This window comes from Xenopus laevis, chromosome 1L, assembly GCF_017654675.1.
Source record: "Xenopus laevis strain J_2021 chromosome 1L, Xenopus_laevis_v10.1, whole genome shotgun sequence".
NCBI lineage: Eukaryota > Metazoa > Chordata > Amphibia > Anura > Pipidae > Xenopus > Xenopus laevis.
Genome location: NC_054371.1, coordinates 148,771,917 through 148,832,864, shown reverse-complemented (window position 1 = coordinate 148,832,864; position 60,948 = coordinate 148,771,917). Strand labels below are relative to the sequence as shown.

The following is a 60,948-nucleotide window of genomic DNA, read 5'->3' as shown; positions in this document are numbered from 1 at the left end:
GCTGTAAGATTAGACGTTAAATTTGATTATCATGAAGATAATCCGCCTGATATTTGATGTAACTGTATATAATACGGAACATCTCGTATCACCATCTCGTATCACCAACTGGCAGTTAGGCAGGTTATAAAAAAGTTAAAAGGTTGAACTTGATGGTGTGTCTTTTTTCAACCTAACTTACTATGTTACTATTTTACTATGTTACCTTTGCAACCACTTTGTTACTCTAATGGTAAAATGCTTTTTGAATGCAGGGTATTTATATCTTGGCAGTTGCCAGGAAGATGCATTTAGATGTGATGCCTGTGTTTCATGCTTTTTCCTCTGTACTGGGCACTTTTTTCTGATAAAAGGGCAATTTACGTGTAGCAGAATTTATGGCTATTTTTCTAAAGCCTTTTTCTTCTGGTATCTCTTTCTGTTGAAGAGACGCCATTATGACTGTATTGCAGTTGCAGACCCATAAAAATAAATGGGGAGCACTAACCTCGTAAAACAATTGGTTGAATTCTTCTTTGCACTCTTCGCTTCCTGGTTAGTATTCTTTATGGTGCCAAGACACAACAGGAAGTGACAGGATAAAAGCAGTAGGGGGCAGATTTATCAAGGGTCATATTTCGAAGTGAAAAAAACTTCGAAATTCGACCATCTAATAGGGTAGTCCGAAATTTGAAGTCGAAGGATTTTTAAGATCGTTCGATCGTACTTCGAATCGTACGATCGTATAATTTTACAAAAAAATCCATCGACTTCTCAAAACTTAGCCAAATACAGGCTATGGGTTCTAGGAGGTCCCCATAGGCTAACATAGCAATTCGGCAGGTTTAAGGTGGCGAAGTGTCAAAGTTTTTTAAAGAGACAGTACTTCGATTTTCGAATGGTTGAATTTGTGAAGTATTTTCAATTCGAATCAAAGTCAAATTCGGCCCACTTCGACCCCAAAAAAACTTCGAGCTCCATTCCAAAAAAACTTCGAGCTCCATTCGAAGTTTGAAGTTTTTTTAACTTCAACCTTTGATATATATGCCCCTAAGTGTCATGGCATGGGTTCTCTATTGCTGTTGTCAGCAACCTGAACACTAAAGAATTATACCTTCTGAGCGAGCTTTATTTTGTGTATAAGTGTAATCTTGTGCATAGAATATCCGTGTACAGCAGAATATGTCCTCCAATCTATCCTTTTCTCAGCATTTTCTGGTGCTCTGCTTCCCTACCTACTAGTGATAGTATGCATAAGCACTATAATGCACTTACATATCTCATATTGACCTCCTGGTGGTTAAGGTTCCCTATTGTTTGCATGTCCAAATGCCTTAGCATCACTTGGTGCTAATGTCTATATGTTTTACTGGAGAATAGTGCAGGGCTAAACCAAACTTAAAAGCATACAGGAACTAGAGGACATACCTTTTTTTTGTCTAATGCTGCTGTACATGCTAATTCACACATGCAGATCTTTACACTCATGCAAAAACCAGAATGTAGATCGTTTATTGTTCTCACAAAGTGATATCATTTAGTTTTTATAGGTCTGCATATATATATATATATATATTGTCTTCAACCAATATTTAACTGAATGCCTGTAAACTATTTCTACAAGTGCAATGCTTTGTAATACCTGAAACAGGAACACTAGTTCAGCTGAAGCCACTGTAATTTATATTTGAGAGTGAAAAAAAAAATGTTTCGTAGATGTAGTCGATTTCATTATTTATTTACTTACTATTTATTCTTCAGCTTTACTATTTTAGAATTGTACATTTTGAACTCGGAGTAGAAATGTGAAAATGTTGTTGCAGTTCTGTTCAATAACTTCTGTAATGCAAAATATTTTACTGAAAAAAAAAAAACTGTTTCCTGTCGTCGGTTCTATATCATCTTAGTATCTTAAGTGGCAATTTTAACTTTGTGTTGTTTTTTTTTACAGTATATTTACAATGTAAAGATTTGACAAACTTTTATTTTGTTCTTCAGCATAAACAAAGTTCAACAAGTCGTTTGTATATAGTCAGTTTTTTTTATCTATTCAAACATTGTGGTTTCATGTGAATTAGAAGGTCTGCACACCTTACAAGATGTTAAAAGAGCACCGACAAAATGAAACTTACTGTTAACTTACTGTTAGCATGCACTGATAAATGCTGTGTGTTTAATTCAGTAAGACTACTCTAGTTTATATAAACAAGCTGCTATATAGCCATGGGGGCAGCCATTCAAGCTGCTGGAAAAAGAGTAGAAAAGACACAGATTACATAGCACATCGCAGCAAATGTTGCGATGTCAGCGAAGCTGGCGCAATTTCGGAGGAAAGTGGATTTGCCCCTAACACTTAAGGCACAGCATTCGCTAAGTGGAAGAATAAAGGTGTGGTGTAGTGTGACTACAATTCCCACAGGCTACTGTGCAATAAAAATAGGATGCCAGGAGTTTTTTTTTTGTGAAAACAGATGATAACAGTTTATTTGTCAGAGACAAATGATCCACAGGGTTATTTACAATAAGGAGGCACATGCAGTATAAAATACCAGCAGACTAGAACAGGTAGATGAGACAGCTGAGAATGTGACTCCCATGAGGATGTAGTCAAGTAGTAAGCAAGCAGACTTCCAGGCAGATATACCTTGAAGTGATCCGTATCCTACACAGTGGAGTGGTCAGGGAGAATGAGTCTAAGCCTGACACCCTATCCACTGTGGTCCCTTCACTAAAGGCAACCTAGGATCCTTGGGAAGCTACTTCCTGCTACAAATCATTGATGGAGCACAAAGCTGCTCTTTCTCTCTCTCCTCACTATCTAACTCTCCGAGAGAGTACTATTACAGATCTAATCCTGTCTCTAGCTAACCTCGTTCACGGGGTCCCTGCTCCCTGACTCAGATACTAGAGGTGCTAGGGCAAAAGGGCTTTACTGGGCCTTGGTGTACCCAGGCTCAATGTGAACATCCAGTAGGTAAGGACATCAGAAGTCCACCCCTTTTCATACACTATATTAAAGTGTGACAGGAAGTGGTCATTACACCTCTTGGCCAATAACTGGGATAGGTGAAAGTAAATTAGATACATGGGCTTTGCACAGCAACTAGGGAAAAGGAGGAAGGGTAGGGATTTTAAGCCATAGGGGCACGTTAACCCTATGGATCCCTACACAATAATGTTTTATCTGTTATCTACTATGTAACCTGTTCCTTTTCTGCTTTTTTTCAGTACCTTGAATGGCTGCCCCCATGGCTACACAGCACCTTGTTTATATAAACTATAGTAGCCTTTCTGAAGCAAACACATCAGTTTTACCAGTGCAAGGCAACAGTATATTATATTTTACTTACTTTCATACACTTTCAGTTTTTGGTGTTACTGTTCCTTTGGATAGGACTGAATTTTTTATGCAGATTTCAGATCTAATCTGCGGAAACCTGTTTTACAGACAGAGCTCTGACATATAGAACTCCCATTTCCAGCTCCTAGTTACACTAAGGGGGTTATTTATCAAAGTCCAAAATTATCTCAGTATTTTCTGCTACAAACTCCGATCAAATCCGCTCGGTTTTTTACACTTATTTATTATTACATTTTCCTGAAAATGAGCTTTGTGGTAAACAAATCAGATTTTAAAGTTTTTTCTGGAATTTTCACCTGAAAGCTACGAAAACTCCAGGGTATTGCGCGAAACCCAACACAAATCAAAAAATCATTGGGACTCCCATTGACTTATATGCAACCTCGACAGGTCTGAGATGCCGGATTTTCAGATTCTGACTTTTCCATCCTCGGGGTTTAATAAATTCTGAACAAATGCTGAATTATTAGGGAGTTATTTACTAAACTCAAAATGAAAAAATCATGAAAAATGTGTGATTTTTTTTATATAAAATCTGACTTTTAAAAAATCACGAATGTACTTGATGACTAAGTTAGCTTTAATCCATTTTTAATGTTTTTTTACCCTTAAAGGGGACCTGTCACCCTAAGAAATAATTTAAAATTCTTTTCTATCATGTTAGTTGAGCAAAGTAAACTTTATTTACACTGTATTTATTATTTAAATTTTGTTTCCGTCTGTCTTGGAATTATACAATCACAGCAAGCAGGCAGCAGCCATTTTGTGGACACGGTTATTAAGGGAAATTGCATATCACCCCAAAATCTTGTGTATGCACCAGAATGGGGGACCTAATGTCCATGTGCAGTGCCCTACACAATTATAGAGCCTGAGGAGGGAAGGGGGAATGTGATGAGAGCAGTGACATGTAGGAAGTGCAGAATGGAAAGTGTAAGTAATTGACTGCCCCTCCTCTATGCCATGGGCATAGAGGCGGGGCAGGTAATATTTGATTGACAGTTTAGATATTTAAACACCTTTATAACAGGTATGGATGTTTTAATGAAAACATTTTTTGGGGTTTCATATTTAATTTGCAAAGGACTTTCATTATGCATCTTTTTATGTGTAGGTGACGGGTCCACTTTAAGACATGGTGTTCCATATTATGGAAAGATCCCAAGCTTTCAGAATAATATATCCCATAACTGCATACCGGTGTATTGAGAATATGGGGCAGATTTAAAAATTTAATTAAAAATTCGAAGTAAAAAAATTTAAATTTCGAGCTATTTTTGTGTACTTCGACTATCGACTATTTCGAGCTATTTTTGTGTACTTCGACTATCGACTATTTCGAGCTATTTTTGTGTACTTCGACTATCGACTATTTGATTCAAATTTGAAAAAAATTTGACTATTCGAATATCGAAATGTATCATGTACTGTCTCTTTAAAACTCCAACTTTGACCATTCGCCATGTAAAACCTGCCGAATTGGTGTTTTAGCCTATGGAGGATCTCCTCGTAACACCTATTTGCAGTCATTTGGTGTTTTATTTTTGGAAAAACTTCCGATCTTACTTCGATTCACACGATTCGAATACAAGCCTATTCACCCGCAGAAAAAAAACTTTGATTTTTTAAATAAATTTTGATAGATATAGTTAAAATCACGTTTTGTAAAATTCCCATGTAGTCAATGTGGCATAACCTTTATCAGCAGGATCTCCACAATTATTTTGCTCATCAAAGCAATAATCCTTAAGATGGCCATGGATGGGGCAATAAAAGCTGTAGATTTAGTCGCTGTAGGTTTAGTCAGCAGCTTATAGGCCTACTTGTATGGGTTTCTTCAATGAGCCCTATTTAGAGGTGACACGCAGCCCTCTGCTGCAAAATGCTTGCGTACTACTCCATGTGCCTCACTTCTCCTTATTATTATCAGGAGAAGTGAAATGGATATTTTAGGTGCTGCTGACGCCAGTGGACAAAACAACCTGTGTGCCATAGCCTTAATGGAAGCTGCACACACTGCTAGTTCTGCGGTTTATTAAAATGTTATAATGCTGCATTTTGGGGCCAGGAACTGCTTGTACTTGGCTGTGCCAGGAAATTTCAAATTATATCAATAGGAAGTGGTATGGGTAATTTCAGGCTTTTCTCTAGCTAGCTGCATTATATCCCATTAGCTTGAGCCTCTCTATATCAGCTACCACAGTAAAGGCCATACTAACACTTGGAAATAATTGTACAGTGAATTCTAAGGACAATTCCCCACATCCTAAATACATTATTCAGCTAGAGGCAGAACATATTGACACGCCAAATGAATACGTGAGAGGCGGTGGGAACTTTAAGCCAAAATACAGCCTACACAGTAATAAGTATTGGGTCCTAACACCCAGAACACCCTTACCCTTACAAAAAGCAGATTAACAAAAGTCTAAATTAGATTTCAGCATCCTACAAGTGGAAATTAGCTCAGAAATCATCTGTGCTGCTGAAAATGAATCCAGTAGTAGATTTGAGAATAGCACCCAGCAGGAGAATAGAAAGAACAACTCTGACATGGCAAATAAGACAGGGAGGTAAGATTTGAAATGCGGAGGCAGAAGCTACCTGAAGGAACTTGCATTATTTTTACTGGCTGTTTGAGCCATCGCAGGATTATGCATAGTGAAGCAAGATGGCTGCACACACCAATATTAACACTTGAAGAAAAAAATTACTTTGAATGGTTCAATTGATTATTTGCAAGGCACACGGTGTAATATTGTATTAAAATAACAAAAAATAAACAAAATAAAGATGCATTTAAACTTACTAGTAAATGCTTACTGCTGATTGGTTGCTATATGTTACTGCCGCTGGACAAATTTAGTGCCAAATTTGGCCATATCATTGTGCACTGCATCCTACATTAAAGGGGTGGTTCACGTTTAAGTTAACTTTTAGAATTTTATAGAATGGCCAATTCTAAGAAGTTTTTAAATTGGTCTTCATTTTTTTCTTTTTTATAGTTTTTGACTTATTTGCCTTCTTCTTCTGACTACTTCCAGCTTTCAAATGGGGGTCACTGACCCCATCTAAAAACAAATGTGTTGTTATTGCTACTTTTTATTACTCATCTTTCTATTCAGGCCCTCTCCTATTCATATTCCAGTCTCTTATTCAAATCAATGAATGGTTGCTAGAGTAATTTGGACCCTAGCAACCAGACTGCTGAAATTGCAAACTGGAGAGCTGCTGAATAAAAAGCTAAACAACTCAATAACAAATCATAAAAAATAAAAACCAACTGCTTTTATAGAGCTTTTTTTAATGTAAAATTATTGTAACTGTGATTTTCATAGCAAGTTTTGCCCCTGAATTGATGTGACTGGGTTTTTCTGGTTCAGATTTTTTTTAAATGATTTAAATAAATTATTTAGTGGTCAAGAAAAAATGCTACAATACTCTACTTTGAAAAAAATCTCCAGAAACTTGGGGTGCTAATCCTATTAATACGCTAATGAAGTTTCTATGCTGCAACTAAAAGAGGCTTCTTCAAAGAAATGTTGTCAGCACCGCTTCCAACACCAAATCTTGACATACAATGCGTCGCCGGTTAGTGCTGGACCCATTTCAAAAACTTCTCATCTCTTAAACTCTCCACAATATATATTTTCCAATTCCTGGACTCTATAACTGCGAGGTTATAATATAAAGGTTTAGTGATAGATAAAAGGAGTTGTTCACGTTTACATTTTTAGTATTGTATGATGTAGAGAGTGATATTCTGTGACATTTTACGATTGGTTTTCGTTCTTTGTTATTCAACTTTTTAATCAGCAGCTCTTCAGTGTAATATCAGCAATCGCCATACAATGATTTAAATGAGACACTGGAATATGGATAGGAGAGGACAGGAGTAGAAAGATGATTAATACAAAGTAGCAATAACAATACATTTGTAGCCTTACTGAGCATTTGTTTTTTAGATGGGGTCAGTGACCCACATTTGATAGCTGGAAAGAATCAGAAAAAGAAGGCAAAAAATTTAAAAGCTATAAAAAATGAAGGCTAAATGAAAAGTTGTTTAGAATTAGCTATTCTATAACTTACTTAAACTTTAAAGAGAACTAAACCCCAAAAAGGAATATGGCTAAAAATGCCATATTTTATTTACTGATTTTTTTTGCACCAGCATAAAGTTTCAGCTGCTCAGTAGCAGCAATGATCTAGAGGGATCCCCAACCTTTTGAACCTGCGAGCAACATTCAGAAGTAAAAGTAGTTGGGGAGCAACACAAGCATGAAAAATGTTATCTGGGAGCCAAATAAGTGCTGTGATTGGCCATTTTGCAGCCTCTATGTGGAAAGTCAATCTACATTGAGGCTCTGTTTGGCATTACACCTGGATTTTATACAACCACAAATTGCCTCAAGCCTGGAATTTAAAAATAAGCTCCTGCTTTGACACCACCGAGAGCAACATCCAAGGGGTTGGAGAGCAACATGTTGCTCATGAGCTACTGGTTGGGGATCACTAATCTAGAACATTAAACTTGTCAACGGGGGTTACCATCTTGGAAAGTGTCTGCGACATGCTCTGTGGGCTCTGAGCAGCTGTTGAGAAGCTGAAGAAATGTTTGTTTATTTTGGCAAGAAATTCAAACAGTCACACTTGCAGTTTCCACATCACACATGCAACATCATTCGTCTTGCTACATTGGACTTTAGTTTCCTTAATCAAACTCCTTAGGGCCTTTCCCAGACGCTAGGGCGGGTTAACACTTACAGCTCTGGTGTTTTCCTCTGCTTGGTTCAGTAATCCGGTGCACCTTAGCACCTCTTTACTATTCCACCAAGCCCTCCCGTCTCAGTAATCCGGTGCTCGACCAACACCCCTTTACTATTCCGACCTTTGAGCCCTATTAACCCTATCCTGTGTCTTCCCTTCACTCTGGGTCCCTTTTCTTGTGGGATATCCACTGGAAACTATTTCCACTACACTCCTAGGTGGGGCAATGAACTACACATTCTAACTTTCCTAACTCAGACGCCTACTACCTGCTATACTGAACCTGCTATACTAATCTCTACCTTTGTCTTCTTCTTTAGGTCTCCTTCAAAACAGAACTTCCTTATCCGGCAGCATCCTCCAATCAACAGACATTAATTCTAGGTTGTGGCTCCCTTTTATTCCCTCTACACTCTGGTGGGGGAATGAATTACACCTTTTTACCCATGAGCACCACCTGGTGGCCAATTAACCAAATAACACTCTTAACAATTTTTACACATACATTCACATATTATTCAATCAACTTTCAATCACAAATCAATTACAACAATTGTCTCACCCTCTTACAAACTTAGGGGTCGTTGCAAATTATCAAGCACAAAATGAGATTTGCCTGTAATTTAAGATGATGCTACAGGTCAGATTATTAAATTCTATTGCTAGTTGCACTGGTTTCTGTGCTGCCATGTAGTAATTATCTATATTAATTACTATTCAGCCTTATATTGGGACATTTATATTCTATGTGTACTGTATATTGTGAGTTGGTCCCTATGCTCTGTAAGTGACAGCAGCACAGAGCATGTGCAGTGAATCAGCAGAAAATAAGACGGGGAGCTACTGGGGCATCTTCAGAGGCACAACTCTTCCCTGATAAAGGGCTGTGGTTGCCTTGGGCTGGTACAGAAGTCCAAAACATAATGTACAACAATTCTAGCCTACTTCTTTAGTTAAGCTTTAGTTCTCCTTTAAAGGCAAACCACCCCTTTTTAAAATGCATCTAACGAATGCTATCCTTTGAGTTTCTCCCAGGAACACATTTTGGCTTTTTTTCTGCAAATCGGCCCAAATAAATGATCTTGCAGAGCACATGGACCAGCATACAAATAGTTCACCAATCAAAGCATGTTTAAAATCAAGTCTTGTACTGTGTAAATTGGACTGTTTTGTAATAAATCAGAATTTCTATAGATATATTAACTCATATATTGTGCTTTTTCCTGGGTCAACTTGAATTAAAATCCCATCTCTCTGCTAAGTATTCCACTAGCTGGTCTTGCCCATTCTGTAGAATAACTATTTTTAAGGAAAATGGTAAAACTCAACAGATATTTGAATTATGGAGGATTTATTTAGGCTACAAAAAGACATTTGTACATTCTCTGGATTATGAAAAAGGAAACTATTTGAAAATATAATGTCCCATTAAAAATAACAAACAAAAAAAAAATTCACAATTGCCTTTACACATCAGTGGTGATGTTAATATGCAAGTATATAGTATTAATGATTATGTTATCATATTAGAAACTAATGAATGCATGGGGCATCATGCAAATAATTTCCTAAGGTGCATAAACAATTCCCTATGACATAAACATGGAACCTTCAAGACAACACACATATTCATGCAGTTTGACACGTCATACCAACACCAATAATTCAATCATAGTATATAAAAAATAATCAAGTAATGTATGTTTAGCTCAGGAGGACAACTGTTTCCATAGACATAATGTCCCTATTCATAACGGATTAAATAAAAAATACAAAAATAACAGGACTGGTGCTACAGAATACATGAGATTTGCATTAAAATAAATACAAATATCTCCCACTCATACCCTAAGATGGTTATGCACAAAGTAATATTGTTTGCCGGCAGCAGGTCTGTGCATTGGACCTTAAAAAATCCTGTCTTGTTGGAAATTAGTCAGATATTTATTGGGCAGGTCTGTAAATCCCTTTTGGCAAGAATCGTATGAGACTTCTGCCCCTATTGTATCTAATCTTTGGCTCAGGGCCCAGACAACCGGGTCATACTGATGTGGGCTTTATTTTCTTTTCCTTAAACCGTGTTCAAAATGTATTAGTACCAGCCAACATGCTCTGTGCAAAGTGCTTATATTGGTTTGTATGTCGGCTAACGTATACAACCATTTATTTTGGTCATCTTCTTTAAGTACGGTAATTGTGATTAATATATACAGTTAATTAGTGTAGCTAAATATATATATATATATATATATATATATATATAGCAAAATGATCAAAAAAACCGCACAACCAGGACTTTCATAAGTGTTGAAAAAACAAAAATTTACTTATATATATATATATATATATATATATATACGCACACACACAGGTATGGGATCTGTTATCCAGAAACTCATTATCCAGAAAGCTCCGAGTTACAGAAAGGCCTTCTCCTATAGACTCCATTTTATCCAAACAATCCAAATTTTTAAAAATGATTTCCTTTTTCTCTGTAATAATAGAACAGTTGATCCCAACTAAGATATATTGGGAGCAACACCAACCTAATAGGTTTATTTAAAGTGGTCCTGTCACCCAGACACAAAAAGCTGTATAGTAAAAGTCCTTTTCAAATTAAACATGAAATCCAGTTTCAATGTTTTATTAAAGCATTCATAGCTGTTGTAAGCTCATTTAAAAATCTCAGCTGTCAATCAAATATTGTCTGTCCCTCCTCTATGCCCTGGGCATAGAGGCGGGGCAAGCAATTACTTTCACTTTCCTTTCAGCACTTACTAGATGTCACTGCTCTCCACACATTCCCCGTTCTCTTCACAGTTTAATTGTGTAGCCAGTGCATGGGGATGGACATCGGGTCCCCCATTCTGGTGCACAAACAAGATTCTGAGATGATACAAGACTTGTCTTAATAACAGTGTCCACAAAATAGCTCCTGCCTGCTTGCTATAATTATGAGTTCCCAGACTGCAAGAAATTCAAATATTTTATATAGTGTAATTAAAGTTCATTTTGCTTGACTAATGTGATAAAATAGGACCCCTTTAATGTTTACATGATTTTCTAGTTAAGGTATGAAGATCCCAATTACAGAAAGATCCATCATCTGGAAAACCTCAGGTCCCAAGCATTCTGGATAACAGGACTCATACCTATGTGTGTATATATATATATATATATATATATATATATATATATATATATATATATATATATATATATACACACAGAGATTTCCACACATCAAGGTTTGAAATGATACATTTGAGCAGAAAGTATATAAAATAAGTCTAACATTCTGTACCTACGCATGTTTTCAACAGTGTTTAATGTGTGGTGCATTTTTATGTGTTACATCAGAAATTTAAATCACATGTTGCATGACTAATTAGGAATAAGTTAAAATGCATGTTGCTTAGGATTAAAATAAACAACTGCAGTCTGGAGCATGCATGCACACTAACTGCTAAACACTTGTGGATACAGAAACTACTGAGAAAAATATTTGCAGCATGCTTCTTAGACTGTGCTATTTGCACTCATTCATACAGTGCTACAGTATGATAGAGCAAGCTAGGGTACCCTAAGATTGTTCTGGGATACATGCTAAAAGACATTTTTTATAACAAAAAGATGTCAAAATAAGAGGTCTGATTATATTCAAATAAAATTTCCAATTTGTCGAGATATAGACACTCGTTAATTATTTCAGACAGAAAATTGATTGAACCTTTTAAAAATTATTAGCAGTTCTCAACTTTACTAAACTCAGCAGCTCAGTTTCAGGGCTGCTAAACTGGGGGACCCAGGTTTGTGATTTTAGAAGCTGTTTCCCAATAATCCACACAGTTTCAGCTTCTCAATAGCAGCAATGATCCAGGACTTCCAACTTGTCACAGGGGGAAGATTGTCAGCTACTGGGGCAGCTTCGGAGATACAGATCTTCCCTGATAAAGGGCTGTGGTTGCCGGTTTGGTACAGAAGCCCAAAACATAATGCACAAAATTTGTGTCCTACTTCTTTAGCTAGGCTTTAGTTCTACTTTAAGCAAATGGCCATTAGGGCTACTTGGTACTTGCCTGCTTTATTTGTTTCCTTTGGGCCATTATATACATTTTTCAAAGTTCACAGCCTTTCTTCAAGTACAGCAAACACCATAAAGCCCAAAATACCTGACCATAAATTGTAATACTTTATTTCAATTACATTCACCAAACCCAGTCTAAAACCCCCAGTCCTGATGTTGTACCTTGTGGCTGTCAGTGTTCCTGATCACAATGTATCTGCAATTGTTGATAACTGCTTTTTGCCAGTTACTTCTGGCTGTCTTCTACTATTCGCCTATGTACCCCAAAACAGATGGCAAGACAGGTGGCAAAATGTAAGCATGTATTCTATATTTTTAAAAAAATCATTTAAAGTCAATGATATGAAATTTCTAGTCATATCGGATAGTATATATATATATCAAGAGCATTGTAACAGCATAAACAGATAAAATAAACATACAGTATGTGTGTTGCAGAAATGCATGCATCATTATGTTGAACAAACAAAACAATTTGTACAAAATACACAATAAAAAAAAAAAGCTTGCATCATGGTTTGAAATTTGAAGCCTTCTTTTACTTTATAAAAGTATTTAATATATTTATATAGATAATCTATTAATGTAATACAGTCACGGTTAAATTGGTTAAATTTTATCCTCACGGATCTTTTCACTTGTCAAGATGTTGAATGTCAGCTACAAAGGAAAAACAACACAAAGTTCTTGCCTATAAGGGAATGGAAATGACCGATCTATAACAATGCAGTTGGAGGAATTTCAGGTTGGGAAAGATCAGGTGTGTAATGTACTTTGATGTGAAAGAACAGTTACTAGGGTGCACCACCTAATAAGCCAAATGATCTTGGTGAATGGTTTATTGTAAATATAAAGCAGATGTTCCACTGATTGAATTAAGCCTTACATGCTACAACAGGTAGAGATAAAGGAACATATTGTTCAGAAGAGAAAAAAACCTTACAGATGAATTTGATGCTTAATGTTGCCTAAACATTGGCACATAAAAACTATTCTCCCATTCATGTTCAGTTTTGTGGTGGCTTTGGAGAACTAAATCTTCCAGGGCTATTATTAAGGCACCCCTGCAAAATTACTATTGCAGGTACCAGTTCCACAGATTCCTTAGTCTTTATCCTCAATAAAATGCCAGTTGCGTAGAACAATTAACATTAATCTCTTTTAGAATTGTTTTGAATTGGCTGTAAGTTTTACCAAAATAGTTTTTTTTTTGTTGCAAAACCATCTGCTTCATCGTAACATACATTTGAAGTATTTCCTGAGTTAAAACACTTAGAAAATAAAATGAATTGACGGACATGCATTCAAATAGTAACAATACTTCATGGTACTCGCTAAGCAAGTTTATAAGTGCAGGGAAACCCATTAGGAAACTCAGAGGGTCCTTAAATTCAGAGCTGTACTAAAGAGCGATGATGGAAGGTTATTTGGTGAAAGTTCCATTGTGGTATGAGGATTCACTTTTTTCATCTTTACTGTGACCATTAGTCTGTATAAAGCATTTATGTTTTGGGGAATTGCTGCTGCTACTGCATTTGCTCCGGCTCTGATCGGGCGTTGGTTGGATCGGTAATGATCTTGAGTTGTTAGTCTTGACCAAACAGCTGCACACCAGACGAAAGAATGCCCGGCGCATTTCCTTGCTAGCTAGAGTGTAGATGACTGGATTCAAGGCAGAGTTGAGAACAGCAAGAGCAATAAACCACTGTACCTTATATAATATGGAACACGTTTTGACTTCACAGGCAACATCTATCAGGAGAAGGATAAATATAGGTGACCAGCAGGCAATAAAAACTCCCACAACAATAACAACTGTCCTGAGAAGTGCCATGGATCTCTCCGAATTACTGTGGTTTGTGACTCTGCGGCTACTGGACTTAACCAGAATGTAGATTCGTGCGTAGAGGATAACGATTGCAATCAGAATGGCTATGAAAATGCTAATGCAAAATCCAACGTAACGTTTTGAGTACAGAGGCAAGATTGTGGAGCAGTTTGGTAAGTCCCCAATGCAGTTCCAGCCGAGAATTGGCAAGGCACCGAGAGAAAAGGAGATGAGCCAGCAAGTTCCAATAAGAAGAAACACTCGGTATTTCTTGTTGGCATCATAAGGCCTCATTTTGATCATTGTTAAGTGCCTCTCAATAGCAATTGCTAACAGGCTAAACGTGGACGCTCCTAGAGCAATGAACATACTGCCCTCCCTAACAAACCAGGCTGTCAGCGAGATATCCATAGTTTTGCTTCCAGACATGCAAATGTTGACAATGTAAGCGATCCCAGCTAGCAAGTCACAAAGTGCAAGGTTGCCAATAAAAAAGTACATCCTGTTGTGGAATCTGTTGTTCTTCCAGATAGCAATGAGTACCATTAGATTCTCAAGTACTATAAAACTGCAGATGATGAGGAACACTATTTCGGTTGTGTCCATATGATCAAACTCTCTTTCCTTGAGTTTTCCTGTGTAGTTGTAGTGAAGATTTATCACTTCATCGCACCTTCTGGATTCCAAGTTTCTGGAAGGCAGAGATTCTGAAGCCATATTTGCCGCTGATGAAAAAAAACCAATTCTTTCTCTGTAATTCAAAGACGATTCACAAGAGGGCACACTACCCACATTCTCTGTGGTTTCTCTTTAATGGACGACTGAGCTTCTTGGAATATGCCAAGCATAATGTGTTTTACAGTAAACTCCTGTGGAATTCAAAGAAAAAAAAAACCAAATCAATGCACATCGGCAGCGAGAGATTAAATATACCTGTGGCTTTCAAAATATTTCTTTCTCAGCAAAAAACGTATTCATATTTAGCTGTATAAATACCTGCATACATATAAATGTATAAAGCTCATCCATATATTCTTTACAGTTAAAAAAAACAAAATCCTAGTATTTGAGGAAGAAATTTGATTTATACTTTTAAAATGGGAGGCTTTTGTTTTTTATCACAAAGATCTTACTGTGTTTGTTTAGATGAATTGTTCGCAAAGGGAAGTTCTTTTTATTGTCTCAAAAAGCACACTTATTCTTCCTAGCTGTCATTATTATGTAAACACCTATCTCTTTTATGTTATGCAACAATGCTATAAGTTCATTAATCATTAATCATTAATCACCCTGCTCTTTAGAACTCAATTTCATTTTGACATAAGGTTTAATAGTGTTTACTATAACTGCACTAAGTTTGTTTGCTGTGACTTATCCAAGCTCATCCAGTGAATGAATTCCAGATACGCTGCCACCTCGCAAGGTCAGACATATATTATTTTTAAATGTCAAGCAAAGTAAAAAAAAAATAAATAAAAACCTAACTACACTAATTTCCAAAGGAATATGCATTTATTCTTAGTAAACATTTTTTTATTCCAGTGACATTTCCCCTTTAAAATTTGAAGGCTTTATATAAAGAATGATATGATTCCAAGTGGTACAAAAACGGTTTAATCAAATTCATGCAACAAAGTCAGATTCCCCATACAGATGCATTCAAATGCTTTAGATGTGTAAAACTCCATTTATTGTGCAAGGCTCTTCATAGAAAGAAAGTTAAGCATAGAAACCTTTAGATGTGCTCAAGTACATCATTACCTTCTATTTCGGCTCACGTTTTTACCTTCATTTTTTTCCCTGTTACCTACCAGTGACCCACACTGAGGTCAGACATCACACAAAATCATGCCAGCATTATGTTTGACCCTACCAGTGTCAACTGCTGAACCTTGGAAACTGCTGTGTTTACATAAAACAAAGGGACGTTAATATGTGCAAATTCCCCATTTAAAAGCAACAAAGCCAGAATAATTGAGTATGTGGCCAAAGGCATTTCTAAAACAAATTCAAGGTTCTATACAAAAGGTAAGGCAACCTCCGCTGCTTGCAGGGATAACAGTACCCTAACCATGAGCTCTGGAGTAAAAATCACAAAGTTTAAAAGTTTAGTAGTCTAGTAACCCACAGCAAGCAATCAAATTTTTGCTTTCAAATAGTAAATGCTACTTGGTGATTGGTTGCTATGGATTACAAGATGAGGCGCAAACTTTGACATTATTTGCCATGGATTAGCTACTAGAGAAGAGAACCAGCACTCCTTAAAGGTGAACCAACCTTTTAAAACAGAGCTGCCCAACTGAACACAGGCTGGCTGTGGCCGTCCAATGGATTTGTATGACCCCCTGTCTGATCAAGGGCTCTGTATACTTCTTTGTATGACACCATCATTTAAATATAATCTGTCTTTCAAATGTGTTACAATGTTCAACTACATACTATAGCACCTGTGATGCTCTCTACAGATATTTTATATAGCGGCATATATATAGTTAATTTGCAGTGATGAGTGAATCTGTCCCATTTTGGCATAAAATTTGTGAAACCACAGAAACATTTGTGTCAATAGGCATATCCATGCCTGGCAAAAACATTCTGCGCCTCACAATTTATTTGCTTTCGTTTTCTGAAAATGCCAGGAGGGGGGAAGATGAGGGTTTATTGTAACTACACCTCTCGTTACAGTTGTGTAATATAAAGGTAGAGGATGCTGGAAGGTTCTTGCAAACCAGATAACAACAGGCGTTATTGAATAAAGCAGCAAAAGGTTAATACTCATGCCTTATGTGGTCTGGATCACCTACATCAGAAATGGATCAGGAAGAAAATGTAGCCGGATTTCCTCTTCAGTACCACCACCGCTTCATTTAGGTAAGCAGAGCCTAGAGGAGAGGTACTCCCTTATATCCTGCCTGGTTGGAGCACAAGTTGTTTTTTAGAGATATTTCAGACTATCTCATGTTTCTAGAACATAACAGCAGCGAAATCCTGTACTGACTAAACCTCGTTCATAGGGTCCCTGTTCCCCAACTTAAACTAAAAGGGTTGTCCCTGCAAGGTAGAAAACTTTACTGGGTATTGTTGATCCCAGGAACAATGACACAGCAAAAGCAGAAGTGCGACCCCTTTCCAAACACTATATTTTGAAGAGACAGGAAGTGGTCATCAAACTATGGGCAAATGATACAAATAATATCATAATAAGCTAAGCTAGATACATCGGCTATTGCCTACCTAGTAGTAGTAGCTAGGGGCTATTAACCATAGAGTTAATAGCCCCTATTTAAAACCATAGTGGCTAATAACCCTATGGGTCCCTACACTTTTAGGAACCAATTAGTAAAGAGTATTTATTGATTTTAATAAGCATTAACCTTGGAATCAGAGACAAAACAGCAAGACACCTGGCCCTCCAAAAAAAAGCAGGGGGCATGTGCACACTATATCCTACCTGCTTCCGACCCCCCCCCACCAGCAAGCAGCAGATGTGCAAAGTTTCAGCGTGTAGAGTGGCTATAGAGCAGGGGTCCCCAATAATTTTTACCCACACATTCAAATGTAAAAAGAATTGGGGAGCAACACAAGCATGGGAAAGTCCCTTGGGGTGCCAAATAAGGGATGTGTGGTTATTTGGTAGCCCCTATGTGGACTGGCAGCATACAGGAGGCTCTGCTTGGCACTATACTCAGTTTCTATGCAATTAAAACTTGCTTCCAAGCCTGGAATTCAAAAATAAGCACCTGTTTTGAGGACACTGAGAGCAACATCCAAGGGGTGGGAGAGCGACATGTTGCTCACGAGCTACTGGTTGGGGATCACTGCTATAGAGCATACCTCCCAACTGACAACTGAGAGTCCCAATTTTGACAGTTCAGCCTGCAGTCCCAGATTATTACTGAAATGTCCCCAGTTTCTCTTTGATCTCCAGCACTGACGCTAGAAAATATACAATGTTTCTAAAACTTAATTAAATAAGAGGCTTTTCGGCAGATAGTCCAGAATACTCAGCACCTGCACTTAGATATGTTTATAGCAATATAAGACAAGCAAAGATACAATTCTAACTATTTCAGATAAACAAATCTCTTGGAAGAACTGACACTTTCAGCTTCTTTACCCCACTGCTTGGAATTTAAAAATCTTTTCTGAATCCTTTATGATCAGTATTATGTAATCCAACTCATTTGTAACATCCTAGAATCTTATTATTCAGGAATTTCACCAATTTGTTTGAATTTGGAAAAGAAAACAATGAACAGACAAGGGGTAAGGCTAAAGGAGAAAGTTGTACAGAGATAGACACAACAAACGCAGCATGGGAACAGACAGATCAGCAATTAATCAGCAGTTAACATTTGTTGGGCACCTGTTTTAACAGCTGATTGTCTGCTATGGGTTTCTAAATTTGGTACAAACTTTACTACTTTTCCCCAATATGTTTCAGAACATGGATTGGTGGACAGAATAACCTGACTGCTTGCTAATAAACTCTAAATTCTTTGGCAGAATAATATTCTTGCACACAATTTTCTGTTAATTTGACATTTACATTACAAAGTATTGCAGGGCTTCTTGCATAATTGCCACAATTTAAGAGCTTAAGTCCCTACTTACAATCGAATGTCCCTGTGACGCACACATTAAGGTCAGTTTCATCAGTATCTTGTTTTTTTTCTATTTATTGGAATGTGGGAGGAAAATCGATAACATTGAGTGCTCTACCTGGAATTGAACTCAGGGCCTTGCAGGGCAGGAATGCATATATTGTATAACTATGCTGCCTTATCCTTGTGACATATCAGCTACTACACTGGATAGTGCCAACAATATAGTGGAAGCCTCTTTGTTAAAGGAGAAGGAAAGGTAGCAAAGCAGTTTATTGCCAGTAGATTAGCCACAATAGTGCAAGCTATAACACTACTTATTCTGTAGAATGCTTTACCATACCTGAGTAAACGGCTCTAGAAGCTCTCTATTTGTTTAGGATAGCAGCTGCCATATTTTCTTGGTGTGACATCACTCCCTGTCTGAGTTTCCCTGCTCAGTCATAGCTCTGGGCTCAGATTACAGCAGGGATGGGAGGAGGGAGGGGGAGAGGAGCAAACTGAGCATGCTCAAGCCCTGCCCTGGAGGTTTAAGCTGAAAACAGGAAGTCTGATACAGAAGCCCATGTGTTCACGATAGAAGGAAAGAAATGTGGTCTTTCTTTTAACAAAGGACTCAGAACAACATTACTTTTAGGGTTTACTGGTGTATTTCTATAGACCTTTCTAAAACTTACTTAATTTTAGCCTTACCTTCTCCTTTAATGAAAATCAAACATACAGTAGAAATGTTGTTGAGCATAATGATGTCACACTTTTCAATCTAATGATGTCACATGTATAAAAAAAACTAAATAACAATAAGTAAATGGGTAATTTAAATGGTTGTCTGACAACATAATATTGGATAAGTAAGTTCAGAATAATGATGCAATGTAATTTCTAGTTGAAGGGGTACCAGACTGTGAGGGTTAATATTTTCCAGATGTAAGGGTCAGCTCAGTCAGAAAGTTCCCAGCTATGGCTATCAGTAACCCTTACAATCATACTGCGAGAGAATAAAAAGAAGCAGTCCGTACATCTATCAATACCTACACCTCAGAGAATTAGATGCTACAAAGTTGTTTTGCAATACAATTACCATCACTATGATAAATGATATGTACAACATAAACTCTAGTGTGAGCCAGAAAAAAAAGAATGTGATAGTCAGAAAGCATATCTGCTATGTCTAAATATTTTTTGTGCAAAAAACACTAATGTATAGCAGATATCCACAAGGGACTGTAATGGCTCTGAATGGGTTCCCATAATGTTCTAACCCAAACTAGCTGCTTTCAGTTTAGCTTCAATATGCAGACTAAAACAAGATTTTTTGATGGCCCTTTCCTTGCAGTGGGGCTAATGTGTTTATTGATAGAGAACCTTGCCTTGACCTACAGATTCCTATAGCTGTGTGATTTTTCCCTGGGAGGCTATCCTGTTTCATTTTCTATTCCCCTGATGAGTTTTCACTGTTTCCTCTGGAAGAAAATTCCAGCCTGGCCACCCTTTCAGCAACAAGCATTTCATCATGTTACCTCTTTTAACTTTCTGTAAGTGGAGTTCCACTCTATACCTATGCCTTGCTCAAGAACAACAAAATTACCTCTTTAATGAGAAGAAAATCAAGAGCACCTATATTAGCAGTGGGAATAATAGCCTTGGGCACGGGACTGTGGTTGTGGGATAGTAGGTATAGTATGGAGATATGGTGCCTATAGTAACAGTGGGATAATAGTCTCTGGGAAGGGACTGTGGCTGTGGGATAGTAGGTATAGTAGTCAGAGATGGTGTCTAAAGTAACAGTGGATAATAGTCTCTGGGAAGGGAGTGTAACTGTGGGATAACAGGTATAGTAGGGAGATATGGTGCCTATAGTAACAGTGGGATAATAGTCTCTGGGAAGGGACTGTGGCTGTGGGATAGTAGGTATAGTAGTCAGAGATGGTGTCTAAAGTAACAGTGGATAATAGTCTCTGGGAAGGGAGTGTAACTGTGGGATAGCAGGTATTGTAGGGAGAGATGGTGTATATAGTAACAGTGGATAATAGTGTCTGGGAAGGGAGTGTAACTGTGAGATAGCAGGTATAGTAGGGAGAGATGGTACCTATAGTAACAGTGGGATAATAGTCTCTGGGAAGGGACTGTGGCTGTGGGATAGCAGGTATAGTAGGGAGAGATGGTGTCTATAGTAACAGTGGATAATAGTCTCTGGGAAGGGAGTGTAACTGTGGGATAGCAGGTATAGTAGGGAGATATGGTGCCTATAGTAACAGTGGGATAATAGTCTCTGGGAAGGGACTGTGGTTGTGGGATAGCAGGTAAAGCATAACTTTGGTACATGTACTCTCATACCTCTGGCAGCCAGGCAAGTAGAGTAAAATCTAGGGATGCACCGAATCCACTATTTTGGATTCGGCCGAATACCGAACAGAATCGGAATCCTAATTTGCATATGCAAATAAGGGGTGGGAAGGGGAAAACATTTTTTACTTCCTTGTTTTGTGACAAAAAGTCATGCGATTTCCCTCCCCGTAATTTGCATATGCAAATTAGGATTTGGATTCGTTTTGGCCGGACAGAAGGCTGAATCCGAATCCTGCTGAAAAAGCCTGAATCTTGGCCGAAATCCCGAACCGAATCCTGGATTCGGTGCATCCCTAGTAAACTTATTAGAAAAAGGAACTTACATGATCAGGTATATGAGGTATGTAACACAGGTGGAATGTGTAAAGGTCCTAAATGCCTGCTTGTAGTTTGTATCTGTGATTTACAATTTAGAGTAGTGTGTAAGCTCTGTGCTTATGTATATTGGCAACCACCCAAATCATTCAAAGCTACACTGATGAAATGATATTCATATGCCTTGATAAATGGGTAATTTATTAATGACTTTAGTGCCATTTATCTGTGTTTATTTAACCCTTTTCTGACTGTCAAGAAAACTTTGCGAGAGTCAGGGAAGTGCTAATAACGCAGGAAGAATATCAGACTGCCAGGAATCCCCCTGGATTCCCCAGTTTAATATGTAATAAACCTGCCCCAGAGTTAACAAAACAGTTACAAGTTGCAAAGTCTGTCCAGGTCTAGTAATCTGTAACAACAAATCAGATGATTGTTTACAAACAGCTAACCAGTAAATTTTTTGCTGCTGACTGCTGGTTGCAGTGGGTGTTTAGATCAGTAGCACACTTTTGATCCTTTTACATTACACTTCCCCCCTCTATGGGGTATTGACTAATAAATAGCACTTACTGGCTAGGGTCTTTGAAAACACACCTCTGATTGGTTGCTATTGGTTACTGGATGTGGGCAAACATAAGACTTTTTATTACATTACCCCATTAGTCTTTTTTTTTTTTCAATTCAGTTTTGCTTTTATTGAAAAATATTTGCACAAAGTATACACATAAAATCATAAACAACAAGAAGAATAGGTAAAAGAATAAAAAAGAAAATAAATAATAATAAGGTAATAAGGTAATAAGGTACAAGGTTACCGTGAAATCACCAATATTTACCGGCTAGAACCAGAGATATTCATATCACAATATCCGCTTCTTTTAAACTTAACTACATAACTGGTCCCCAACATATTGCATTCTAAAAGGCACAGATGGGCTATAGGGTATGGGTGGACATGGAGATTTGGTAGACATTCCAAGGTTCCCAAATTTTGCTAATTTTTGTTTTTCTTACAGGATCCACTTCCGACAGTAACTCCATGTTACGTCTCATATTCAACTGGGCCTGAAGTTGTTGCTGCGTAGGAGTTGAAGGTTGTTTCCATGATCTGGCTATTAAAGTTATTGCCGTGTTGAAGATTTGAAATAGCAGCCGCTTTTTTTCCTTTGTGATTCTCATTGGGTATATTTGTAATAAAGCAATTTGTGGAAGCTGTGGAATATCCTGTTGAATTATGTCCTTGATATCTGCAAAAACCGTATTCCAAAATGGGACCACTTTAGCACATTGCCACCACATGTGGAGAACAGTACCCTGATGCCCACACCCCCTCCAGCAAGTAGTGGGATAGGTCCCCGAGAATTTAGCTATTCTGGTCGGTGTTAAATACCATCTCGTTATTATTTTTGTGTGGGCTTCAATGTGGTTTGTGCAATGCGTCGCTCCTTTTGGGCTATTTATACTCTCATTCCATTGTGCTGGAGTAAATTGCGCTTGTAGGTCTGCCTCCCATTTCTCCATATAGGGCAATTTGCGTGTTTCATCTCGCTGGTTTAACATTTTATAGCAATCAGATAGAATCGCTTTACCTCCCCAATATTTCCCACAGAGATTCTCCATTGGGGTATGACTCCGGAGTGACTTGTAGTCTCGGTTGCACGATTTGAGAAATGGGTTATTTGGTGATAAGCATAGAGTTGGTTCTTTTGCAGTCCGAATTTTTCCCTTAAGTCCTCAAAACTCCGCAACGTTTTTCCAAAAAATAAATCTCCCAATTTATAAAGACCTACTTGCGTCCAATTGGTCAGGGAGATATGTGGAATGAAATACTTGAATGCATATAGTGGAAGCAATGGTGAGGGGAAGGAACCAAAATTATATCTGGAAGATGTTGAGTCCCATATTTTCAAAGAGAGTAAAGTAGTTGGTAAAAATTCGTCAAGTGACGGTCTGTTTTTTTTAGGGAGCCAAAAATAGTGGGCAAGAGACTTGTCACCTCCCCTGTCTGTCTCCATGTCCACCCATTTTTTATAATATTGCACCGCATGCAGCCTAACAACAGATTCTAATATCGTAGCCATATAATATAATTTAACATTGGGTATACCTAACCCTCCTGAGGATTTGGAGTATTGTGAAATAGCAAAGGATAATCTCGGAGGCTTGTATTGCCAGACAAATCTATTTAACCCTTTCTGCAAGGTTGCTAGAAAATGTGAGGGGAGAGCTATTGCAGCATTCTGAAGACATATAATATCCGTGGAAGCAGATTCATTTTTATTGATGTTATGCGCCCATACCACGAGATTGTCTCTTTCCGCCATCTATTACATTCGGACTCCACCAGTTTAATAAGTGGCACATAATTTAATTTATAGATAATTTCCGGATTTTTGGGTAGTTTTATGCCCAAGTAAACTAAATAAGAGTCCCTCCATTCAAACGAATGATGTTGCATAACCCCTGCCAAAGCCTGTTTGGAGATGTTTATAGGAAGGGCTTGTGTTTTTTGAGTATTTATTTTGTACCACGAAATGGATTGAAATTTCTTCAATTCCTGTAAGACATTGGGTAGGGAGATTATAGGCTCTGTAATAGATAGCAAAATGTCGTCCGCAAATAATCCTATCTTTTCTTGCCCCGTGGACGTGGTTATTCCCTTTATATCTTGATTCTCTCTAATAGTCTGGGCTAATGGTTCCACCATCAAGGCGAAAATTAGGGGAGACAGAGGACATCCCTGTCTGGTCCCATTAGAAAGCTTGAAGGCGCTCGACAGTGCACCCGCTGTGCAAACTTTAGCAGTCGGGTTAGAGTAAAGTGGTTGTATAGCTTTGAGAAAGGACTCTCCCAACTGGAACTTAGCTAACGTAGCTTTCATATAGTCCCAGTTTACCCTGTCGAACGCCTTCTCAGCATCCAAGGACAACAACAAGGCGGGCGTGTTCGACTTCTTGAGTATATACAATATGTTTTGAAATCTCCTGGTAGCATCAGCGCCCTGGCGATTTAACACAAATCCCACCTGATCGTTATTAATCAGGGAAGGCAGGATTAGGTTCAATCTTTGGGCAAGGAGTTTTGAGTAAATCTTAAGATCAGTGTTGAGCAATGTTATAGGTCTGTAATTTTGACATTGTTCTTGGGACTTACCCGGCTTGGGGATTGTAACCACATGGGCCTGTAAAAATTCAGGGTGTATCTGGCCCGTATCCATTATGTTTTGAAAAAGCTTAAGTAGGAATGGAGAAAGAAGTGTGGCATACGTTTTAAAATATTGGTTAGAGTACCCGTCCGGGCCCGGGGCTTTTCCTAATTTTAGGTCTTTAATTATTAGTTGAATCTCTTCCTGGGTGATTGGACGGCTAAGTGCCTCAAGTTGTTGTGCTGAAGGGGTCGGGAGATTTAATTTGTTCAAATAGTCAGTAATATGCTCTGATTGGGGCTTTTGGTTATTCACACTAGAACCCAAATTATACAATGATTCGTAATATTGTGCGAACTTATTTGCAATCTGTTTGGGGTCCGTTATTTTGGTCTGGGCGTCCATCAAATACTGGATTCTGTTTTGTGCTTGTTTCTGTCTCAATAAACTTGCTAATAATCTATCTGCCTTGTTCCCTTTGGTATAATAAATGAGATGCAAGCGTTGTAGTCTATATGCTGTTTTGGCTGCCAATAGTGCATTCAATTTATCCCGTTGTTCCTTGATTTGCTTAACAATAGTCACGCTATATTTTTGAATAAGTTTTTTTTCCAGTTCTGCCAATTGGGTCTCTAATTGTAATTGCTCCATCTCCCTTTGTTTTCTTATTTGTTTGGCTTGAGCTATTAATTCTCCTCTAATTACTGCTTTATGTGCCAACCAGGTATTTTGCCAGTTCGTATCCTCCGGTTTGTTTTCCCTGAAATATTGGGTAATTTTTTGTTCTATGTACTGTTTACTTTCCTCCTTTTGCAATAAGACACTATTAAGTCTCCAGGGAAGCTTCTCTAAATTGTTCCCCCGGGGTATCGTCATGCCAATAGGTGCATGATCCGACCACGTTCGGATACCTATCCATGGATTGGAAATTTGTGATGTGGTCTGAGTATCCGATAAAAACATATCAATTCTTGTATGGGTATGGAATCTCGGGGAAAAATACGTATATTCCTTTTCAGAAGGGTATTTCGCTCGCCACACATCTATCAAGGCAAAGTTATGGATCAGAGCTCTTAGTTTTTTGGCCTGAGCCAATTGATTTTTACTGGGTGCCCCTTTAATCCCTCTATAAATATCTATATGTGGTTGCAGGGTCATATTGAAGTCCCCAGCAACTATACACTTCCCTTGTCTGTCGCTGAGTAGCCTATTAAGTGTTTGGGATAAGAATTTATATTGATGCTCATTTGGGGCATAAATGTTCACCAAGGTATATTTAACATTATCTAACATGCAAATTAACAGCAGGTAGCGACCAGCGGGGTCAGCAACGGACTGCAAAACTTGGCATGACACTTTAGCCGAGATCAATATGGATACCCCTTTCGTCTTATTCTGAGAATAAGAATGAAATGAGTGGGGGTAATACCTATTAGAGAATCTAGGCGGGTTTTTAACAGTGAAATGTGTTTCTTGATAAAATAGTACATCAGCCTTTGCTCTATGCGCATCTCTGAGAGCCTGATTCCTCTTATGAGGGGAGTTTAACCCCCTAGCATTCAATGAATAAAAACGTGTCATTCTTCTTTTGCAGTGCATCGCTTATCCCAACATAATAATGTACAGTGCTATAACAATCAGTGAAAAAACTCCCAACCGGCCCATCGAAGATTAAACCCGAGGCAGTAGTTAGAGCAGAAACCTTGTACCTAGAAAAACATGGAAATAGGACCAAAACAGTAAATACTAATACTTGTACAACCAACATTTGTAAACTCGGCAACTTTAAATGTTGCATGTGGTAGCAAACAGCTAATACCACCAGATTGTATCTCACCAAAACTTGAGTCAGTGGGGGCTCTGGAGATTAAGTGTCACTCTCTCTGAGCAGGGGAGCTTAGGAACACAAACATCTCGATCTCGTAATTTATGGATCCTTAAGGGGAATATCAGGATTAACTTCCTGCACTATAACCAACCGACCAACTCTATGCCTTGATCCATTCCTTCCTAATTCGTCTCGGAGATGGTGGGGATTTTTGTGAAGATGATGCCGCTTTATCATTCTCCGGAGTGATGATATTCCATCTGATAAGGGCTTTTTTCGCTTCTGCTGGCGAGGATAGCGTAACAGGCACTCCGTTCCTCTGTAGAAGAAGCTTGACTGGATAGCCCCATCTGTACAGAATATTATGCTGGCGCAGCAGTGCAGTTGTTTCCATGAATGCTTTCCTTTTAAGGAGAGTGGCGGGCGATAAATCTGCGTACACCTCTAGGCCTTTGTATTCCTCGGGCCATCCCTCCTTTTTCCTGGCAAGCGATAAAAGGCTTTCTTTGGTTTTGTAAAAGACAAACCGCATCAACACATCTCTCGGTGCTGTTTCTGGGGCTGCCTTCGGTTTGGGCACTCTATGGATACGGTCTATCGCCCTTTCCAGTTGGTGGGAGTCAGGCATTATCAAGCCCGTAAGCTGCAACATGTACTGTTCCAACTCCTGCGGGCCTATCGCTTCAGGTATGCCCCTAAGCCGTAGGTTATTGCGGCGAGATCGGTCTTCTAGATCTGTAACCTTTTCCCGGAGCTTGTCCGCTTCCGCTTGCAGTTTGCCATGTGAGTCTGCCAGCTCATTATGGGCATCTGCGAAATCACTCACTTGTTCCTCCAGATGAGCGGTTCTCTCTCCGACCTCTTGTATGTCTTTACGCAGCTCTTCCGCCATTTGTTTGATGTCTTTCTGCAGGGCTCCTTTCACCTCCTGCAACATCTCGCGGATCTGAGCCGCCGTGGCCGGGGACCCCTCTGCCTGAGGGTCCGGCATCGGAGCTTGCTGTTCAGTGTGTGCGCCGCGTGGCGGATCCAAGATGGCGCCTGAGGCCCTGGTAGCGCGTCGCGGAGCCGGAGTGAAATAAGTAGAGACCGTTTTCTGATCCTTTTTCAGGTTTCTCTTTTGTCCCATAATAGTCCAAAAGCGTTCTGCAAGCTTTATAGGCTGGTCGGAACTGTTTAAAAATGTCCCTTAAGGAAGCTGGCTCCCCTGTATCACGGAGCTTAATTCTTAAGCGTCCATCTTGTTAGCTTGGTTAGCTCCGCCCCCCCCCCATTAGTCTTTTTTAAAGGGCACCTATCATGAAATAAATGTTTCCCCCACCAAAGGTGCTGCATATTAAAGCTGGTTCTGCAAGCCTCCGCTTCACACTCATGTGCATAATGATCGAGAACTGTGGTGCAACCATGTCACAACATGGCTGCCTGCACTGGGAACTCCCTCCTGGTGTGACTGGTACAGCAGTTCCCGGGGGTATTTAAAATACAAATCTATTGTTTACCCCAACTCTCTATTAGCCCGCACCTGCTATGGAGGAAACTTTTTTTACGATAGGTGCCTTTTACGGGTAACTATTCATTTTCCGTCACTTGATTATCTTACTGTATCTTATTGGTGCAAATGAGACAATGTCAGATTTTTTCTTCAGCAAAAAATGCAAATGTTTCTGAATGATTGTGCACATTGTTCCATTTTTAGCCGCATTCACACTGTATTTTTACAGAGCATTCCATTGTTAACGCATTCCATCATAGCGCATGTATTATGAGAAATAATATCAAGAAAGAGGAACCTAAAACAAGTGTTGGCAGGAAATTAGCAAATTGCTTAATGTTAAAAAGAAAACTGAAGGTAGACTGAAGACTGACCACAGATTCAGCATACATAAGTTCCAGTGGTTATGAGGTCCCATTAACTGTGTATCTTATGGAGCAATAAGCACCCACAAAGATTCTACCATTCTATCATTTTATCCAGTACCGGGAAATACACTACACTTAGACATAGAGCTGCAGCAAAAATCACCTGTAAACAATTTATATCCTGAAGTTGTTTAGTGCAGGCAGAATACAGTATCTGGTCTGGTTCTCCTGCTAAACCTTCTAAATGGGAGCTGAATGTGGCCACCAAAGGAATGTCTTTGCCCCCAGTCTACAGAGCCCCAAGGTCTATTTTAGGCCATTTTAACATAATCCATTTAAATTATAGTCTTACAGTTTTGTTAAATTACAGGTATGCGATACATTATCTTGAAACTTGTTAACCAGAAAGCTCAAAATTATGGAAAGACGTCTCCCATAGACTCCATTTTATCCAAATAATCCAGTTTTTAAAAATTGATTTCCCTTTTCTCTGTAAAAATGAAACAGTACCTTGTACTTGATCCCAACCAAGCTTTAATTAATCCTTATTGGAAGCAAAAGCAGCCTGTTGGGTTTATTTAATGTTGACATGATTTTCTAGCAGACTTAAGGTATGAAGATCCAAATTACAGAAAGATTATTTATCCAGAATGCCCCAGGTCCTGAGCATTTTGGATAAAATGTCCCATACCTGTATACAGTCAAAAACAGCAAGTGAGTATTTGGGGAGGTGCAATGCAGCAACTAAAAATTGGGCATCTTCTGTTGTGCATGAAGAACTTGCCTGTAGAATTCACAAAATATGTTCACTGGGAATTCCTTTCTCTACTTTTTAAAGTCATCCTCTGACAGCCAACAAATCCTGCTCTAAAAGAAACAGTAGTCCCATAGCATCCTCTAAATCTCTGGAACATGTTATGGAAAGACCATATGGAGAAGTAGTCCATCAATCACGTAGCAAAATACCATGTGGTCTACAACAAGACACTCAGAGGCCCCTCTTCCTGCCTTCACTCAGAAAGTTATAAATGTCATAAAAAAACCTGAGCCAGAAAATTTCACAGAACTTAGCTTAAGTACTTTACTGGATTAATGGGGCTGAATCTGTCTGTTTTATTTGTCAAGTGAGAAATCTGACCCTGACTTGACTACGGTGATAAATAGGAGTCGAGATCTGATTGCAAGATCCTACAAGGTATAGATTTGTTGCAGCCTTTCTTGCTATGAACTGTAGATTGTGGGGTTTCCAAACATTTAACAGATGACTGACCATACAGGAAATTATAGTTCAACAACTGCCAGCAGCTAGCAAATTCAATACATATGGTAAACAGATAAAATGGTTTTGGTATTCATTCATACTGTAGTGGGGTATGTCTAATCCTGGCATAGCAGTTAAAGTACGATCATACTAAACTTCTTTACTATGGGGCACATTTACTTAAACTCAAATTAATCGAATTTTTTTGGAAAAAAATCTGACCAAACTCTCTTCCACAATTTTAACTCATTTATCAATAATTTTTCTCTAAAAAATCAGAGCGATAAAAGGTCACCACAAAATCGAGCGTCAAATCATATAATTGATGCTCCAAAAACTCTGTTTTATCAATTTTTTGCTGCATAAACTCAAATTTTTCGGATTATCGGATGAAACCCCAGAATTTTCAGATTATCCAGCAATGTCAAGAAACAACTTCAGGGACATCTGCCATTGACTTCTACATGACCTTGACAGGTTTGAGATGGAGTTTTAGTTTGGATTCGGATTTTTTGCAGCTTTGGGGTATGATAAATCTCTAAAAATGCGACTTTCCATGAAAAAGTTGAGTTTTCCCCCTAAAAACTTTTACCAGAAAATAGTCGAGGTTTAATAAATGGACCCCTATGTCTTTAGTTAAGTGGTGAATGGAATTCTAGTCTTCCACCTATTGTCTATCAATATTAAATCCCCATACATAGTAGGATGCTCAAATTATTGTGAGCTATATTCACCTGTAGGGTCCTCAACCTGGCCTCCTTACACAATGTCCAGACCCCCACAATGGCCAGACCCACATTTTGGGAACCACTGCTTTAAAGGCTATACCCCATTCAAATTGTTGCTAGCTACGCAGGCTAGAAATTTGTTCCATGTTTATTCAGTGCGGTCTGTCCTATAGAATACAATGAGACAATGTTTTGCACTTCCCCTATTTTAGTTATAAATAACTTTTTTATGCAATGTACAAATGTGGTGTATTCAGGGTTGGGGGGATGCCAGAAGTCTAGTTTATAGAGAATGTTATTAGATGTATGGGACCTGTTATCCAGAATGCTTGGGGGTTTTCTGGATAATGGATCTTTCTGTAATTTTGATCTTCATACCTTAAAGTCTACCATAAAATCATGTAAACATTAAATAAACCCTTTAGGGATTCATAAGGATTCATTATGTCTTAGTTTGGATCAAGTAAACCCAATTGGCTGGTTTTGCTCCAAATATGGATTGATTTATTAAATCCTAGTTTGGATCAAGTACAAGATACTGTTTTATTATTACAGAGAAAAAGGAAATCATTTTTAAACATTTGGATTATTTGGATAAAATGGAGTCTATGGGAGACAACCGGGTTACTGGATAACGGATCCCACACCTGTATCATTATTATTGATATATGAGAAAAATGACTTACAATCTAAGGAACACTACAGCTAATATCATCAGAAGCCAATTAACTTGCCTGTATGTTTTTGGAGACAAGACAACGGAAGAACATAATAATTCTTGCATATCTGAATCAAACTCTGTAAGTCAGCATTGGCAAACGTGCGTTTTATTTTATGTACATATGCTGGAGCTATAATGCATGAGTGGGTAAATGATTCTTTTAGGGTGGTGACACACGCTAAGATTCCGGAGAGATTAGTTGGGCAGCGACAGATCTCCTCTTCGGAAAACGAAGTGATCCGAGTGCCATCCCGCTGGCGATTTACATTCTAGCCGACGGGAACGTTTTTCGGGGAGATTAGTCGCCTGAAGAAGAGGACATTTGTCGCTGGGCGACTAATCTCCCCTGAATCTTAGCAGGTGTCGCCACCCTTAACGATTAAGACCACAACCGTGTTCACATAGGCAATTTAAATTGTCAGATTCTATTGGATTGAAAAGTTGAAGATTTTGCATTTTGCATTGGCGTCTGTTAAAATCTGTGGGTAATTCATGAAGAGATGTAACCGTTGCCCAAAGCAGTTTGGGCAAGATGCAGCTGACTAATTAGAGCTAATTGCTGAATGGTTGCCATGGGTCACTATTCTACTAATGTAAAATGAACCCAGTTTTGTGGTGTTCCAAATTTTTTTATTTGTTAGATTGGATGCTACTTGCAAAAAGCAACTCGGCGCAGCTAAAAATGATCTTAGTGATCAATTCAGTGGCTTGGCTAAAAGTTTTTGTGCTCCACAAAAAAACTTGGAGAAGCTCATCTACTTTGTCCTGAAAACTGCACATCATCAGGACCCCTTCAGGCCCTTTATGCTTCAGTGCCCCCCAGCAATTTATAGTCCCCTTTTCCCAGTTTTCCCTGAATCTAATACACTAACTTTATTACTATTGCCTCTTTTAAGTTAAACGACAAAATAAATACAAATAATAACTGACAGAAGTAGATAGAAGATCATGGCCAATAGGGGTGCTGTTATCATCGTCTATGGCTTTATGGTAAATATGGTAAATTTTTTATGTGCACTCCTAATGCATTTCTGTAAAATTATAGGAAACTGAAAGTAATGATGTAATCTCTAGTGTTTCTTTACCTACTTTGAGGTAAGGTGGGCAAACATTTAACTCTGACACACACTAAGCGGGTGATTTTCTAGTCGGGCTATTTGGGGCTATTACAGAAGTCTCTATGCAGTGTGAGTATCAAAGTTATTTCCATCAAACAGCGTGCAGAGTAACACAGAAACAGACCCAGCAGAGCCACAGCAACAGGGTAGTTAAATAATTTGCAGAGTGTAAATTAAGTTGCTACCCAAAAGTAACAAGGCAAGAGTCTCCATTTCCCTATAACAGCTTGGCATGCTACATTTGCCCAGCAGCAGCATTGCAAGCGGAGAAGTTTAATAGATTGCAGACTGACACAGTTAGCCAACAAAGAAAAGGCACAAACCATTTCCCTCAAAGGGCAGTGTAATTGTTTGCAGACTAATAGAAAAGTAGTAAAAGAACAGACACCCCTAACAGGGCAGCAGCGAGGACAAAGCACAAAGTCACACTTCATTTTACTGACAGCGCAGTCATGTTCCCAAAAGCAGTGATGCACAATGTATGAAACCCGAATATCTATTTAGAGTTCTGGCACTGACTGCTTTCTCAAACTGTGCTTAAGATACCTGTAATTTGTATAATAATGTATAGGATATATACACTAAATAATGCATTATACGCAGTGCATCAATGCAATATTTTGTTTTATCATATTTATCTTAGTAATCATTCGTTTTACTTACCCAACGAGAACTCTTTCAGAGAGTAAATTTGGCAAATTCCAGGCATGCGTTGATGTCAAATTCCAAAATCATGAACAGCAGACGAACCAAAGTGCATAGGGCAAGGTCTCAAATGTCTTCTGGCGAAGCCAATGTTCCTGGGGCTCTAGGAATCGTATAGACCTTCTATTTCTGACCATAGCATTCCAGCCTTCTCTTACAGATGGACGTCCCCCCTGCTCTGCACAGAGAATGCAGCCTGACCTCCCTCGCTCTCCTATGGAGCATGAATGAGAATAGCCTCCTGTGGCTTGCTCACTCCTCATAACCAACCACTCCCCTTCTGAGCTTTGTGTGCCTGAAGTCCTGCTCCTCTACTCACTGTGGTCATTCTGTTCTATAAGCACAAAATGCATTCTGATATTGCTAACAAGAATTTTTATTTTATAACATAAAAATGTGTAGTAGGATATATGTCAAAAAACTCACAGTACTTTAATGCTATAATGCTTGATTGCATATTGCTAATAGGATCAGCAGAAAGCCAAAACACAGTTCAGGTAGGGAAAACTAATTACTGGGAATCAATATTAGCAGCCTTAGGGCATCCCTTATCTGGATGACAGGTCCCATATCTATAGAATAATCTGATGATAAAGTACACACATCATAGAAACCCTTCAGAATTGTTAAAGCTGATTTCCTGTCTTAAAAACTCTCAGCAGCCATTGTCAGAGAAGGTTGGGAGTTGCAGTCCAACAACTGAAGGGAGGCATTGTGTACACCCCATCTTCCCTTTAACGTATGAATTTAGAGTGAGAGTTACATGTACAAGGTTCTTTCTGTTTACCATAGGGCTAATCCATATGCTTTAGGCTTCACTTTGTCTGGCAGGCTTTGTAACCCTCCCATAATGTATGTACAAACCACACATCATTCATCATTCATCTCAAGGGCAGCTGTCTCAATATTGCCTATTTTAAGGCATGGGACATTCCTTAGTATCTCAGGACAATCCCACTAAATTCAAGGCAGGTGGTAAATCTACTTAGACCAGAGTGTTAAGAGTGGAGGGAACAATGGCACATTTTAGAATTCATTTGAACTTAATTAAATGTTTTAAGCAAGCACATCTTAAACAGTCCCTCCAGCATTTCCTTGTAAATCAGTACACATATGGGAAATGTATTACCAAGGGCTGTGCAGAAATCAAGTTGCTGGGCGAGACTGATCGCAAACTCAGTTAAGCTCAATCCATGCAGCCTTGATAGATGGATTTTCTAGTAATTTACCTTATTCTTCACATATCCCGTGTGGGTTATTTACAAAGGTGTAAATAGAAATTGGAGTAAGAAAGATTTCATGGCATAAAATTGCTTCAGCACTCCATCAATTTGCCAGACCAACTTATAACAGTTTTAGGGACAAAAACCCATTTTGGACACCCCCCTAATTACCATGTTCATTTTACAAAATTTGGAAAAGTTTGAACATATTTCTGTGTTTTTCCCCCAGTTATTACAGTTTTGCTAATGTAAGTGAATCGCCCTTTAGGGTAAGGTCACACTTTGAGATTCGGAGAGATTTAGTCTCGGCGACTAATTGCCTCTTCCTCAAGAGGCAACTTTCGGGCGACTTCAGAAAACAAAGCGCAGCAAGTGCCATGCCACATGTGTTTTTTAATTGTAGCAGGCGGAAGACAGGGGGAAGCAGTTCGGGGAGATTATTCACCCCAAAGAGGAGGCGATTAGTCGCCAGAAGAGTAAATCTCCCAGAATCTCACAGTGTGACCTAACTTCTCCCAAGTGACCTGTTATCTCAATTGTTAAATTAATTATTTGCTTATCTCAAAATTGTTACAACGTGTCTTATCTGCACCTCATGGCTGTTCTGGGCTCTCTGCCAAAAGCCAATTAAGTTAGAAACATTGTTTCTTTTTTTAGCTGTTCAGTGCAGAGAAATTGGGAATTCCCAGTACAAACCCGCGGGTTAAGCTGTCGAAAGCGGGACTGTCCCGCTGAAAACGGGACAGTTGGGAGGGATGCCAATGCAAAGACAGCTTAGGCAATATTATGTTGCAATTCAGGAGTCATTGTTTGAAAACATTGTTCAAATATCACCTCTATGGGTAATGGAAAATATCTGTCCTGCTACCTTACTTGTGCAACTAATGCATGTGGTCAGTGATTCATTTACTTATCCATCCAAATCACACTGGGGGATGAGTCAATGTGAGCAACAACTTTTTATCAAACATAGCATTAAATATTACTACACATGGTTACAAAGATTAAGTTCCACATGTTAAGGGACCCAGATGAAAGTAGAATCATTTAGAAGTAGTAAAGATTCATCTTTTTCCCAAGAACCATAAATTATTGGTGAATCCACATATGCAATGCAGCTTACTGGCAAAGAAAATGTATGTGGTGTATAATTTGGTGTAAAATTATTACTATTTATATATACTACTACCTGTAAAACTCAGCCATGAATATCCTGCAAATTATATCCTTATAAACAGTGCTTAGTGATGTCATCAGTTATAATCAGTGCTTAGAGATGCAATTTTTAATAAATAATGTACCTCCTATTGTAAAATCTGTGGATATTAGAAGTTGCCTGGGAGCTCCATGAGCTGTATAGAAGCACTGGGCCTTCAGTCTTGCACTTTTACATGGTCATGGAACATCTTTTTGACTTACAGTAGAATATCCTTATATTTTACAAAAGAGGGTACATTAATTATCATATTTTATGTCAACCCTTTACTTTTCAGTCAGTAACTGCCTCATTTCACATAACCCCAATCAATTAGCCCTGAAAAGAATATGCCCACTGGCTAAACATCAAGAAAAGCATTCAGTGGTGCACTGACATTTTGAAAGGAATTTAACATTTCAAAGAGTATAACTGTTTTAAAGTTATACAATGGACAGCTGTATTTTTACACCCTTACCTGCCTGCAGCACACAATAGGCCAGGGACACTGCCCACTATTCTATTCATGCACAGATTAGGTCCATGCTCCAATGTGCAACTAAATTGCTCTTTCCTCAGGCTGTTAGCTAGGTATTCCTGGCTCACAGATTTAAACATCAGTGCTAGAATAAATATGTTTGTGTGCACAGTGCAACAAAGATAAATAACATGTGATATTTCAATAGAGTTATATAACCAATTATAAGTGTAGGTGATTCAAACATGAGAACAACTGGTGGTTATGGGTGTTTTAAGACTGCTTAGAAAATAACAATACAGGTATGAAACCTGTTATCAAGAATGCATGGAACCTTGGGTTTTCCGGATAATTAATCTTTCTGTAATTTGGATCTTCATACCTTATGTCTACTAGAAAAGCATGTAAATATTAAATAAACCCAATTGGCTGGTTTTGCCTCCAATAAGGATTAATTACATATTAGTTTGGATCAAGTATAAGCTACTGTTTTATTATTACAGAGAAAAAGGAAATCATTTTTAGAAATTTGAATTATTTAGGTAAAATGGAGTGACGGCCTTTTCATAAATTTGGAGCTTTCTGGATAACATGTGTTATTATAAAATATATCTGGAACGGTCTAATTCCTAAGACGGACGAATGGCTAGTGTCAGAGGGTTGATATTTGTCACCCCCGCCCTCTTTGACGCCATAACGCTATAGGGCCCAAGGCAGGATGGACTATAAGGGCTAATGGTCAACTGTGGACAAGGGTCACTCATATAACTTATACTAGGCAAATACAAATATACAAATAAATGATCTCCACTCTGTTACTTAGAAGAGCGTCAGCATAGTGTCAGCATGTCTCGTTTGCCCTTTTGCAGAAGTGTTGTTCAATTGCTGTCTGTACCACAATGGCTATGATTAGCCAACAGATGTTTACGAGGCTGTGGATAGTTGGAACCAGGAAACGCTTATGTTGCAAAACTGCACATCTTACAGGAATGTATAAATATATATGACAGTAAGTCTCCTCTCCAGACCATGTATGGTATTTCTGTGAACCCCTTGTCACAATTACTGTAAATGCCTTCTGAAAGCTATATAACGCTTGGACCAAGAGGTGTGTCTTTGGTAAGTCCTTGGCTGACATTCTGTGTGTTACTCCAACAGCTTACCCAGACAAAACTGTTATGTTGTATTATGTATGAATAAATTGCCTGACTATTTCTAAAGGTTTTCCTTTACTGAGTTTTGTCTTACACGAGTTCAAAAAAGGTACTACTAAAAATACCATCACGGGTTTCCAGATAACAGATCCCATACCTGTATTGTAAATGTGACACTGTAATACTCCAGTTCATGCACACATACTATGGCACTGGTGCATACAGCAAAATGTTGAGTGTACAAAATATTTTTGCATGCACACACACAATTAGGGGCATTGTTTTAATCAAGAGAGAGAGAGAGAGAGAGAGAGAGAGAGAGAGAGAGAGAGAGAGAGAGAGAGAGAGAGAGAGAAACCTTGTCGTTCCTTAAACGGGTGCTGCTTAAGTTAACTGTTGTACGTATGTTATAGAATGTCCTGTGAGGCTACAATTTTATTACTTATCTTTCTATACAGTGCCTCACCTGTTCATATCCAGTCTTTCATTCAAACCACTGCCTGGTTGTTAGGGTAAATAAGAATGTAGCTAAAATTCCAAAACTGGCAAGCAACAATTCCAAACTGGAGAGCTGCTGAACAAAAAAATGAAATAACAGGAAAACCACAAAAAATTTAAGACTAATTGCAAATTGACTTTGCATATCAGTGTCTATATCATACTAAAAGTAAATTAACTACTCCCTTAATTACCAGATTGTTTCCATCAGGCCTTCCTGACAGTTCGAGGCATATTTACTAAAATTCTAATTTAAATTTTTTTTTTAATTTAAAAAAAGTAAAATTAATCATTTTAAGGGTTACCACATTTTCTGAAAAAAAACTGGATGTTATATATGTTTATTCTTTTTGCACTGGCATCAAGTCCCATTTAGTGCCAATTATACTGTAAATATTTGGTTATGCTTTTCTCCAGTTTGTTGTTTAATTTTGGCTGCTAGGGTACTGATTACCCATGCAACAAGATAGTCGTTTGACTGTTAGACTATAGGATGAATAGAAAAGGGGCAAATACAAAATAATATTATACAGTAAATACTAGCCATAGGCAGGGGCGTATTTATATTAAAGGGGTTGTTCATTTTGAGATAACTTTTAGTATGCTGTAGAGAATGATATTCTGAGACAATTTGCAATTAGTTTTCATTTTTTATAATGTGTGGTTTTTGAGTTGTTTAGCTTTTTATTCAGAAGCTCTACGGTTTGCATTTTAAGCAATTTGTTAACTAGGGTCCAAATTAGCCTAGCAACCATGCATAGACTTGAATGAGAGACTAAAATATAAATAGGAGAAGGACTGAATAGAAAGATGAGTAATAAAAATGAGCAATAACGATACATGTATAGCCTTATAGAGCATTTGTTTTTTAGAACGTCAGCGATGCCCAATTGAAAGCCGCAAAGAGTCAGAAGAAAAATGCAAATAACTGTAAAACTATAAATAATAAATAATGACAACCAACTGAAAAGTTGCTTAGAATTGGCTATTCTATAGCAAATTTTTGGTCATTCTATAGCATACTAAAAGTTACCTTAAAGTTGAACCACCCCTTTAAGGCACCAGAGGGCCTGGGCCTAGGGTGGCACGGTTTTGGGGGTGGCCCTCGGGGTGATGGGACTGTTTTATTTTTTAAAATCCCGCCCCACCCATCGCCATGGATTTCCATAGGAAATCCGGTGACAGAGCTGGGGGGGTGAGGGTAGGGGGGCCTGAGGAATTGTGCGGAAATTACGTCACACACACGACACAATGGCGTCACTTCCGCCGTGTGACATCATGCGCCTAGGGCGGCATCGGACCTAAATACAGCCCTGGCCATAGGATTAATCTGTTCTGTGATTGATGGTGTTAGTAATCCCCAACACTTTTACAGTATAGAAAGGTAAAAAGATATGTATTGTTGTCGAATATCAAAGTCAAATCCAGTTTATTGTCATCTCTACTGCATACAAAAATAAATCATACCTATACAAAATTACAATATTACACATATTTTCCCTTCTTGCCTCAGCCATACACCGCTCAACACATGTACACCCATAAATATATAAGCATAAACTGCAGTAATCATATTGCAGTAAACACTAGAGACAAAGAATAAACACTGTACAAAGAAAACCAACAACATATATTGAATTCAGTTTTAGTCTGACCTACATAAATATAAATGTGCTATTCTATTATAATATATCTTCAAATGAGAGCGGAATGTTGGCACATGCGCAGTTGGAGCAATCTTCAGCTTCGCGACAACTGCGCATGCGCTGAAAGTCACGGAAATTGCCGTGCCATTGCGAAGATTATCGAAGAGCCGGAAGATGGCTCCCGTGAACTCCACTGTACAGAATCTGCAATGAGGGATATGTTAAGACTCGTAGCAGCTTGGCTGGGGGGGGGAGGCGGTCTATGTAGGGTAGGGGGTAGGGTTTTTTTTTTTAAATTTACAGTTGAATTCTCCTTTAAGGCTCCATACAAAATCATCCAAAATATGGCCCCAAGAAATGTAGTCTTGCTGACATTCTCTACTATGGAACCACTTATATGAAGGGGCTTATGACCTGAGTGTATCTTCCTAAAGTCCATGATCAGCTCTTTGGTTTTTTCGACATTAAGGGCCAGATTATTTTCAGCACACCAGGTAACCAGCTGATCAACTTCCTCTCTATAATCTGTTTCATTATTATCCCTGATCACAGTTGTATCATCTGCACATTTGATGATGTGATTAGTTTCAAAGTGGGCAACACAATCATATGTCAATAACGTCATTAGGAAGCATGCTTTTATTATGTGGCATAATCGCCCTTTCAAAGCACTTTATAACTATTGGTGTAAGTGTGATGGGACGATAGTCATTTAGGCATGTTACAGATTGACTTTTTGGCACTGGTATAATATAGGTGACCTTAAGACACTCCGGAACTCTAGACTGATAAAGAGACATATTGTCTGCATCATTTTAAAAGTTCTTTTTCTGGCGAACTGCCTTTGTATCTTGCTTTTCCTTGTGTTTTTTTTTTTTTTGCACAACATTTGACTATATAACTTTGGCTATGAAGACTGCTGCCTCTAATATGATGTCCTTTGGGTCAGCATTGCTGTACATTATTGTTAATAATCTCTAGTGCAAGTTTTATGGATTTGAAAAAAAAAAATAAAAAGCAAAAAATGAAATGCGTACTGATCTTGGCACAGGCCATGAGAACTAGTATTGAGAGTAAGCATATGGGATATGAGTAAGTTACAAGTGAACCGTTTCTCAAGGATTATAATTTACAGTGCACAAGACTGGAATTAAGCACAGTATAAATGAAACTGCTGACATATGGTGAAAAAGTCAGTTGATCTGCTGGTCACTAAACAGATGTAACTGTACAATAAACTGTCAGAACTGAGGTGTATCTGAAGCCATTCGCCAAGTTTTCTTCTAGTGTGAGAACTTGGCCGGAAGCCCAGCTTATTTGAGAGATTCAGTTAATAATACTAATGATGAACTGTTTGCTTATGTTATCATGAGTTATATACACACAAAAAGATACCATGTGATCCTAAAGGGCATTCGCTGTAATCTCAAGTGTCTGGACTGTTTTTTTTTATTATGCTACATAAAACATCATCAGCTGTGTTTAGCAGTGCCCCAAAATCAAAATGTCTTCAATCTCCATCTAATGGAAAGCATTACAATTCTCACCTTCAATTCAAGGATTAACCTGTCTTTTCTGCTTGACAGCACAATGTACTAATCCTGGGAAGAAGCAACCAAGTGAAAATGATCTGCTTTGCCACATATATGTTGCAAGATATTCAGACATTTGCACATTACCTGCCATCATTCAAGTTGTTCTAAAGCAAAGAAACATTATGGAGACAGGCTGGCTAAACTAGTTATGAGCAAAATTGTCACTATGTATGGAAACAATGCCTTTTGCGTGAAAGAAAATGCAGTGAATGAACGGCCACTGACTTAAGTGTATTATGCTCTGAAAAATAAACAGCAAAATAAAAACACGTGAAAATGAAATCATTGGCTTAAATGCATTTTGCCTTAAAAAAAGGCCATTGATTTAAATATGTATTTGTGTCTGTAAGTTATTCACCCACTTAGACTGCAAGCTCTTCGGGCAGAGAATTCTTCCTTCTTTTCTCAAAGGGGCCGATTTACTAATGTTCGTATTTCGTTCGTTTTCATGAATCACATTTTTGTTGGTGCAAAAATCATGGATTCAATTTATTACTCTAGACCACGAAAAAATTCACAATTTATTAAATAAAAAACACTAATACAAAACGTTGCCATCTATAAGCTCTCGTGGTCATGTAGAAGTCAATAGAATTTGTCCTTTTCCAATTATAGAATCTTTCTTTAATTTTAATCTTAATCTTAATTTTTTTCGAGGCTGTAGGGTTCCTTTAATTTGTATTTGCACAAAGAATGTGAGTTTTTTATGTTAGTATTTAAATTAGTTCCACATTTTTATTTGTTCATTCTTTTTATATTAGACTATTTTATTTAATGACTTGGATTTTGTGGTTTTAGAGTAAATAGGTTTTTTTCATGGTTTTTAAGACTTCTGGAACCACTAAAATCAGAGTGTTGATAAATGGGCCTCCCAATCTTTCATCTAACTGCACTTTGTATGTTTTTGTAGTTATTATTGTAATGACGCCTGTTTCTTATTTTAGTTTACTGTTCTGCTGTACAGTGCTGCGTACATGAGTAGGGCAATATGAATAGAAATATACATACATACAAGGAAAATAACTTCAGAGCGTCCTAACTATTACAACTATAGGAATGGGAACTGTTATCCTGAAACCCATTCTCCAGAAAGCTCCGAAATTAAGGGAAGACCATATCCCATTGACTCAATTTTAATCAAACAATTAAAATTTTCAAGCATTATTACATTTTCTCTGTAATAATAAAACCGTAGATTTACTTCATCTTAAGCTATAATTAATCCTTATTGGTGGCAAAACAACCCTATTGGGTTTAATTAATGTTTAAATAATTTTTTAAGGTATGAAGAGTAAAATCTGCAGAACGATTTGTTATTCAGAAAGCATTCTGGATAACAGGTACCATAATTCTACTTATTTTGTTAATAGATAGGATTGTCAAGGCAGGTAAGTAGTTCCTTTATGACTTGTGAAGACTGCCATAGCAACACTATTAGAAGAGGCTAGATTTTTGGCTTTTTAAACAACGTGAACCTTTAGCCATGTACAAACATATGAGGTCAGCAGCATATTGTGATTGATTGAGTTGGATTTTAGTGCCAAATGGAACTGTTCCTTGTTCAATAAAAAATAATGCATTCAATAAGTGTAGTCCTTTAGGCAGTAAGAATGTTAACGCTGAGTTGCACTTATGGAATAAACTGTATAAACAATTAAAGCTTCAAGTACATTTGCTGAAATGTGGATTTTTTGTAAGGCAGAAAGAGGTTTAAGCTAAATTACTGCAAAGTTGTAGTTTGACACAATAGATTATTCACTGTAGCAGTCTTGGGGCTATTCATGGTCTGTGTCTGGTCCTGCATCCACAATCCCTAAAGAGGCATCTGTTGACACTGCATACTAACTCTTTGGTCTTGTCTACTGTACTTTACCTCTAACCAGAAGCCTCTGGATTGGCAACACTACTTTGTTGATAAGCACCTTACTTACTTTTTTTTTTTATCATTTCCAATCTGTCCCCTAGCTTGTAACTGATGTATCTATTTTGTTCAGTAAAATATGTAATGACATTTTATATATGGAATCATTGAAACAGTGCAGACTTTTTTTCTGTGTGATTCTAAGTAGGGAGCCCTAATGGCTTTGGCTCTTTTGTAGGTAATTAGTGGTTCTGGCAACACAGCATTCCTAACCGAGGCTGATTACATTGTATGCCCCAGTGCTTCTCAGACACATACATATGTTTTCCATTTTAACAGTAACGTGTAAGCCCTTTGCAACATTACGTGGCTTTTTAGGCTTTTTTAACTGTATGAAAGCAGAACTTTCAAATATTTTGTTCTGCCTGGAATTATGGCAACAAAGTTTCACAGATTTCACAAAGACAGTTTGCTTGTATGGATAGTTTTATATACACAGTGCTGCACAAAGTTTACTGTGAGGGGGGTATTTACTAAATCAAATTTATCTAATTTAACTCCCATGCACAAATTCATTAATCAAAAAATCAGCTCGAAAAAGTCTGTACAGGAAAATCATGTGACAATTCGAATCGTACAAATTTTTTGAGGTTTATGCCCGAATCGCTCGATTTTTTTCTTGTTGTCACTCGAAAACCCCAACATTTTTGGATTATCCAGTGCAGATCACTATGTCAGGAAACATCTTCAAATTGTAAAAGGGACAGCTGCCATTGAAAAAGAAGGCACATAATTAAAAAATAATAAAAATTAAATAATGAAGACCAATTGAAAAGTTGCTTCGAACCAGCCATACTAAAAGTTAACGTAAAGGTAAACCACCCTGTTATAAAATGTTTAACCACCAATTAATAAATAAGAGATTCATATGTTACATTTATTTAAACTCAGGGAAAAAAATTGTTCTTTGCAGCCTGAAAAACTAAAAAAGCCAGTAGTAAGTGGTATTTTTCGCTGAATCAATTTTCAAAACAAATCGCGCTGTATTAGTGTTATCTCCAGGATGATGCAGTATGTCTTTCCAAAATGCATTCACATAATAACTGATCAGAAAATTCCATGTATTAATATTTGTAAAAAAATAAAAAATCTGTATTCTCATAGGGGGAAAAGACTTGCATCTGAGAGTGGTGTGCAAAAGGACTGTTGTCCATTTTATAAATTAGATCTGTTAACTGTAAAGAGAAAGTTTCCATGATTTAATATGCTGACAGTTAAAGTCTGGCAGTTGTCTGTTTAGCAGGAACTACGCTTCTTCTTTATCGTTAATATGATGTCATTTGTTGCATAGTGCTACAGTTAACTAGCCAGCTGCCTTATATCCAATGAAAAGGTCTAACCATATCATGTTGTTCTTGAATGAATGAATTATTTTTTTTCCATTATAGTCATGTTGGAAAAATTGAACTAAAGTGAAAGAAATCCCCCAGCAAAAAGTAAATGCACTTACCCCCCCCATCCTATTTGTGGATGAATTTTAATTGTAACCTTTATTACATCACATGCTTCATGCATCACCCAATGCACTTATCACTCCTCACATGGCAGTACATGGTTTCTCTTTGGGTTTTTACATGTCCTTTGAGTCTAACAAAAGTGGGCGGGAGATTTATCTAAGTTCGAGGTCAATTAAAGAAAAAAACAAGCAACAAAATGTACATAACTTTTCTGCTGCAATTGTGACTTTTTTCCTCAAGCACAACCTTTTTTAAGAAAAAACCGAGACAGTGTCTGCTTGGCTTTCCACATATACTTTTTCAACCAAGGGCCATGGAATATTATTGAACAGAGGAGGGTCGGTGGGTGGGGAGTGAGTTTTGGAGCAGCATGCTGCACTTAAAACATTTCCTGTGTCCAACCCACCTGCACACTAATTCAGAATCGGGTAATAAAAATTCTAAGGGGGAGCCATAGCCCCCTGGATTTGACCTCTATGATATAGACCATATAGAGGACATTTTGGACTTATTTTGCATAGTATTTTTAGCAAGCATAGCCACTAAAGTCACTGCTCATTTCTGGTCTAATGGTATAGTACATAACTGAAGTGCATGCAATGTAATGTTATTAATTGTGACTTCTGTGGATCCAAAATGGCAAGTACAAAATATATTCCTAAATAAATGCTTAAATTTGTAATTTTTTTTTTTATAAAATCACAAATTTTTCAGAATTTATCAAACCCAGAGGATGGAAAAGTCTCAATCAGAAAATCCGGCATCTCAGACCTGTTGAGGTTGCATATGAGTCAATGGGAGAAGTCCCAATGATTTTTGATGTGCGCTGGGTTTCATGCAATACCCCGAAGTTTGCGGAGTTTTTGTGTGAAAAACCCGATTTTTTCCCACAAAGCAAATTTTCGGGAAAATGTAATAATAAAAAAGCGTAAAAAAACCCGAGCGGATTTGATTGGAGTTTGTAGCAGAAAATATTGAGATAAAATCAGACTTTGATAAATCACCCCCTATGTGCTGTAAGTAAAAGTACATTCTATAAACCTGAGCTGGAATGAATGCGTGAAACCTTTATTCCTAATGGTATCACTTATGATTGTGTTATGTATAATGCTACACATTTTGCCCCGAATGTAATAAAAGGCACTAAGTTTGCCTAGTAGCAGCAACCCATAGCAACCAATAATATGTTTGCTTTTGGACAGGTGACCAGTAAATTCTATCTGCTGATTGGTTGCTATGGGTTACTACTGCTCCTGGGCAAAGTTAGTGCCTTTTATTACATAACCCCCTTTATTATTTACCCAGCCCCCCCTAGTTACAAAACTATGGAAACTGTGAGCAGCTTGCTCAGTTTTGCCTTTAAATTAATCTCCTAAAAATCATCAGCTGGGAGTAATTTAGCGTCTAATTATTATGTACAGGCTTAGTCTAGTAAATCAGCTTGGAAAATGTACCCATAAAACGGGTAAACAACCTAAACTGACTTTCACTGTACAAACAATGTGCATTTATCCATAAATACATGTTTAGTTGGGATGTTATCAATGGCAGGTTAGAAATGGGTGTGTTTTTCTTCAACCGACATGTCTTTTATGGAAATTTGAACCACGCTGTAGTAATTGTCTTGAATAGTTCACCAATTTGCACTAATCTGGATACCGTTGCAGTATGATTCTTATTAATTAGTATATATTTGTTTCTGCATGGTTCCACTTGATCTAAATCCCTTTAAAATTTGAATCACATCTATTATCTTATGTCAGCACTGATGTATATAAATTATAAGTTTTTAATACCCATTTTGAATAAGAAAAATGCAACTCTCCTGTAAACACATATAACTAAAGCCCATTACCCAATCAAGTCCATTAGAAATAAACCTATCATACCGGTTCTTGATGTACATTCAACACAGTAACATAAGATATAACCGCTTCCCATATAATTTGTCTATGCCATTGTTGTAAACAAAAGGAAAAATCAATATCAATCTACTTTATCTATTCCATAAAATATAAATTACAGTACAAAATCTGTACGGTATATTGGACTGGAAATGTAATACAGTAGATAATACAGTATACTAGAAGTTAACTAGAACTCAAGTAATTGAGTTATTTTTCCATTTAATCCCATGCAAAATAAAAATACAGTTCTCAAGCTAAAATTGTGAACGCGTTCCTTTTCTTTTTAATCCCAGTCAAAATGGGGATCAAGTGGGCAGTAGTCATGAGCAAATATTTTCAGCAGGCATGGATTCACGGTGAAATTGCAGGTGTAAAAAATTGTCGCGCATCAAAAAATTTACACCTGTTGATTTCAGCACATTTAGCTATCTTTTTGCAGAAACAGGACAGATTCACCCATCACTAGTGGCCCGTTTTTCCTTGATTTAAGAAAAAAAAGGACTAAAAATGCAAGTGAGAATATACAGTATTTTCTGAAAACTCAAATTTATTAAAGGGGAACTATCATGAAAAGGAAAACGTAATGCAAGCTTCATCCTACTGAAACTTTCTAAATACAATAAATTGAAAATTCTGTACTGTTTATGAAATAAAATTAATAAAAACATTTTTAGATTTATTATACCCTGACCCTGGATATAGCTCTATCACGAACGGCACCCTAAATCCAGAACCCAAACTAAGCTCCCCGGTCTCAGCTCTCACTTCTGCCTATAACCGCCGCCTTTCACCTCGGGAGGAGCCCTCGGCTAATTGGATGCCGCCAGGTCTTATTTGAGAGAGGAGCAAAGCTAACGGTTCTGGATGAGCAAAGGGTCACGATCGTCTCACCAGGATACTGGAAGGAAGAACACCACTTGGAAACAGGCAGACCCGGGCCAACACAAGCAGAGAATCGTCAAACAGGCCGGAATAAGGATTGGAGAGTGTAGAATAGTCAGCGGACAGGCAAATGGTCAGGATTGGAAAGATCAGAATAGTCACAGGCAGGCAATGGTCAATAACAGTAATAACAGACAGGGTACACTAAGGAAAGCACCCAGGAACAACAAATCGAACCTAACAACGGGCAGTGTTTTTTACTACAAGGCCCTTTTAAATACTTTGAATTTCGCGCCACTGCACGATGACGTCATCACACCGGCGCATAAACCCGGAAGCGCATGGCCACGCACGCCATAGGAGAACCAGCGCTGGATGGAACAGGACACATTCGGCGGGCGTCCCCGCATGCCAGAGGGTACTCCACTGCAGGTCCGGACTGAGAATTAATATAGGCCCTGGCATTTCAGGTACACAGAGGTCCAAACAGCCCCACCAGCCCACTAAATACTGACTTTCTATGGCACCTTATAGCAGCCCCTCTGGCATTTGCCAGAACTCACAGATTGCCAGTCCGGGCCTGCTCCACTGGACCACCAGGGTGAACGTATTTCGTTACAAGCTCGAATCCGAAAATACTCTAATAATCTAAAACCTGTCAAGGTCTTGTAGGAGTTAGTGGCAGAGTTTCCCTGAACCATTTGATGTTAATAGTCTTCATGATGTTTGAGCTTTTTTTGGAGGGTTTTGCCTAAAAACTCGAATGATTCAAACTATTCAAGGTTTTTGCGCTGAAAAAACTCGAACTCGGAGAATCAAGTTTTTCCCATTCGAGTTTTTCTTAAAGTGATACTGACACTAAAAATTTTCTTTTCAAAATATGAATCTACATTAAAAATTACCTATAGGTCATGTTGATAATTATGGCAAAATTACAAATAGCATTCAAAGACAATGTTATGATAGATAATGAAAAAGGTTATTTTCTGATGTCAGTATCTCTTTAAATAAGATACCATTCAAGTTGTGAGTTCATTGGAGGTATAAAAATCTCTAACATTCGATCTTTGATAAGTAGCCCCCGAAAACTCACCACAAAAAAACTCGACAAGCAAAAGGTGACGAGTGCCCATAGAAGTCAATGGAAATTTTTTCCAACAAATTTATTTTGCCTGTTTATTAAAACATCCGAAATAAACCCATGCCAGTTACCTTATTTACAATGTGCTGTGAAATGACTTGTGTGTGCTGAACCCATCTAGACAGTTTCTCTTAATCTGTTATTGATTGAATACAAAGATGTAATAAAATCAGATGGGACTTTGCTGATCCTTCATATATATGATTCTGAATAAGAAAAGCCCAAAACAGAAATGTGGGAGAATGGATATTTCACATACAAAGCAGGAAGCACATGTTGATAATGTGGTTAGTTGCACACGTCTGTAAGATCACTGTAAACCAATATTCTGATGGGACTTATTCCAAATAAAAGTAACAATTTAGAAACATTAAGACATTTCTTAACACCACCTTTAATAAAACAACACAACTGGGGGCCTGATTTTCCCAAGAAGGGATAGTGGGAGACGTGGGAAGAGATAGTCGAAGACCTTATAATAGCCCCACTAAAATGTAATTCCTTCATTGTGCTTAGGATAGTGATAACACTAGAGTTTATAACACAAGAGAGCAATTTGTCTTTGTTTCTTTGGCCCCTATCAATTAAGGGCTTCAGACAGCTTGGGTAAAAAACGTGCAGCCAATGAAGTCTAGTCAGTATGAAGAAGTGGATTTTTTGAGATGCGCTGTTACAGCATGACTGTGTAGTATGAGCAGTCTGATGCTCCATTGAGGAATGTTGGTACAGTTAGTACTTCTGTCTTCAACACCACGTCAGGGATAAACTTTAACACAACATTTTATATGACATTCTCAAACATAGCAATGATAAAAAAATATATAATGATAAAAGACATTAAACTTTGTCCAAAATAATGTTAGGATCTGAACTTGGAAAAAGCAGTCTGGGATATTACCCAGTCCTCTGCTCAAATTGACAATAAATAAATGTAAAACTGGTGTTACAGCTTTCAAGAATATGCTGTTGAACAGTATCAGGCTGGGGGAGGTGTGACCCACTGGATAACTTCAGTTTAGCTCCCAGCTAAGGGCCCCCTCTGGCCTCCTCCAGCACACTGCTCAATGCCACCCCCTCCAGTGCAGATGATGCAGTGCAGTGCAAAAGTATCTGAATATGATGCAGAAGACACAGACCCCAATTGTTGTAAAGGAAAAGTACATTTTACTTACAAAAACATAGTAGGTACAAAGAATAGCAAAAAGGAAAACCAACCAACGAATACCCTGTGTTTTAGAATGAAATATTGGACAGATAATGAGGACACTTTGGCCAAATAGTGGGCATACCAGTTATCGTCTATTCCTCTTTATTGTAGCACTGTTTAACCAATATACCAAAGTTCTACTCTTTGGGGTAGTGAAAGCATGAAAAACAAGCTTCATGAGTAAATTCTAAGCCTACCAACCTAAAAAATGGCTCTTTAAAGGTAAATGCATGGATAAAATATTGATCAACATTGCATTTACTCAAAGCTAATGTATAAAGTTAATATTTGATGAATAGAAGACAATAAATGTATTGTATTGTTTCTCTGTTTCTTTGCACACTAATTACAGCTCATTGACTGATGATCCCGAAACAACACAACCATTAGTTATTACATCCTAATGTTAATACGTAAAGCTTTTATTTGGAGAAATATAGCCGATAAGGTCTGGAACAAAATACTGAAATGGAAATGTTTAGTTAATGCTGTCAGTTTCTTTTGGAATCCTGACAAATGTTTTTCCTGGCATGATACATTAATTTATACATTTAAAAAAAAAAAAAAAGCTTAAAAGCAGCAACGCTTTTTAAAGCTGATGTTGGAAAATTCATTATGTGTCTTTGAAAGATACTGTAGTTCCCATACCCAGACAGGAGTCAAGGAAATTTATATTGCTGTGTAGTTCAGTGCAAATTCTCTGTGTGACTTGTAAATGTCTGCAGAGGGTCCTTGCTAGGGTCAGCACCTTACCCCTCTAATACCAGACAGATTACTAGATAATTCCCATCCTGCATAGTTAATTAGTTATATGGTCAAAAAAAAGGCAAAATGAATTGTACTGATTTGACATGATAGTGTTTGTTATGCTGCATGTCATTCTTGGATTCCTTATTATGTATGAATATTTCACATAAGCCTACATCTTGAAAAATTAGGGGAAAGCTGTCTCTGAGCTACAATTCCAATAAAAAGTATAAGTGTCTGTGTAATGTGTATTGTATAGCGAGCAGTCTTGTTCTGCTTCTTACTATTGCTATAATATATTGGGGAATTTGTCATAAATTATAAATGATGTCGGTTTCCTGCCCCTCATGACTCCGGCACTGTGGGATGCAGGCAGCACTGTATTCATAGGGCTGACCACAGTAATCTGTGCTTTTAAACAGAGTAAAGAAACATAGGGCAATTTATTTAGGAAAGAAGGCAGGGGGCAAACTGTAACTGAATAGCAGATTACACCCATTTTTTGGCCTTCCAGCAGGTAAATGAGCCTGCCAGATTTAGCGCTGGTGGGCAAAAAAAATGTACCCACATTACATTTAAATGTACTTATCTAACCCTTCTGTCTTGTCATTGAACTCAATGACGTTGTGTGTCACAAAAAAAAAAAAAAGAAATGGGAAGAATGAATTTGTAATGTCTGTGGGTGGTTTTCTCTAGTGAATCTCTGTTACTAAGCTGCAAAAATCTGTGTTGGGTATACTGTATTTTCCCAAGCAGTGGATAAAACACAGCTGTCTTACTGATGTAGTCTTTTCAAAGCTATAATTGTGCTTCCTATGAGTCTGCCTTTATTTATGAAATATCAGCTTAATGCCAGAACACATAACTTAATAAGCCACATGTTTTTGGTTAGTCATACACTATATATTTAACTAATCTGTTCTAACACAATGAAGTAGCACCATATGGTATCATTTCGAAGTGTGATTTCCCTGCTAAAGTTTAGAGAGGTTTATTTTGTGATGGAAAACTTCTTAAATCAACTAGCACAAATAAAAACGAAAATAATGCATATATTTGCTAAGCCTACTGTTATATTTAATAGTAATTTGAATGCAGTTCCAACTTTGTAATACCCAACTAGGATTCAATTGTCCTCATTCTTAAGGGAAATTCTCTTACATGGTATTGAGGTATTGTGGAATGTGGCCCCTGAGGTACTGGGAAATAAAGCACCAAATATGGAGAAAGGAACTTCCTTGCTCTGGTCTGAATTCAAGCCTTATGAATTATTACATTCCCTGATTTTACGGAAATAGTTTCCAGTATTTCCAAACCCAATAAATAACTAGAAATTAACATCAAATTAATATAGTTCAGTACAACCCAACTGTATATAAAATGACTAGTAGTAAAGATGTACATGAAACTCTTTCATAGCTGCTTCAATCCAGTATTCACGTGGTATACTTGAAAAAAGAACTTTGGGAACTAAACAAAAATACATTACTAGAAATCTAGGTCCAAAAGAGAGTGCAGCACTGGGCTCCTAGATTTGATTCCAGCCAGGGTGTTATCTGAAAGAAGTCTGTAAGTTTTCCCCTTACTTGTCTGGGTTTCATCGATGTACAATGCTCTGGCTTCCTCCAAAATCATGCGGGCGGGTTAGTTTTCTTTTGATAAAATTTCCCATAGTGTGTGTGAATGTGATAGGGACTAGTGATGAGCGATTTTTTTTCACCAGGCATGGATTTGCAACGAAATTACACACTTTGCCATCTGCAATTTTTTTTTCAAGAAACTGAGGCAAAAATTTGCACTAATATGGGCACATATTGTCCCATTGAAGCAGGGACCAGTGTGTTAGAGAACTACAGAATATGACAGTGCTAGAATAATTGTATATATATATATATATATCCAACAAAAAAGTCCAGACACCTTTGTTTGGTAAAAATAATATATATATATATATATATATATTTTTATTTTTATTTTTTGTTATATATATATTTATATAACATAGTAATATCATACAATTGGATCAACACTCTCTAAAGGTGAAAATAGTCCAAAATGTATTTAATCATGGTGAAACACATCTTGATCCAATGTTTCGGTCTCACCTGGGGACCTTTTAAAAGGTCTATATTGACTGCTGCTGCCTTTGGTATTCTCTTGCCTTCAAGTCAGGTGTCAATAATCTAGTCATTAAGGCCCTATTTAAGACAGAGCCTTTCTGCCAACCAGGGCCAGTCCAAGCCAACAGGGTGCCCTAGGCACGTGGCCAACTACCATGGCCCCCCCTCCACATGAGCACACGGGCAACCAAGCGCATGCACAAGTGTGTATCCACCATAGGGGGAGATTAAAGAAAGGGAAGGGCAGGGTAGTGATGAAGGGAGGGGAGTGACGAGGGAGGGAGGGGAGTCATGGAGGGAATCAAGCAGCAGGGGAGTGAATGACCCGGACTAGGGGTAGACAGAAATTTTTTTAACAGATACTTGTCCAGCAGCCCTACATCTTTGCGCCCTAGGCAGGTGCCTCTTCTGACTACCCCTAGATCCAGCCCTGCTGCCAACTATTACTGGATCATCAACTCACATCCGTGTTCTAGCCTCGTATGTCTGAGTTTCTGATTTGTCCTGTTCCTGCTTGTTCTTCAGTCCTGTAAGTCCCTTGGCAACATCCATTAATGCACGGAGAAAGATTTCTGAGTTCAAAATCTGATTCATGTGTGATGATCTGTGTGGAACCCATCCTCATATCTTACACTTACAAGGCAGATCTGCGGTCTTCTGCTGATCTTGGATTTAAAGAGGAAACATATGTTTTATTTTATAGGCATTAAAAAAAAACTTGTCATATGCAATCAAGTTTGATTTAAACAGAGACACTTTATTCCAAAGTAAAACTACATAAAAACTGCAGTAAAAATGTAATTTAAATGTCCTTTGATAGATAAAATATGTTTCTCTAGACACTGTACTTTGAAGACATACGTTTAACCCTTATGTAATTGTAGATGTGGTGTTTTGGAGCATGTTGTTGCCTCAGAGTTTTGTAACTCTGAGGATGAGGGACCAAAAAGTCTAAATTGCCCTCCATTAACTTTGAAATGAAAGAAGCTGGTGCAGATTTGTGCATTGGTGCTCTTACACACTGGCGTTTTTTTTAATTGCATTTAAAAACACAATTTGAGCTCATAAAAACATGTAGATATATATTGGTTTTATATGCCTTTTAGTGAGTTTCAAAATGCAACCTATTGTCCTTTAGCATGCCTTTAAAAAATACCAAAAAAAAAACCTAATGAAACTTGACTGCAATAAAATGCTCATGAGTACAGACAGTATAGTTGAATCATTTAGGTGTATATACTGTATGTATAACTTTATTTGTAAAGTGCTGTTAAGAAGCCGCAGCGCTGTACAGTGCATAAAGGTTCAATATATATATATATATATATATATATATATATATATATATATATGCACGGGGAAGACAAATCACATAATAAATAGACACAGAAGTGCACAAGATAAGGCATAGTCAGTAGGCACAGGACTAGGCTAATGTTCTACATCTTAAATGTGTATCAATGTGTATTAAATTTATGTAAAAACCATTATTGATTGATAATCACCTGTTCAAAACCATGCCAGATGCATCTAGTTGGTTTAAGAAGTGGTTGCAGGTTAAGGGAGGGTCAATTTGCATTTTGTCACCCACAGAGATACAAAACATCTGGGTAAAGAAATGGTCCAATTGACCTCATGTGTCACTGCTACTCTGGTGCTACTGTATATAAAATGCAAAAACATAGGACCTATAATAAGAGATTCCAATAAGCAAACAGAAGGCTTTTCTCCAATAATCGTTCCTTTAAAGGGTTATAAACACTAGCAAACACTGCCCTACACCTAAACCTGCTTGAAAAAATGCAAAAGAGAAGGCAACATTTATTTTCCAAGATCATATAACATCAGAAAGTGTTTCTGATATGTTGGTCATTGTGTTTGTACAGTGATGTACATTACTTCTTGCACTTGCCACATATATATATTTATTTATTGAATGCAGGGATAGTTATACCACAATGGGAAGTTCCACAATCTGGTTGGGCTGAAAAGGGACTGGAACTAGATACAGTATCTTTCTTCCCAAATGGAGATAAAAACCTACAAAAACTACCCATGAGAATAGTATTGCCCAGAGAAAAGGGCATTTTGGAGAAATTGTCAATAATACACTACCAGAGATACCAGGAAAACTCCAGGTGGGCCCAGGTGTCAGTGCCTGCTTTTAAACATTTGGCCTATTGCATGACCATTCCTTATTTCCTTAACAAAGTGGCTAAATAGATGGAATAATAGATTATAGCATGTAAAGAAAATAGACTAGGAGAAGATGTTGTGTGAGGAGAGGAAGAAAATAGAACTGAGAGTGGGCCCCTGGTCTAAAGTTTTTTGGTGGGCCCCTGATGTCCCAGTCCTACACTGTACACTACTGTGTGATCGCCTCAACACTGAATCTTTTTGCCCCCACCCATCTTTGTTATATTGCCAGCCTCTTGGGGAATAACATGTAAAAAGCCCATGCAATTTGTTAGCTTTGTTGCAGGCCTTTTTGGGCATAATATGAGCTGATCTCAGCTTATGAACACCTTCATTTCCAAACTGCTTGTTTATTAAGTGGTTTGACTATGTGTGGTCTGCATGTCTTTCTAGATTCACATAGGTCACAAACATCTGTTCAGTTGTGCTAGCAGATTTAAATTGTTTCCCAGCCTTTTTATACATTTTTAAACCGTATAGCTTCAATAGCTAATTAGGTTCTTATTAAAGAATTCAACATCTACAGGGATTTTGTGATAGAAATGTAAAATCCTTCCAGAAGATGTAAGTTCTTTAGAAGTTTTGTTATTTTAGGACAAATAAATAACTCTGACTTGCTGATATTAACAAGAATCTATTTCAAACTATTTTCTGGGTGATGGATGTGCTGCTCTCTCTACTTTACACAAAATAGTTTGCTAGGGAATAAATCCCCCCAAAAAAACCTTAAATGTTACTTTCTTGGTTTATATATATATATATATATATATATATATATATATATATATATATATATATATATATCAGGGAAACGTACATAAATAATGTGCATACGTTTATGCTAGTCATAGTAAATTAAGTAAACTGAAGCATTTGTTGTCCCTTGTTTTCCCACACAAATAATAACCTTGCCAAATAAGTGGATCTTATAATGTATGGCCACTTTAAGGGAGGTCACATGCAGACCATTCAGATTATCTGGGAGACCATTAGTCCATGTTTTGGTCTTTTCAATGACTTTCAATTTTCTATCTCTAACGTTTTTTCTATTATGTCTTTCTAAAGCAGCTCTGGGGAATGGGGGGGGGGGGTCACCGACTCTGTAAACTGTTCTAAATTGATACATTTAGTTGATACATTTCTTATCTTTGTCCCTGCTGAGCAGAATCTCAGAGTGTCATTAAAGGCAGCTGTTATAATCGATACAATAGTTGCTAATATTTCACAGATGCTGCTGAGAAATTGAACTCATGTAGCAAATTGTAACAGGCCAGAATCTGCACCTGGATCACTGAGCTGCCAGACTGAAACACCAGAGACAAAAACACTAATCTTCAATTCTGGAAAAACAGTAAAAAATACAAAATAGAAAGCAACTGGAAAAATGTGATGAACAATCTGAAAACACCTGAACAACTGAAAACGGTGCTTGGAAGGTGAACAATCCCTTTAATATGGTAGGAAGAAAAAGGGTGAAGAGTCTTAGAAAAATAAATGCATTTAATAGGAAGACAGAACTTTAAAAGGGGAAGGTTAATGGTTAATGTATCCATCAGAGGACAATTATTAAAGGGGACATATTGTTTAAAATATAAAGAATGTGTCATTGCATTATACTCTTAAATATAGAATAAATGTGTTTAAAAAAGTTGTTTTCAGGCTGATCTATTGAAAAACGTCTGCTTCCTCCATTACCAAGGCCGCCAGTGGTACTCAGAACACTGCACTGAAAAATAGGAACCAATCCACAGCTAGGCTGACCTGATAGGGAACTGAAGCCTGTCTTTGGTGGTGTGACTGCGTTGTTGTAATCCTACTGTGTTTCTGTCAGGTTCCATTAGGGCATGCCCACCCCTCGGTTACACCATGGACAGGGACCATAGCCGTTCTCTAGAGAGCTCCAATAATAGGGGTGATTTTTTAAAGATACTGATTCATGTTGGCCAAGAATGAAATCTGTACCATGTATTATTCATTATTGCCTACAAGCTATGATTTGAGTCGGAAATTGTCTTCAATTTTTGTTGTTTGTATATTGTATATCTGCCAACACAATTTTATTTTCACCCTCCCATGGAGGAGGGGATTGAAGGGACATGGGGAATGCCCTGTGTATGGGAGCAAGCAGTGAAATAAACCAAATTAAGTGTAAATGGCATATGAGAAAAAAGTGTCTTTGCCCACCATGGTATTTCTGCCAGCCTGCCAGCAGAGAAATCTGCTCATACATAAGGAAAATGGAAATTGCTATTGGATTTTTTACAGACTGCACATGGGAAAGACACAGAGGAAAGACTTGGTGAAGCTTTTTGAGCTCTTCTCAAGTAGGCATGATGCCTATAACAATGCCAGTGCTACCACACTCCGTCGGCCATGTAAGTTCTCTCACTTTGAGCACATGGCAGCGACCTTATAAATGATTTTCTGCTTAGGATAAAATCACTTTAATTAAGCAACTTCTCTTAATTTCTCTGAAATAGGATTTGGAATCCCTTTCATCTTTGTTTGTATATAGCAAAAAATAGTTTGGTGCCTGTGGGAAAAACTTGAAAATTGTTTACAACAAAAAGAGATTTAGGAAACGAATGTCTTTAATATGCATCTTCAGCAAAAGACCAACTGTATTCAACCTAGATCCCACCCAAGAGATGTGACAAAGCTTGTCAAAAATATCTTTGGACAGGGGAAGCTTTCTTTTGGAATTTGTGCCTGTATATTTTGCTTAATTATAAAATATTAGCAAAAAAATCCCTTTGGAAGCCAGCCTTCTGCCTAATTATGTCTCCATAATAAGAGGTGTCCCCGTCGCTCTAGCTGGCAGGGGCACCTGCTCCAAAATGGTGGTGTCCTAGGTCATGTCTGTGTGACCAAGGAGCAAAGGAAAATGATCTCTCAAGTTATGGCAGCAATGATTTGACTTCATGCAGTGATGCTGTGACGTGTATCCTGGCATAACATCTGCCTGCCATATTTGTATTGGGAAGATATACCCTTTTTTCTCTATCTGAGTTCAGACTGAAAGAGATTTCATTTTTGGTTTGTTTGCTTTCCGTCTTCCTTTCTTAGGATCAGTAGCAAAAAATAGGGATAGTTTAAACAAAGTGGAAATGTTATATTTATATATCAGAAACATAAACACCCATGTAACATCAAAGGTTTGTAGTCTCCTTTCAAAGAACAATAAAGACTCAGCGTAGGAAAGTTTATGTTGTATCATTCACATGTTGAAATACAAACAGAGAACACACATATCATGTGTTACCACCGTGGCAAAGACTAAACATTTGGACAGGCCTCAATTAGCTCAATTAGGCTAACAAGATATATAAATTTCATTGTGACATACTGCTACAGTCCTGGGGGTAATTAGGGTAGCAAATAACCATCAACCCCATATATTTCACAAGGGCAACAACCATTCTGAGCATGTCCATAGTCTGGCAACCTATACACTTGGTGGATTGATACTTCTTTTGCTCCAATTAAGAAACTGATTATGTGTTGATTTCATAATTATTGTGCTTCACACAAGCAACCACAATTAGAGAAGAAAAAATGGCTTGTAAGGTCCTGCTCATAGTGAATAATTGCATGTTCTATTACTTGTATGAAACAGAAATGGCTGGACCCCTGTTCACTGTGAACAAATCTGCTGCAGTACATTAAAACAAAGTAAAACAAAACAAGAATATGGAAAGTCAGTGAGTTAGAATAAGGTTCTTTACCCATGTCTCTTGAACCTCCACTCAGCACTTGTACTGATTCATTGCACTTATTCAGATACTTATCTAAGGCCTGAAGATTTTTACAACTGATTCTGCTAGAGAACAAATATGTAATTCTACTGGTTATTCCAAGTATATACATTTTTTTTTAATTGTCATGCAGTTCAGAAACATATCCCACAAATAAGGAGGACAGGGAATGAAAACATGATGCAGATGGCAATGATATATGCAGCATTTATTTAAACAGTGCTTTGAATCTTACAATTTTTTGGCACATGTTATGAATTTATATTTCTGCTTTGCTTTTCAAGTAAACACTGACTTCACTAACTTGGATATGAGAAGCAAAACTGAGATTCTCTAGTGTTTTTTTACATTTTGTTTTTTGGTATATGTGCAAGTCGTGTTTGTTTCATACAAAATATTTAATAGTTACATAGTAACATAGTTAAATTGGGTTGAAAAAAGACTTTCAACCCCTCCAAATGAAAACCCAGCATCCATACAGACACCCCTCCCTACTTTTAATTAAATTCTATATACCCATACCTATACTAACTATAGAGTTTAGTATCACAATAGTCTTTGATATTATGTCTGTCCAAAAAATCATCCAAGCCATTCTTAAAGGCATTAACTGAATCAGCCATCACAACATCACCCGGCAGTGCATTCCACAACCTCACTGTCCTGACTGTGAAGAACTGCTTTAAATGATATGTATTAAAAAAATGCTTTTTCTCCATGATGCACGAAAATGTCAAGAAATAATTTCTGTGATACTGTTGACTACTTAAATATGTCCTGAGTGTCCTGAAATATTATGAAAGACAAATGAGGAAAAGGATATAAATAAAACACTGAAAAGTCCATATGCTATATATATATATATATATATATATATATATATATATATATATATATATATATATATATATATATATATATATATATATATATATATATATATATATATATATATATATATATATATATATATATATATTATATACATATTTATATATATCTGCTCTTAAAAAAAGAATATCCTGGTACCCTGGAGGAATGTTCACATGAAGAACATATGGAAATAGGCTATGCAAGACAAAGTGGTAAAAATTTTCCAGATATTAATATCTGTTAAGCCAAGACTCCCTGGAGACGGCAGAACACGTTTAAACTTTTCAGTTTGGAACTCATGTAAAGTTTCAACACGATTATTTTTAGAACCAACCATTTGGATAAAAACCAGTGCCAGTCTCACATATTCAAGATGTGAATTGAGAAAAACACATCAGAGATACAGTTTTAGTAAAACCCAAATAATAGTTTTGCCTCAGAGCAGTGACTCCTAGTAACTACCCCGATATTTACTTTCATTGCATTACCTGCAAAACACTGATCAGGGCTATAAATAAATAATAATTAATTCTATGATATCCTCATTTTGGTGATTGTCCCTTTGGAAAAGAGCTGTTCTTTAGAGCACTATTATAGAGCAGCAGATAATGATAAATAAAGATATGAAGCCAATTTGCAAGTTAACTTCACTGATACACTTTCCCAAACACTGCCTTTCTCCAGGCACAGGCTTTTCCCTTTGGCACTCACTTTTTTTCTTTCAAGCTCAGGCCCCTTGGCACTCTCTCTTGTGGGTCCGGCAGAGGCGGAGGGGAATCTGGTGGCGCTGGAGGGGGGCCATGGCCGTGGAGGGGGTCCCTGCAACAGCTCACCGGTGGGCCCTGGACCCCCCAGTCAGACCCTGGGGACAACCAGAATCCCCAGCTATTGGAACAAACCCCTTTACCACTACAGGCAGCTCCACTCTCAACTGTCACCTAATTAACTGGCAGAGAGGCAATATTAACCCTATATCCACTATGCATCCCCTTGCAGCCCGTATCATGCAACTTAAATGTAAACTTCCCTGTACTTTTTTATGCTAGTTCCAAACACACTGTCACACCGCCTAATCCTATCCATAGGTTTTGGTGGAGAGATTCTATAAGCAGAGCTAAGGTTGTGCCATATTCTTTCCAGTTAATAGTTCATGTGGTAATGTCCAAGGTTTGAGATACTTTTTAGAACCGACAGAGCTTTAGTCCAAATGTGTTTTGGTAGCTCTTTGGCTTTCATGATGTTGTTTCTTTAGTTATGATTTCTAAAATACTCTGATGCCATCCAGATACTGGCAAACAATGTTATTTCAATAGCTTGCTGCACTTATTACATAATGTAACTAATTTTGTGACTTCTAAAGGCCATAGATTAAACCAGCACTATTTAGGGATTTTACAGCATAGGTGTTTTAGGTTTTATTTTATTTATTTATTTATTTATTTATTTATTTATTTATTTATTTATTTACTGTATTTGTCTTACAATTTTGAAAGCATTTTGTGTAAATGGAAGATTTCCAGTCAATGGTATAAAATGTATTATTATCTGCTAAAATGAAAATAATTCTTGGTCCAGGAATTAAATCTTCAGAGTTTTGTTAAGATCAAGACCATGGTCATGACAGTATATTTGTTTTAGATTAAAAAAGCTTTGGGATGTTGAATACAGCAGAATTGGCTAATATTTACACACCGGTGGGGCAGGGTAAGTGAGCAAGGGGAAACAAGTAAGCAGCCAGGTAAGGTAGGGGGCATCAAGAAACACCTCAATTTTGAAATTTATGCTATCGTTTTAGAAATACGAGGTGTATTATTTTTTTTACAAATTGCAATTTTAAAGCTCCCTGGGGATAAGTATTTAGAACTGTAGCTATATATACTGTATAGTTGTGGCTACATTTCTTCTGAAACCCTTTTGGTGAATTTGCATGGGCTATATTAATTTAGGAAGAGATTAATTTCTTGCAACAAAATGCATTTCTGCAAAAAAAAACTAAATGAAGTGCCATGTTAAATCACTTTTATTCCATGTTATCATTAGGTAGTAACTTTAATATACTGAAGTTTAAAACTAATAAAAAGTATAAAAAATTTCCTGAATTTCCTCATTTGTTTTTGACAAATGATTAACTTTCTAAACGATAACCACCTGTCAAAAAGCAATCCATAGGGGTAGTATATATGTAGGGACCCTATGGCTTAATTCCTCTACCAGTGCCTCATTTCCTAGTTACTACTTCACTAACCCACTATAATTTGAATCTTCATACTTTAAGTCTAGTAGAAAATCATGTA

The 60,948-nt window shown here is 37.6% G+C and overlaps 1 protein-coding gene across 1 annotated transcript; it reads right to left on the bottom strand.

Moving 5' to 3' along the window:
- Positions 1–12,487: 12,487 nt before the first annotated feature.
- s1pr3.L (sphingosine-1-phosphate receptor 3 L homeolog) lies at positions 12,488–32,925 on the bottom strand. Its single transcript, XM_018259229.2, has 2 exons — positions 32,618–32,925; positions 12,488–14,891 (listed from the first exon to the last, which is right to left on the bottom strand). The coding sequence occupies exon 2, from the start codon at positions 14,737–14,739 to the stop codon at positions 13,618–13,620; it is 1,122 nt and encodes a 373-aa protein (XP_018114718.1). The 5' UTR covers positions 14,740–14,891; positions 32,618–32,925; the 3' UTR covers positions 12,488–13,617.
- Positions 32,926–60,948: the final 28,023 nt, after the last annotated feature.

What these genes read in the sequence shown, in the direction of transcription:
- s1pr3.L (XM_018259229.2), bottom strand. Translation starts at nt 14,739, where the DNA reads ATGGCTTCAGAATCTCTGCCTTCCAGAAACTTGGAATCCAGAAGGTGC.